Here is a 72089-nt window from a genome sequence, read left to right on the forward strand (position 1 = left end):
TTTTGTGAAAAGCAAACCCAGAGCTGGTGTGTGTTTTTTATAGGGCAGGGCAGCTGTAACCAACACCTCCAATCTCATCTCATTGATTGGACTCCAGTTGGCTGACATCTCACTCCAATTAGCTCTTGGAGATGTCATTAGTCTAGAGGTTCACATACTTTTTCCACCTGCACTGTGAATGTTTACATGGTGTGTTCAATAAAAACATGGCAACATTTCATTCTTTGTGTGTTATTAGTTTAAGCAGACTGTGATTGTCTATTGATGTGACTTAGATGATGATCAGATCACATTTTATGACCAATTTGTGCAGAAATCCATATCATTCCAAAGGGTTCACATACTTTTTCTTCCAACTGTATGTATATATATATATATATATATATATATATATACATACATACATATATATATATACATATATATGTATACAGTTGCAAGAAGTTGCAAGAAAAAGTATGTGAACCCTTTGGAATGATATGGATTTCTGCACAAATTGGATAGTCAGACGAGCCGGAATCAGGAACAAGGAAAACAGCAGAGTCAGGAACAAGCCAGAGATCAGGAACCAGGAAGGACGCCAGGCAGCCAGGTAATACACAGGAACTCTCACAAACAGGTCTGAGACAACGCAAAGCAATATATATTATCATTACAGAAGATTAGTATATTCCAGAGCCTTGCTTCTCTCATTGAATAAGTTTATAATCTTACTGAGAAAGTACAGATACATGTGTATCCTTTATTCTTTATTTACTTAACAGTGCTGTGTTTTATAAATATAATATGTTTCAGACATGCAGATAACATGAAGTATTAAGTATGTAAGATTATTGACTAAGTATAACATTTTATTTCATTTTGAGGCTGCTATTGTAATGATGAATTATTTGTATTATGTATTCCAGTCATATATGTATATTTGTTCTGCACAAGTATCCCAACTGAATCACACAATGAAAATGGACACTATACGGTTAAATTAATGGATGTACCTAGTTTAGTCACAAGACCGGTGCTATCTAATTGAAAGTCAGCAACAGGTATAAATTTTAACTGTTTTAATCTAATTGTATGTCTATGATTAAGGCCTAATGGCCGAAACATGTCAGAAGGATTGTCCTGTCTTGCTGTCTTAAAGGGACAGTCAACACCAGAATTTGTGTTGTTTTAAAAGATAGATAATCCTTAATTAACAATTCCCCAGTGTTGCATAACCAACACAGTTAAAATGATACATGTTTTATCTCTGTAATTACCTTGTAACTAAGCCTCAGCAGACTGCCCCTTAGTTCGTTTGACAGACTTGCATTTTAGCCAATCAGAGCTGTCTCCATGGTATATTCACGTGCATGAGCTCCATGTTATCTATATGAAAACACATAAACTAATGCCCTCTAGTGGTGAAAAACTGTCAAAATGCATTTAGATTAGAGGAGGTCTTCAAGATCTAAGAAATTAGCATATGAACCTCCTAGGTTTAGCTTTCAACTAAGAATACCAAGAGAACAAAGCAAAATTGGTGATAAAAGTAAAACGGAAAGTTGTTTAAAATGACATGCCCTATGTGAATCATGAAAGTTTTTTTGGGACTTTACTGTCCCTTTAAGCTTTTTAAAGTTGTCATGAAATAAAGGAACTTCGTTTTAATAGAAGATTGTGCTGGCTGAAACTTTTTTATATATATATATATATATATATATATATATATATATATATATATATATATATATATATATATATATATATCCCAATATATCAATACATGTATATAAGTTTATCCATGTGTTAATATGTGTAAATATGTGCGCACATATATTCATATATACTCATATAAAAAAATAAAAACACATGTATATGTGTTTTAAGTTTTTCACATAGATTTTTTTTATTTTGTATTTTATAATATATATTTCTTTCTATCTATCTATCTATCTATCTATCTATCTATCTATCTATCTATCTATCTATCTATCTATCAATCATCCATCTATCATCTATTCATATAAATATATATAGGTACAGATATATATATTTTTTTAAATAATCAGATATACAGATATAATAAAATATATTTTAAAATAAAAAAGAACATATTCTATGTGAAAAACATAGGAATGTAAAATATTCATAACTATCCTTGGCTTTTGTGCAGTTGGCCTAACGCGGTGTCAGATTAGCACATTTTAAGGTTTTATGTTTTTTTACAGCATGCTCCATTTAAGTCTATAGGGAGAAGTTAGCATGGTTGCAATATCCAAAGCCCTTAAGTTTGCACACATTGGGTTTCGCTTGCACGCTTTGTTCTTTAAACATGTAATACATGCAGAAACCTGGCCACGTAACAATTTTACTTTGAGATCAGTTAGCACAAGAGTGAAAAAAATTCATATAGTGCTACACTTGTAATAGCCCTAGCAAGTTTATTTTCTGCAGTTTGCTGTAAAATTATTTTGGGCTTTATTACAAGTGGAGTGCTAATTTATGGCACGTCCGCAAACTGACAAATTACAAGTTGCTGGTTATTGCTACAACAAGCTCGCTGTATCTATTAGTGCTTATGAAACTAACTAGAGATCAGATCTCTGGTTGATTTTATAAATACAATAGGTATCATTCTTTCAGAAAAGACAGGGAATTCAGCACTCTTTAGAAAAACGAGACAACCAGCACAAATTCAAAAAAAAATTGGAAAAATCTAAATGAATTACTCATAATAAATAAATAAATTCACAGCTTGAAGCAATACATCCAGAGAATATTGTAGCTGCAGAACAAGCTTACATCATTCACACATACATACGGCACATTAAGAACAATGACCGGTCATGTTAGCCACAGCAGAAAAAATCACATCAATGCATGAAGGATAAGACCAACTATACCCCAACCACACACAGACCCTCCCAGATAAAGCAAGGAGGATAATGTCTGGGCTGAAAAGTACAAGAGGGGATCCAAGTTGTCTGTGATTGTTTATCCAAGCAAGTACTTGCATAAGCTTTATAACATACTGTATATGAGCATTTTGTATAGGGCTGGAGAAATAAATGGTTAAGTAGCTACTCAAAGAAGCAATTGCCAACATAATTTGAAGTAAGGAGAGCCACAGTCCAAATCCTATATAGGGTGAGTCTAGGCTTAAGGTAGCGGTATAAGGCATCGGGCATCTAATTCATATAGATACTCAGTCCCTCTTAGTGAGATCATAACTTCCAGCACCAAACAGGTAATACATATCCTCTTTACAGAGTTAGTCGATAGAGTTAGTTCACAAGCAGGAATTAATTAGGCAACAAGCAAAGAGCTCAGAGTACCCTAAGGAGATCTGTGAGTTTTTTGCACTGTTGCTTTCACACAGCGACATTTGCCATCTGAAGAAATATACACCTTTGCTTGCTGCAATTGTTGCTCTTGCAACCCTTGGTATACCAAATATAAAAAGGTCTATCTAAAAAAAAAGTTTATAAGGTCAATTCTGTATAAATTAAAAATAGACGTGCATTTGGTTTTGTTACAAATGTAAACAGGGATATTCATTTTGTTTTCAAGAAATTAATATCCGAATGAATGCACCACAAAATTTAAATAAAACAAATAAATCTCCTTGGGAGCCGCCATACTAAGCCTCCTATTGGTGAGGCCGGGACTTTGTGAAGTCGATAAGCGAGTAAGGGCAGCTCTCCAGCATGCTAAAGATAAGTATAAGCTACAGGTGATCTTTTTCACCTGTATCTTTGGAACATTCATTTAATGAAAACAAATGTAAATTTTCTACCAATATTCAGTATTTATACTAAATAAATACCGAATAGTGCAGCCATTTTTTTTAATCAAATCTAATTCCCTTGATTATTCATTCAGAAAAATTCAGCCAAAACAAATTTTTCACAGCTGAATATGTCTACTTGTAAAATTCTCCCTGTTTAGACTATATAGGTAAATGAACTTAATTTACCCCATGTATATCATTTTCTTTCTAACCCAAAATGTTTTGTTCTTGACGCATAGATTGCCTAAGGTTTGATAGCTGATTTTGAACAATTAAGATGACATTACAATTCTCTACTAAGCTTGCATTCCCCAAGGCAATATAGCTTTGACATTTTCAGAAGATGGCTATTATTGTGTTCAGGGATATTCCAGCTTACATATAATGTATTTAACAAACAGTAATTTAGTTTTTTCCTGGTCCCAGCAGAAATCACATAAAAGCTTAAAAAATGAGACACGTGAATAACTAGGATGATTTTATTGTCAACAATTCCTATTTCTAGTTTGTTGAAGAAATTAAAGACAACTATGAGTGATGGAATAGTAGCAAATTGCAGTTAAACTATTGCTGAATTTTGGAAAAAAAATATTGCTATTGACATAAAATATTTCTATGGACATTTTGCTTTACATTAAATTTAATTTTCAATCATATATGGGAAATCACATTGTAATTCACACAGTAATTGCTGCAAATTGTAATCTAGCTTTATATATACATACATACATACATACATACACACATATATATGTATGTATGGGGAGGTCAATAATGATGCTTTGCTTACATATCAATACAAATATAAATAACCTGTATTCAGTATCTAAGTACTAATTATTTCTTATTTCTTACAATTCATCAATATTGGACATAAGTAGCTATGTTTTGGATTACACAATGTATAGACATAGTGGAGACCAAAATTATAAGTGTTATTGAGCACTAAGTGCTCTAGTTAAATCAATAGCGTTCCCATTTCTTGTGCTTGTATTACAAGTTATAAGTAAAATGTTAGTGTGCAAGTGAGAGACTCAGACGCGCTAACATCTGGAGGTTGGACAGAGCAGCAACACTAACTCTCTTGACCCCAAATTGTCTAACCATTTTGTACCCCCCATAACTAAGCCCAAATAAAAACACATACACCAAAGTGGGATAAAAAGGCTGCAGATTATTTTATTAATTTTCACAACATAAATAACTTTTTAAAACACAAAAACCAGAAACCAGAGCTTGCCCCACCAAATTCATTTTTTCCTGTGCCTGTACCCATAAGGCCTGCCTCCCCATGAAAGCCACCTCTCCTGTCTATCCCAACAGGAGATACCAGGAGCCCCAACAATGGCGTAAGCCAGCACACCCAGGGCAAGCACCGCGCCACTGCTGCGACAATGAAATATAACATATATATATATATATATATATATATATATATATATATATTATTTTTTCTTTTTAAAAACAGGGGGGGGTGGGCACTTAAGCCATGATGCTCCCGATCAGGTAAGTGGATAAAAGGGCGCAAACCCGCTGAATCACCACTGATTTCAAACCTCTGAAAATCACGCCCCCTTGTCCTTTACCTGACCCTTAATTCCATCCAATAGGGGTCAATTACCCCTACCTCAATAGTTTTGTCTGGGGGTTCTCCTTGACCAACAAATTGTCTAATAATTTTTTACCCCCCATAACTAAGCCCAAACAAAACACATACACCAAAGTGGGATAAAAAGGCCGCAGCTTATTTTATTAATTTTCACAACATAAATAACTTTTTAAAACACAAAAAAAAACAGAAACCAGAGCTTGCCCCACCAAATTCATTTTTTCCTGTGCCTGCACCCATAAGGCACGCCTCCCCATGAAAGCCACCTCTCCTGTCTATCCCAACAGGAGGTACCAGGAATCCCAACAATGGTGTAAGCCAGCACACCCAGGGCAAGCACCCCGCCACAGCTCGACCTACTGGTGAGCACCGCCCAAAACAGCTGCGGCCAACTCAATACCCTCTTTCACAGTGAAGTTAAAAAAATGCAAACCCACCTCATTTAGATGGACACCGTCCCTCAAGAAAAAACATTTTCCAGATTCTCCTTCAAACTCTGAGTGCCTCAAGGCGAGGCCCCCAAATTTCTTAGCATGGCTGCTTACCATTCGATTCACCTTACGCCAAGAGTTTTCTAACCTAACACAATCCTAGGCAGATCGCCAAACCAACCGACATTCTATGTCGGACCAAACAATAACCAGACCAGGGAATAATGAACACAGCTGATCCAAATCCCACTTGATCCTATCAACTAGAGACTTCTCTGCCATGAAACCCAGATCATTATTACTCAGATGTACAACCAAAATATGAGGAGGAGAAAAAAGCCTAGCATAATTCACCACAGTCTCTAACAGCTGGGCCCACCTCATACCCCTGATACCAAACCACCTCAGAATAACCTCTCTACTGAAACCCAGCTGTGCCCCATTTTCTTTTACTGCTGCCACCTTCCTTGCCCAATAAACGTAAAAATGACCGACCAGCCAGCACCTCAAGGGACCTGTGGAAAAAAAAAAAGGATTCAACTTAGCAAAACTACTAAATCACTAACCCTGGCCTCACATACACCCTGAAACAATCAGACCTCCACCTTCCAATCTTTTTAATTGACGAAGGCTCCAAACCCAAACTCTGAGCTTGCGTCACAGCCCCGATAAGGAAAGCATGCAAACCGAATTCGCTAGCTTTTAAGCCCAACAGAACAAGAGACTTCCTGAGAACCGAGACAAACTTGAAAACCGAAAGAACAGAACTGTCCCGATAAATGAAAAAAGCCTCATTCCCACCTGGCCTAACCTTCAAGAAATCCACAACCACCCAACAGGGCAACAATGACCCCTGACAGCACTCAAACTAATCAACCTACCCTTACCCAACTGGTCAGTCTTGGACTTATGCAACCATATCTCCAGCATCCCCTTATTCAAACAAACATCACTACAGCAAAGACCACTGGTACATTTCTTGTTTCTACCCACCATTTTGGCGATCTGAAAGGCTCAGAAAAAAGCCAAAACAAAAGCAGCCCGAAACAATAGAACTTAAAATTCAGAAAAACAAACTTTAGGCAGAATTGCCACCAACTTCTCCAACAAAGAAAAAAACACTGGCCTTCTTCCGTCCCTAACAGACTTTCCTCTGCACAAACCCCGAACAGCCATCCTAAGCACAAAATTCCTAGTAACATCCTTCAAGCCACCCAATTGAAACAAATAGTCAGAGCAGCCATCCTCTTTTGAATCTCAGCCAAAGAGAACTGCTCCATGCCCCATTGTTTTACCCATTCCAACAGGACTTCCAGACAAATATCCCCCGAAGCCATCCAATCCCGGCTTCCCACCACTGAAAGCCACAACTGCCATAACCGGGCATATGCCCTCCAGGTAGACTGAGCAAGAGCCCCTTTTACAAGGTCCAAAACTACTGATAGCCCAGTAGCCACAATTCCCTCTGGCAAGTCACACCTTCTGTTTCTGCCTCCGGAGCCTCCAGCCTGAAACACTCCCACTAAAAATGGGACAAGGCATCAGCAATTGAATTAACTTTGCCCGGTACATGCACAGCTCTAAAAGTCACATTAAGCCTCAAGCACTCCAATACAAACTCTCTCAGCAAGCGAATAACCGGAGGCAAATTGGCAGTCAAGTTATTAATTGAATATACCACCCCATATTGTCGGAAATACACCCGCTTGTCATGAAGCTCAGGGGCCCAAACTTTCAAAGCCACCACCAAAGGAAATAGCTCCAGAAATGTCAATTTTTTTGTCAGACCCATTGCATCCCGATCCTCCTGCCAAGCCTCTGCACACCATCTTCCATTCAGCACCAGCAACCCTAACCAAATTAACTGCCTTATCAAATGATGCATAATTAACCAAAACTTACTCCAGATTAATACCATCATTAACTGATAAGCCCTTTGGGTATGAAAAGTGATGAAACTGACCCTCAACCGTCTTGGGCACCACCCCCAAAGGAGAAATTCTAAAATTGGGAACTGGAGGGGATAAAAACGGCCCCGCCATTCTCCCCAAAGACACTTCCTTCTGCAACTTACCCCAGACCACATCAGGGAATTCCCTAGTGGACTTCAAGTTCCCAGCAAATTCCCCACCCTTAAGTTCATTGAATGGAATCACAAACCCAGAACTAAACCCTGACAATAGCAGTTCTGCATCCTCCCCTTTTCCACGCCTACTGGTGTAAACCTCTAACCACCCCACCATCCTTTCTACCTTCACTGGGGTCTGAGCTCGAAGGAGCAGCCTCCCCCAATTTTCCTCCAAACTTTCCCTTTTTGAAACATCTGGAGAACCAGTGACTACCACCACACCCTGAGCACTCATGTTTAAATTTACAGATCGCTCCGAATCGGCACACCCCATCATTGAATTGGAAACACAACCCTTTTCGCATAGCGACCGCGGACCCTGAACCAGACGCGGGCTGGGAGACCTGACCCCAGACCCACGAAAAGGCTGACCCCATAAAGGTGTCATAATTTAGAGCCAAATGCCCATATCATGATCATCCCAACGCATTTCTGGTCTGACCACCAGCCTCTGACAAAACTTCTCATCATACCTCCACCAAGTCATACCCCCGTATGTCCTATAAGCACTCGCAATCTCACCGAAATAACTAAAAAGGGGGCTGCCTTAATCAGGAGACCTCTCTCCGCTACCACACTAGCGATTATGCAAAATGCCTTGGACCAATTCCCAAGAGTCTTAGGAAGCTTCCTATATCTCTTCTTTCTTTCTTCCTTCTCCTTCTTACCTTTACCTGACTTATCATCCTCTTTAATTTCCAAAACCTGGTACAGTGGTAATAACAAAAAAATCTCCAGAAACTCATGCTTCCAGATCTTCTCTTTTACTTCCAACGCAAGATGAATCCCCATTGGCCCAATAGAGCATAAGCACAGACGCCTCAAAGCCTCTTCCACCACCTTCAGAGAACTACCCGCCCCAAAACACCCAAAACTGATACGATTGAAACTACCCCGGTAACTGGCATTACCTACCCAGTAGATGCCACGCTGGCCCCCGAAACCCACCCTTCACTACCGACTCCCCCCCTCTTGGAGCCAACAACACCAACAATGCCTTCAATCCGTTCAACAGCTTCTCACATTCACCACTCAGTAAGCCAGATCCTTCCACCTCAGCACCCCCAGCCAACTCACCTGAAGACTGGGGGGCCATCCCAGAACCTTCTTGACTAGCTGCTCCAATACTAGGATCAACTTGGGCCTCCATAACATCCTCGCGCCTCCTTTCACCATCACCCGACCTGTGACTCATGCTCAATTTCCTAGAAGGTGACCGTCCTCTCTCCCTTCTTGCACTACCTTTAAATCTCTCTACCCTAGCCCAAGTAGGCAAATGGACTCAACAGCCTTCCTGATAGGAAAACAGGATCTGCACCAGCCGTGACCCGACACTGACCTTCTCCTTTGATGCCTGCTGGGCACCGTAATATCTCCAGCTCCTGGGGACCTCTTCAAAGTCATTGCCATCCTCCAATTCCAGCAGAAGCTCCGTGACCTGGTCCCTTTGAGCTGTAGGGACCTCTTCCCCAACACTAGAAAGTCTGTGAGTCTCCAGGGAAGTTTCTGTTTAAAAGATAAAGACGTTAATCTCTCACACCCACCTAAAAATTAACCTAAACAACCCATTCCCTTAAACCCACCATAACACCCCCCCTCTCCAAATGATGCATAGACAAATAAAATAACACCATAAATTAAAAGCATGCAAACTGGAATATATAACCAAATGGACCAACAACAACTAATAAATGGCAATAAACCAACCTAGGATCAAAACAAAATTTTTTTTTTTTTTAAAGGGACAAACCAGCGATACGCCACTTTATAATAATACGCCCTTACTTACTTACATTAAATATACATATATATATATTTTTTTTAAACAAGCCCAATAAACTAAAAACAGTACACCTAACAATAAAATAAACAAACCCCTTCTTATGCATATATTATTATTTTCAAATTTCTTTATTTTATTTTATTTTTTATTTATTTATTATATATATATTTTTTTAATTTTACGAGCCCCATTCAATGAAATACCCTGCCCATAGCCTTAACGAATTACCATCATACCGCAATAACTACTATACCCGCACTAAATTATTTTCCACCATTTTATTTATTAATTTATTCATTTTTTTTTAAACAAAAGAACTAAAAAAAAAACACCATTTACCCCCACAATAAACCCCTTTACCTTCTGTTTATTTGGCAAAAATAACCCCTTTTTTTATTTATTTTTTTAAATAAGGCCACCATGCCGTGAATGCAAAGATTTCTTTTTTTCTTTTCTTTTTACATTTCCACCGCCACACTCCTACTCATCACTGGCTCCACAAACTTCTCTTCTCTCCCGGTACTTCTGCGCGCAGTGACGTCATCACTGTGCACCATCGCTCCACCGGATCCAGACGCCGCCTCCACTTCGGGCCTCCTGACCCCAGAAGTCCTCTGCTTACCGGGCCTCACCGAAGACCTTCTTCTGGATCTAGACGCCTCAGGACTCAGCCTCGTCAGAGGCACTGCCGACTGAACTGGCCTCCTTCTTCTGGAACCTCCGCTACCGGCATCCCTCGACGAACCTGCATGAGGCTCCTCTGCCATCTTGAGCTGCTCCCATATCCAGTCGATGCCTCTACCTTTGGCCAACGCCGTCAACTAGTCCAGAAGAGCATCCATAGTAACAAAGACACTTAAGTCCTGATGCTCCCGATCAGGTAAGTGGAAAAAAGGGCGCAAACCCACTGAATCACCACTGATTTCAAACCTCTGAAATCCATGCCCCCTTGTCCTTTACCTGACCCTCAATTCCATCCAATAGGGGTCAATTACCCATACCTCGTCCGGGGGTTATCCTTTCCCACGTCTATTGGGGGCACTACAAAAGCCTCTTCTGGTTTTTGCTTGCATGGTAACCCAAATGTGCAAAGGTGTGTTAAAAATACTTTTAATATCTTTGTTCTTCATAACAAGAAAATGTTATTTGTCTATCTATCAATTATCTATCTATCTATCTATCTATCTATCCTGTTTAGATATCTATATGAATATTGATTGATAGATAGATAGATAGATAGATAGATAATAGACAGACAGACAGACATATAGATAGATAGATAGATAGACGTAGGCCGCACCTGTAGGAAAATAATAAAACGATGGGGTGAGCATTCCTACAACATTAAGAAAAATGCAAAATCTCATACGCCTAGATTTAGAGTTTTGTCGGTAACGACCCGCGTAGCTAACGCATGCTTTTTTGTCCCTGAACCTTTTAAATGGACAGTATACACTCATTTTCATATAACTGCATGTAATAGACACTACTATAAAGAATAAGATGCACAGATACTAATATAAAAATTCAGTATAAAACTGTTTAAAAACTTACTTAGAAGCTGTGAGTTTGGCTCTGTTGAAAAGGCAGCTGGAAAGCCCACTGCAAGTGGCAAATAAGACACTCCCCCCTCCCCCTTCTTTTGCATATGAAAAGACCCTTTACACAAACAAAAACAAGCTGGAGAAGGTAGCTGACAGTATTCACATAAAACTTTGGGGCTTGGTTAGGAGTCTGAAAATCAGAGCAATGTTATTTAAAAATAAGCAAAACTATACATTTATTTTTAAAAAAAACTTTATGGGCTATATAAATAGATCATCTACAAAACATTTATGCAAAGAAAAAATGAGTGTATAATGTCCCTTTAAATACCGCTGGTATTTAGAGTTCACAGAAGTCCTGCGTTAGGCTCCAAAAAGGGAGCGTAGAGCATAATTTACCGCCACTGCAACTCTCAATACCAGCGGTACTTACGGACGCGGCCAGCTTCAAAAACGTGCTCGTGCACGATTCCCCCATATGAAACAATGGGGCAGTTTGAGCTAAAAAAAAAACTAACACCTGCAAAAAAGCAGCGTTAAGCTCCTAACGCAGCCCCATTGTTTCCTATGGGGAAACACTTCCTAATTCTGCACCTAACACCCTAACATGTACCCCGAGTCTAAACAACCCTAACCTTACACTTATTAACCCCTAATCTGCCGCCCCCGCTATCGCTGACCCCTGCATATTATTTTTAACCCCTAATCTGCCACTACGTACACTGCCGCAACCTACGTTATCCCTATGTACCCCTAATCTGCTGCCCCTAACACCGCCGACCCCTATATTATATTTATTAACCCCTAATCTGCCGCCCCCAACGTCGCCTCCACCTACCTACAATAATTAACCCCTAATCTGCAGACCGGACCTCACTGCTACTATAATAAATGTATTAACCCCTAATCCGCCTCACTAACTCTATAATAAATAGTATGAACCCCTAATCTGCCCTCCCTAACATCGCTGACACCTAACTTCAAGTATTAACCCCTAATCTGCCGACCGGACCTCACCGCTACTCTATTAAATTTATTAACCCCTAAAGCTAAGTCTAACCCTAACACTAACACCCCCCTAAGTTAAATATAATTTAAATCTAAATAAATTAACTCTTATTAAATAAATTATTCCTATTTAAAGCTAAATACTTACCTGTAAAATAAACCCTAATATAGCTACAATATAAATTATAATTATATTGTAGCTATTTTAGGATTAATATTTATTTTACAGGCAACTTTGTAATTATTTTAACCAGGTACAATAGCTATTAAATAGTTAATAACTATTTAATAGCTACCTAGTTAAAATAATTACAAAATTACCTGTAAAATAAATCCTAACCTAAGTTACAATTAAACCTAACACTACACTATCATTACATTAATTAAATAAAATACCTACAATTACCTACAATTAAACCTAACACTACACTATCAATAAATTAATTAAATACAATACCTACAAATAAATACAATTAAAAAAACTAATTAAAGTACAAAAAATAAAAAAGAACTAAGTTACAAAAAATAAAAAAACATTAGAAAAATATTACAACAATTTTAAACTAATTACACTTACTCTAAGCCCCCTAATAAAATAACAAAGCCCCCCAAAATAAAAAAATGCCCTACCCTATTCTAAAAATAAAACAGGAAAGCTCTTTTACCTTACCACCCCTTAAAAGGGCCCTTTGCGGTGCATGCCCCAAAGAATTCAGCTCTTTTGCCTGTAAAAAAAAACACATACAATACCCCCCCCCAACATTACAACCCACCACCCACATACCCCTAATCTAACCCAAACCCCCCTTAAATAAACCTAACACTAAGCCCCTGAAGATCTCCCTACCTTGTCTTCACCACACCGGGTCCCGATCGGTCCAGAAGAGACTCCGAAGTCTTGATCCAAGCCCAAGCGGGGGCTGAAGAGTGACGTCCATCCTCCGGCTGAAGTCTTGATCCAAGCGGCGGCTGAAGAATTCCATCTTCGGGCAGAAGAGTAGATCCGGACCGGCAAACATCTTCATCCAAGCCGCATCTTCTATGTTCTTCCATCCGATGACGAGCGGCTCCATCTTGAAGACCTCCAGCGCGGATCCATCATCTTCTTCCGACGACAAGATGACGAATGAAGGTTCCTTTAAGGGACGTCATCCAAGATGGCATCCCTCGAATTCCGATTGGCTGATAGGATTCTATCAGCCAATCGGAATTAAGGTAGGAAAATTCTGATTGGCTGATGGAATCAGCCAATCAGATTCAAGTTCAATCCGATTGGCTGATCCAATCAGCCAATCAGATTGAGCTTGCATTCTATTGGCTGTTCGATCAAAGGTAAACGGACTTTAGTTACAGGAAGCAGTCTAAATAGTTGTGAGGGATCCGTTAGTCTCTTTGATGACACATACAGTTGTAACGGCACTTTTGCTCGGAGAGGCTGTATGTAGAGGAGGACGGATCTGATTGTACAGGAAATGCAGGCTGTACAGATGGTTAGAGTGAGCTGAAGATAAACACTTCTGTAAACGATGAAACTGGAACAATGTAACTGCTAAGCAATAAGCAGTTTAATTTGTAATCCAAGGGAGCTTGTATTAAATGTAGTAGCTGGAGACAGCAAGCTGCTAGATACTGCTACCAAGAGAAATAACTAAGCACATGTTTGCAGTCAGGTGATCACTTAAATACAGGTAAGGCAGGCATCATGTGATGAGATGGAAAGGTGGAAAAGGTGGACCGGAATCCTTACACCTGAGTATACAGGCTTGATAGGGAGACAGGGTAGGGAAGGGAATATGCCTATTTGTTAAGCTATGCCGCCATAGGGATAAGGAGCTCTCTCAAAATGTGGCCAGCGTGGCCATGCTCCACCCCCCATCCCACAACTATTTTATCTCACTTCACACACACTCTTACTCTCACATTCCCGCTTTCATTTTAAAAATTAATTAACCCTTTGTTGAAGAGGCTACTGGACTTTTCCAGTTGTTTACTGAGTCTGTTTGTTCTGATGCTGCATTCAGTTATTTGTTTTATTTTTTATAGCTATACTATTGAAAGAAAAAAATGATTTTTGCCGAGAGCAACCATTTCTTTAAATCAAAAGAAAAGAAAAGAAAAAAAAAAAAACACAGAGAAGTAATCTATGTGTTTGTAGTTAGTTAGTAAAGTTGTTGGGGGCCAATGATCTGTAGTACACAACAGTATGCAGTTTGAATACATGTCCCTATAGATATAGATAACTGCTCACGGAACATTTTTATTTCATTACAGAGTTTTAAATCTGCCAAATAGTATTTATTTTCCTCTTGAGTGTCGTGACAGCTAAATACGACTTTGTCTGAAATAAAGAAAAAAACACAACCACAGACCCTTTCATTTCCAAGCAACCACAGAAGCCTCAAGAACATCAGTGACTGGCAGTCTGTTTTGATTGTTTGGGTCACGACCTTCGGCCAGTGTTACACAAACATTATTGGCCAGATTACGAGTGGCGCGCTAACAGTTACGTGCAAGCAAAAAGGGGTTTATTGCAGCTGTTTGTGCGTATATTACAAGTTAAAAAACAAATTGCAATCGCTCGAGCGTAATTAAAGTTAATGCACGTTGGGATAGTGCATCCTCAGAGCTCTGGTTAACTATTTCATGAAACAAAAAATTGTCACAAAACACATAAAAAATACATCACAAAGTACAGTTATACTCATAATAACACTATCTAATAATTATTTATTTTTTTAAATTGCACACAAAAATTATAAGGGTTCAACGATTTTGACGTCTCAGATGCCAGAAAAAAAGGCAGGTGAAGAACTTTAAATACGATAAATACGTATACATGTCTTAAGATACAGTATATATATATACTAGGCAAAAAAGGCAGCACTCACTGGTCATTTGTAAGTAAAATTTAGCTTTTAATAATACAAAAAGTTAAAATCTTGGGAAAAACATGACGTTTCGATGCCTAACTGGCATCTTTTTCAAATGTCCCAAAAGGTAAATCCAAAGTGGTCACACCAGCTATGTGGTGTTCCCCATGAGAGCATAGCTGGTGTGACCACTTTGAATTTACCTTTTGGGACATTTGAAAAAGATGCCAGTTAGGCATCGAAACGTCATGTTTTTCCCAAGATTTTAACTTTTTGTATTATTAAAAGCTAAATTTTACTTACAAACCACCAGTGAGTGCTGCCTTTTTTGCATAGTACATACTGTTATGACATTGCACCCTGGCAGCTGCTACTAAATATATGGTGTGCATTCCTACACAGGACTTTGCTTATATATATATATATATATATATATATATATATATATATATATATATATATATATATATATATATATATATATATATATACATACAGTATATATATGTTTATGTGTGTGTACAGATGTATGTATGTATTTGTATGTGTATATATGTATTTATTGACATATATACCCAGATAAATACATATGTATACATATATAGACACATATAAAAGTGCATTCAAGCTCTTTTCAGTCAAGAAGATAAAAACATGTACAAGTATGTCTATGTAATATTTATAATTAATAAAGGTATTACATATGTATTTACTGTAAATATATCACATCCCAATGTTCTGCACATAGGGGATATGTTCTAAGTATGTACTGTATGAATAGATAGTGCTATATATTATTATTATTATTATTATTATTATTATTATTATTATTATTATCGGTTATTTGTAGAGTGCCAACAGATTCTGCAGCGCTATAAACAAAGGGGGAGTACAACAAAACAGTTATAGGGATCAAATGGGTAGAGGGCCCTGCCAAGAGTTGCACTGTTGTAGTCAGCTCTTAAGAAAGTGATCTACAAACAGCTGGACCCTTAGGCTTACATGCTAAGGGGGTTCGGGGGATAGTAATGGAGGAGAAGAACTGGTATTAGGAAAGGTTAGTGTAGGTTGTATGCATCCCTTGACAGTAGAGTCTTTTGGGAGCACTTGAAGCTTTTAAAACTAGAAGCGAGTCTTGTGGAGCGAGGCAGAGAGTTCCACAAGATGGGAGCCAGTCTGGAGAAGTCCTGTAAACGGGAGTGTGATGAGGTGACAAGAGAGGAGGAGAGTAGAAGGTCATGAGCAGAGCCGAGGGGACGGGAGGGAGAGTATCTGGAGACAAGGTCTGAGATATAGTGCAGTTGAGGGCTTTGTATGTCAGAATGAGAATTTTGTGTTTGATCCTAGAGGCAAGAGGAGGCCAGTGAAGGGAATGGCAGAGAGGTGCAGCAGATGAAGAGCGACGTGTAAGGAAGATGAGTCTGGCAGAGGCATTCATTATGGATTGTAAAGGAGCTAGGCGGCAGGTGGGGAGACCAGAGAGAACAGGGTTGCAGTAATCAAGGTGGTAAAGAATGAGAGAGTGGATTAAAATCTTAGTTGAGTCTTGTGTAAGGAAGTGTCTAATTTTAGAGATTTTTTAAGGTGGAAGCGGCAGGCTTTAGCCAAGGACTGAATGTGAGGAGTGAAAGAAAGATCTGAGTCAAATGTGACCCCGAGACATCGGGAGTGCGGGGTATGGGTAATGATGGAGTTGTCGACATTTATAGAGAGATTGGGGTGGAGAGTTTTGAGGAAGGGGGGAAAATAAGGAGCTCTGTTTTGGAGAGATTTAGCTTGAGGTAGTGAGAGGACATCCAGTTAGAGATGTGAGAAAGACAGTTAGTGACACAGGTTAGCAAGAAAGGAGATAGGTCTGGTGCAGAGAAGTAGATTTGGGTGTCATCGGCATACAAATGATATTGTAAACTGTGGGACTTTATTAGGGAACCTAGTGATGACGTGTAGATTGAGAAGAGAAGGGGACCAAGGACAGAGCCTTGCGGTACTCCAACAAAAAGTGGTGATGGGGCAGAGGAGGCCCCAGAGAAGGCTACACTAAAGGTACGGTTTGACAGGTAGGAAGAGAGCCACCAGAGGGCTGTGTCAAAGATGCCAAAGGATTGGAGGGTTTGGAGCAAAAGAGGGTGGTCAACAGTGTCAAAGGCTGCGGACAGATCAAGGAGGATAAGCAGAGAGAAGTGGCCTTTTGATTTATATATCTGTATATATCATCACACAGTTATAAAGCAGGAAATTTCGGACAGTCCGTAGTTAAAACTTAATATTTATTGAAATTCATTAAAACCTAAGCTGGCTTACGCGTTTCGGCGTTTGCCGTAATCATAGCCATAGATTTAGGGTGGCTCTCTAGTCTTAAGTAGCACATGTTAAAATCTGATTGGTTGTTAGTAAATTAGTGAAAGAAACCATAATACACCTACTCATAAACATGTGACCTGTCTTAATATGCAAGACATACATAAACAAGGTATTTTATACAGAGTTAGAAATATGATCTACTTCGCTAATACAAGAGAAAACATATGTAAGAAAATTGTATGATATATAATATTAACATACAAATTATAATGCAAAATTTTCCTTCCACAAAATGTTGGTATACAACAATAAAATGATAGCCACAGTGCAAGGAGTGCAATGATCTGTATGTATCAGAATATTCACATACAATGCCTGCAATGTAGATAGCCCATGGGAAGTAAAATACCCCCACAAGCCAGTATCCAATACGGTCGTAAAGAGAAAAATACACCTAACTCACTCATATCTAACCAAAGATAAACCTAACCTAAATATCGGTATTATCTAAATATATATAATTACCAAAATGCCGCTAATATTAAAATATATGCTAAGCTAATGGGAATTATTGGAAGTGCACAAAGTACACGGTTTGGTCACGAAGAGAGGTGAGGAATCCATTTCACTTATTTATTGAACTGAGTGTTATACATTTGCACTTACTGGGACTGTGGTCACACACGATACAGAGGTTTGTCTTCCTGTTTTACGCCATATATTGACTTTTGTCATTTTCGAAGATTTACCTACAGTGTTTTGAGATAGGTTTAATATATGCCCCACTCAACTTTCTCTATATATCATCACACACACACACAAACACACACGTGTATATATATATATATATATATATATATATATATATATATATATATATATATATATATATATATATATATATATATACATACAGAGAGTGCAGAATTATTAGGCAAGTTGTATTTTTGAGGATTAATTTTATTATTGAACAACAACCATGTTCTCAATGAACCCAAAAAAAACTCATTAATAACAAAGCTGAATATTTTTGGAAGTAGTTTTTAGTTTGTTTTTAGTTTTAGCTATTTTAGGGGGATATCTGTGTGTGCAGGTGACTATTACTGTGCATAATTATTAGGCAACTTAACAAAAAACAAATATATACCCATTTCAATTATTTATTTTTACCAGTGAAACCAATATAACATCTCAACATTCACAAATATACATTTCTGACATTCAAAAACCAAACAAAAACAAATCAGTGACCAATATAGCCACCTTTCTTTGCAAGGACACTCAAAAGCCTGCCATCCATGGATTCTGTCAATGTTTTGATCTGTTCACCATCAACATTGCGTGCAGCAGCAACCACAGCCTCCCAGACACTGTTCAGAGAGGTGTACTGTTTTCCCTCCTTGTAAATCTCACATTTGATGATGGACCACAGGTTCTCAATGGGGTTCAGATCAGGTGAACAAGGAGGCCATGTCATTAGATTTTCTTCTTTTATACCTTTTCTTGCCAGCCACGCTGTGGAGTACTTGGACGCATGTGATGGAGCATTGTCCTGCATGAAAATCATGTTTTTCTTGAAGGATGCAGACTTCTTCCTGTACCACTGCTTGAAGAAGGTGTCTTCCAGAAACTGGCAGTAGGACTGGGAGTTGAGCTTGACTCCATCCTCAACCTGAAAAGCCCCCACAAGCTCATCTTTGATGATACCAGCCCAAACCAGTACTCCACCTCCACCTTGCTGGCATCTGATTCGGACTGGAGCTCTCTGCCCTTTACCAATCCAGCCACGGGCCCATCCATCTGGCCCATCAAGACTCACTCTCATTTCATCAGTCCATAAAACCTTAGAAAAATCAGTCTTGAGATATTTCTTGGCCCAGTCTTAACGTTTCAGCTTGTGTGTCTTGTTCAGTGGTGGTCGTCTTTCAGCCTTTCTTACCTTGGCCATGTCTCTGAGTATTGCACACCTTGTGCTTTTGGGCACTCCAGTGATGTTGCAGCTCTGAAATATGGCCAAACTGGTGGCAAGTGGCATCTTGGCAGCTGCACACTTGACTTTTCTCAGTTCATGGGCAGTTATTTTGCGCCTTGGTTTTTCCACACGCTTCTTGCTACCCTTTTGACTATTTTGAATAAAACGCTTGATTGTTCAATGATCACGCTTCAGAAGCTTTGCAATTTTAAGAGTGCTGCATCCCTCTGCAAGATATCTCACTATTTTTGACTTTTCTGAGCCTGTCAAGTCCTTCTTTTGACCCATTTTGCCAAAGGAAAGGAAGTTGCCTAATAATTATGCACACCTGATATAGGGTGTTGATGTCATTAGACCACACCCCTTCTCATTACAGAGATGCACATCACCTAATATGCTTAATTGGTAGTAGGCTTTCGAGCCTATACAGCTTGGAGTAAGACAACATGCATAAAGAGGATGATGTGGTCAAAATACTAATTTGCCTAATAATTCTGCACTCCCTGTATATATATATATATATATATATATATATATATATATATATATATATATATATATATATATATTATATATTGTACCAAAATACCATCAGATATATGTAGAAATATGTGTTTATTAATAAATAGAATATATTATTCTATGTGAAGAACATTGGAACATTGGAATGTGGAAAATTAATATTTTCCCTTGAGAATATGCAATCAGGTTTGTGTGCAAGTAGGGTGGTGGGTTTTTCGCCCCCTTTTTGTGCTCCATTGTTTTCTATAGGGGACTATATTAATGAGTACAGGATATTCAAACTTCAGATTTTTATGCTTGCCAGGTTCAGGCTCGGACTGGACATTGGCATACCAAGCAAATGCCCGGTAGGCCATGCAGTAGTTTAGCCCCACCAACCACAACCACATTATTTTATTAAGTATTTTAATTTTACTATGTGACTTTCAAACTTATGCCATATAATATAAGCCGATCATCTGATTCTGAGATGAGAGCAGACTCAGCAGGTGTTGGATCATTGAGGTCAGAGTGACAGAGGACCTTTTTTTAGCAGCAGGCCGGCCCAGTGTTACTCCACCGGAGCCGTATTGGGATGACAAATGCACAGGGGTTTGTGCATTGGTAACAGGGCTGTGTACTTTTTAACAATAGCATATGTTCACATTTTCAAAGTGAACATTTTATAAGTGAGGCATTAATTTTTAAGAATTATACAAGAATTACACTCAATACTCTCCACACTGCTGGTTACTAACTATCAAACTGCCTACTGACATCTGCTAAGGAATGCTGATTTAACCTACTGTCTCTTCTGCTTTCAGGTACGTGAACTCAGGCCCTGCACTGATATCTTGCTATTCCCTGCATTTCTGTCATTTTACAACAAATCCCTCTTTTTGGTACGTGAACTCAGGCCCTGCACTGATATCTTGCTATTCCCTGCATTTCTGTCATTTTACAACAAATCCCTCTTTTTGGTACGTGAACTCAGGCCCTGCACTGATATCTTGCTATTCCCTGCATTTCTGTCATTTTACAACAAATCCCTCTTTTTGGTACGTGAACTCAGGCCCTGCACTGATATCTTGCTATTCCCTGCATTTCTGTCATTTTACAACAAATCCCTCTTTTTGGTACGTGAACTCAGGCCCTGCACTGATATCTTGCTATTCCCTGCATTTCTGTCATTTTACAACAAATCCCTCTTTTTGGTACGTGAACTCAGGCCCTGCACTGATATCTTGCTATTCCCTGCATTTCTGTCATTTTACAACAAATCCCTCTTTTTGGTACGTGAACTCAGGCCCTGCACTGATATCTTGCTATTCCCTGCATTTCTGTCATTTTACAACAAATCCCTCTGTGTTTGAGCAATTGAATTTAGTCTGTTAAAATAAAGCCCTGCATTTTTTTTAAATGATTTTTCCCAATGTCTCAATTCTAATGTCTAGTTAATTGCCATGTGATGCTCACTCCTTATCAATACTTGCTATAACTCTAAAATTTATAGTTTTCTTATGTCACAGTTTTAACCCCCTCCAAATTGTATTGTCTGTTTACCTAACTCATCTCACCCTGACCAGACTCTAACATTCCAATTGGCCTTACCAACTGTCTTTGATTAGCAATTAAGTAAATTTAGTGGACTCAGCTGACTGCCCTACCTGTATATATTTCAGACTAGTTAGGGGATGTGCATTGCACAGGGGTTTGTGCATTGGTAACAGGGCTGTGTACTTTTTAACAATAGCATATGTTCACATTTTCAAAGTGAACATTTTATAAGTGAGGCATTAATTTTTAAGAATTATACAAGAATTACACTCAATACTCTCCACACTGCTGGTTACTAACTATCAAACTGCCTACTGACATCTGCTAAGGAATGCTGATTTAACCTACTGTCTCTTCTGCTTTCAGGTACGTGAACTCAGGCCCTGCACTGATATCTTGCTATTCCCTGCATTTCTGTCATTTTACAACAAATCCCTCTTTTTGGTACGTGAACTCAGGCCCTGCACTGATATCTTGCTATTCCCTGCATTTCTGTCATTTTACAACAAATCCCTCTTTTTGGTACGTGAACTCAGGCCCTGCACTGATATCTTGCTATTCCCTGCATTTCTGTCATTTTACAACAAATCCCTCTTTTTGGTACGTGAACTCAGGCCCTGCACTGATATCTTGCTATTCCCTGCATTTCTGTCATTTTACAACAAATCCCTCTTTTTGGTACGTGAACTCAGGCCCTGCACTGATATCTTGCTATTCCCTGCATTTCTGTCATTTTACAACAAATCCCTCTTTTTGGTACGTGAACTCAGGCCCTGCACTGATATCTTGCTATTCCCTGCATTTCTGTCATTTTACAACAAATCCCTCTGTGTTTGAGCAATTGAATTTAGTCTGTTAAAATAAAGCCCTGCATTTTTTTTAAATGATTTTTCCCAATGTCTCAATTCTAATGTCTAGTTAATTGCCATGTGATGCTCACTCCTTATCAATACTTGCTATAACTCTAAAATTTATAGTTTTCTTATGTCACAGTTTTAACCCCCTCCAAATTTTATTGTCTGTTTACCTAACTCATCTCACCCTGACCAGACTCTAACATTCCAATTGGCCTTACCAACTGTCTTTGATTAGCAATTAAGTAAATTTAGTGGACTCAGCTGACTGCCCTACCTGTATATATTTCAGACTAGTTAGGGGATGTGCATTGCACAGGGGTTTGTGCATTGGTAACAGGGCTGTGTACTTTTTAACAATAGCATATGTTCACATTTTCAAAGTGAACATTTTATAAGTGAGGCATTAATTTTTAAGAATTATACAAGAATTACACTCAATACTCTCCACACTGCTGGTTACTAACTATCAAACTGCCTACTGACATCTGCTAAGGAATGCTGATTTAACCTACTGTCTCTTCTGCTTTCAGGTACGTGAACTCAGGCTCTGCACTGATATCTTGCTATTCCCTGCATTTCTGTCATTTTACAACAAATCCCTCTTTTTGGTACGTGAACTCAGGCCCTGCACTGATATCTTGCTATTCCCTGCATTTCTGTCATTTTACAACAAATCCCTCTTTTTGGTACGTGAACTCAGGCCCTGCACTGATATCTTGCTATTCCCTGCATTTCTGTCATTTTACAACAAATCCCTCTTTTTGGTACGTGAACTCAGGCCCTGCACTGATATCTTGCTATTCCCTGCATTTCTGTCATTTTACAACAAATCCCTCTTTTTGGTACGTGAACTCAGGCCCTGCACTGATATCTTGCTATTCCCTGCATTTCTGTCATTTTACAACAAATCCCTCTTTTTGGTACGTGAACTCAGGCCCTGCACTGATATCTTGCTATTCCCTGCATTTCTGTCATTTTACAACAAATCCCTCTTTTTGGTACGTGAACTCAGGCCCTGCACTGATATCTTGCTATTCCCTGCATTTCTGTCATTTTACAACAAATCCCTCTGTGTTTGAGCAATTGAATTTAGTCTGTTAAAATAAAGCCCTGCATTTTTTTAAAATTATTTTTCCCAATGTCTCAATTCTAATGTCTAGTTAATTGCCATGTGATGCTCACTCCTTATCAATACTTGCTATAACTCTAAAATTTATAGTTTTCTTATGTCACAGTTTTAACCCCCTCCAAATTTTATTGTCTGTTTACCTAACTCATCTCACCCTGACCAGACTCTAACATTCCAATTGGCCTTACCAACTGTCTTTGATTAGCAATTAAGTAAATTTAGTGGACTCAGCTGACTGCCCTACCTGTATATATTTCAGACTAGTTAGGGGATGTGCATTGCACAGGGGTTTGTGCATTGGTAACAGGGCTGTGTACTTTTTAACAATAGCATATGTTCACATTTTCAAAGTGAACATTTTATAAGTGAGGCATTAATTTTTAAGAATTATACAAGAATTACACTCAATACTCTCCACACTGCTGGTTACTAACTATCAAACTGCCTACTGACATCTGCTAAGGAATGCTGATTTAACCTACTGTCTCTTCTGCTTTCAGGTACGTGAACTCAGGCCCTGCACTGATATCTTGCTATTCCCTGCATTTCTGTCATTTTACAACAAATCCCTCTTTTTGGTACGTGAACTCAGGCCCTGCACTGATATCTTGCTATTCCCTGCATTTCTGTCATTTTACAACAAATCCCTCTTTTTGGTACGTGAACTCAGGCCCTGCACTGATATCTTGCTATTCCCTGCATTTCTGTCATTTTACAACAAATCCCTCTTTTTGGTACGTGAACTCAGGCCCTGCACTGATATCTTGCTATTCCCTGCATTTCTGTCATTTTACAACAAATCCCTCTTTTTGGTACGTGAACTCAGGCCCTGCACTGATATCTTGCTATTCCCTGCATTTCTGTCATTTTACAACAAATCCCTCTTTTTGGTACGTGAACTCAGGCCCTGCACTGATATCTTGCTATTCCCTGCATTTCTGTCATTTTACAACAAATCCCTCTTTTTGGTACGTGAACTCAGGCCCTGCACTGATATCTTGCTATTCCCTGCATTTCTGTCATTTTACAACAAATCCCTCTGTGTTTGAGCAATTGAATTTAGTCTGTTAAAATAAAGCCCTGCATTTTTTTTAAATGATTTTTCCCAATGTCTCAATTCTAATGTCTAGTTAATTGCCATGTGATGCTCACTCCTTATCAATACTTGCTATAACTCTAAAATTTATAGTTTTCTTATGTCACAGTTTTAACCCCCTCCAAATTTTATTGTCTGTTTACCTAACTCATCTCACCCTGACCAGACTCTAACATTCCAATTGGCCTTACCAACTGTCTTTGATTAGCAATTAAGTAAATTTAGTGGACTCAGCTGACTGCCCTACCTGTATATATTTCAGACTAGTTAGGGGATGTGCATTGCACAGGGGTTTGTGCATTGGTAACAGGGCTGTGTACTTTTTAACAATAGCATATGTTCACATTTTCAAAGTGAACATTTTATAAGTGAGGCATTAATTTTTAAGAATTATACAAGAATTACACTCAATACTCTCCACACTGCTGGTTACTAACTATCAAACTGCCTACTGACATCTGCTAAGGAATGCTGATTTAACCTACTGTCTCTTCTGCTTTCAGGTACGTGAACTCAGGCCCTGCACTGATATCTTGCTATTCCCTGCATTTCTGTCATTTTACAACAAATCCCTCTTTTTGGTACGTGAACTCAGGCCCTGCACTGATATCTTGCTATTCCCTGCATTTCTGTCATTTTACAACAAATCCCTCTTTTTGGTACGTGAACTCAGGCCCTGCACTGATATCTTGCTATTCCCTGCATTTCTGTCATTTTACAACAAATCCCTCTGTGTTTGAGCAATTGAATTTAGTCTGTTAAAATAAAGCCCTGCATTTTTTTTAAATGATTTTTCCCAATGTCTCAATTCTAATGTCTAGTTAATTGCCATGTGATGCTCACTCCTTATCAATACTTGCTATAACTCTAAAATTTATAGTTTTCTTATGTCACAGTTTTAACCCCCTCCAAATTTTATTGTCTGTTTACCTAACTCATCTCACCCTGACCAGACTCTAACATTCCAATTGGCCTTACCAACTGTCTTTGATTAGCAATTAAGTAAATTTAGTGGACTCAGCTGACTGCCCTACCTGTATATATTTCAGACTAGTTAGGGGATGTGCATTGCACAGGGGTTTGTGCATTGGTAACAGGGCTGTGTACTTTTTAACAATAGCATATGTTCACATTTTCAAAGTGAACATTTTATAAGTGAGGCATTAATTTTTAAGAATTATACAAGAATTACACTCAATACTCTCCACACTGCTGGTTACTAACTATCAAACTGCCTACTGACATCTGCTAAGGAATGCTGATTTAACCTACTGTCTCTTCTGCTTTCAGGTACGTGAACTCAGGCTCTGCACTGATATCTTGCTATTCCCTGCATTTCTGTCATTTTACAACAAATCCCTCTTTTTGGTACGTGAACTCAGGCCCTGCACTGATATCTTGCTATTCCCTGCATTTCTGTCATTTTACAACAAATCCCTCTTTTTGGTACGTGAACTCAGGCCCTGCACTGATATCTTGCTATTCCCTGCATTTCTGTCATTTTACAACAAATCCCTCTGTGTTTGAGCAATTGAATTTAGTCTGTTAAAATAAAGCCCTGCATTTTTTTTAAATGATTTTTCCCAATGTCTCAATTCTAATGTCTAGTTAATTGCCATGTGATGCTCACTCCTTATCAATACTTGCTATAACTCTAAAATTTATAGTTTTCTTATGTCACAGTTTTAACCCCCTCCAAATTTTATTGTCTGTTTACCTAACTCATCTCACCCTGACCAGACTCTAACATTCCAATTGGCCTTACCAACTGTCTTTGATTAGCAATTAAGTAAATTTAGTGGACTCAGCTGACTGCCCTACCTGTATATATTTCAGACTAGTTAGGGGATGTGCATTGCACAGGGGTTTGTGCATTGGTAACAGGGCTGTGTACTTTTTAACAATAGCATATGTTCACATTTTCCAAGTGAACATTTTATAAGTGAGGCATTAATTTTTAAGAATTATACAAGAATTAAACAAGGATTGGGCAAGGGGCAAGACACAAGGCAAGTACTCTTGTATTACTATGTTTTATTTATATCATTGTATCCTCTTGCAAGTGCTGCTGTAACACTGTGTCTTATGTGTTTACTTGGTTCCCACTTTCAGAATAATGCTCAATATCTTCATATTCCTTTTTGCTACCTCTTGTCTCTACAACAAACTACATTACTCAGTTACTCCTTCTCCCTCTCCACCTGCACTGTTCATTAGCCCATCTCTCTTATACTCACCTTACTTTTGTACTCATGAACTCTACTTATTCCTAAATACTCTCTCTCCCCCCTGCACTTCAGTTACACAACAGTCTCATTACTGCAAATCTGCTTCTCATCTCAAGTCACTCTCCCTCTTGCTCATACTAGCTGCTGGCGACATCTCCCCTAATCCTGGTCCCTCACAACCTCCTAACCTTTCACATCCTTGTGTGCCTTTCAATAGACTTCAAAAACTAAACTCTGGTAACCTTAATCGCATTCCTCTTACATCTAAAACCCCCTCCCCCTTCATTTGTGCACTCTGGAACTCTCGCTCTGTTTGCAACAAGCTAACTTCTATCCATGATCTCTTCATCTCCCACTCTCTTAACCTTCTGGCTCTTACAGAAACCTGGCTCTCTGCTTCAGACACAGCATCCACTGCTGCACTGTCACATGGGGGTCTCCATTTCAGCCACACTCCTAGGTCTGGCAATAGACAAGGAGGTGGTGTCGGTATTTTACTTTCCTCTCGTTGCACCTTCCAACAAATACAGCCCTTCTCTTCACTCACATTTTCTTCATTTGAAGCACACATGATTCGGTTATTCTCTCCCCTCTCTATACGTGTTGCAGTCATATACCGCCCCCCTGGCTCCCCAACTCAATTTTTAGATCACTTTGCTGCCTGGCTTCCTTATTTCCTTTCCTCAGACACCCCTGCCCTCATTCTTGGCGACTTCAACATCCCCATTAACAATCCCACTGCCTCATCTGCTAAACAACTTCTGCAACTCACTTCCTCTTTCGGTCTGTCACAATGGACTGATTCTCCCACTCACAAAGACGGTCACTCCCTTGACCTGATGTTTAGCTATCGATGCACTCTCTCAAACTTCTCAAACTCCCCTTTTCCTCTTTCTGACCACCATCTCCTTACCTGCAACATATCATCCCTTCCTACAACTCTCCCACCTTCTACTCCTCACACCAAACTTCACAGAAGCATTAGGTCTTTAGATCAGCAACAACTTGCTAATTCCCTTCAACCGCTCCTCTCAACCTTCTCCTCCTTTTCCTGCCCTGAACAATCTATCTGCCACTATAATTCCACCCTTATATCCGTCCTTGACAATCTCGCCCCTCTTACCACTGCTAGGAAATCACACACTCATCCCAGCCCTGGCATACTCCTCTGACACGGTACCTACGCAGATGTTCCCGTACTGCTGAACGGCATTGGAGAAAATCACGGAGTTCAGCTGATTTTCTTCATTACAAATTCATCTTGAACTCCTACTACTCTGCCCTTAATCTCCACAAGCAACACTACTTCTCTACTCTTATCTCTAATCTTTCTTCAAATCCAAAACGTCTGTTCTCCACTTTCAATAGTCTCCTCCGCCCTCCCCCACTTCCTAATACAACTTCTCTGTCAGCTCAAGACTTTGCCAGTCACTTCATTAACAAAATTGATTCCATCAGACATGAAATCAGCTCTCAACACAATTCCATTCTCTCCCCCCCTCAAATACTCTCACTCAACCACAACCCTCATAACCTGAAACTTAGTTCATTCTCCCCTGTTACTGAGGACGAAGTTTCAGCACTTATACTGCGCTCTCACCTCACTACCTGTCCCCTTGACCCTATCCCCCTCACAACTGCTCCCCTCTCTCTCTGATACCCTTACCCCTATACTAACACACATTTTCAACCTCTCCCTCAGCACTGGTACATTTCCCTCATCATTGAAACATGCACTGGTCACACCTATCCTCAAAAAAACCTTCCCTTGATCCTACCTCCCCATCCAACTACCGCCCAATTTCCCTCCTCCCTCTTGCTTCAAAGCTTCTCGAAAAACTTGTATATGCACGCCTATCCCATTTCCTTACGTTAAACTCCCTTCTTGACCCGCTGCAATCTGGATTTCGTCCCTATCACTCCACAGAGACAGCTATTGTTAAGGTCACCAACGACCTACTTACAGCTAAATCAAAAGGCCACTTCTCTCTGCTTATCCTCCTTGATCTGTCCGCAGCCTTTGACACTGTCGACCACCCTCTTTTGCTCCAAACCCTCCAATCCTTCGGCATCTGTGACACAGCCCTTTCGTGGCTCTCTTCCTACCTGTCAAACCGTACCTTCAGTGTAGCCTTCTCTGGGGCCTCCTCTGCCCCGTCACCCCTTTCTGTCGGAGTACCGCAAGGCTCTGTCCTCGGTCCCCTTCTCTTCTCAATCTATACGTCATCACTAGGTTCCCTTATTAAGTCCCACAGTTTCCAATATCATCTGTATGCCGATGACACCCAAATCTACTTCTCTGCACCAGAACTATCTCCTTCCTTGCTAACCCGTGTCACTAACTGTCTTTCTCACATCTCTTCCTGGATGTCCTCTCACTACCTCAAGCTAAATCTCTCCAAAACTGAGCTCCTCATTTTCCCCCCTTCTTCCAAAATCTCCACCCCCAATATCTCTATAACTGTCGACAACTCCATCATTACCCCTACCCCGCATGCCCGATGTCTCGGGGGCCACATTTGACTCAAATCTTTCCTTCACTCCTCACATTCAGTCCCTTGGCTACAGCCTGCCGCTTCCACCTTAAAAACATCTCTAAAATTAGACACTTCCTTACACAAGACACAACTAAGATTTTAATCCACTCTCTCATTCTTTCCCGCCTTGATTACTGCAACTCTGTCCTCTCTGGTCTCCCCTCCTACCGCCTAGCTTCTTTACAATCCATAATCAATGCCTCTGCCAGACTCATCTTCCTTACACGTCGCTCTTCATCTGCTGCGCCTCTCTGCCAATCCCTTCACTGGCTTCCTCTTGCCTCTAGGATCAAACACAAAACTCTCACTCTTACATACAAAGCCCTCAACTGCACTGCTCCCCGATACATCTCAGACCTTGTCTCCAGATACTCTCCCTCCCGTCCCCTTCGCTCTGCTCATGACCTCCTACTCTCCTCCTCTCTTGTCACCTCATCAAACTCCCGTTTACAGGACTTCTCCAGACTGGCTCCCATCTTATGGAACTCTCTGCCTCGCTCCACAAGACTCTCTTCTAGTTTTAAAAGCTTCAAGTGCTCCCTAAAGACTCTACTGTTCAGGGACGCATACAACCTACGCTAACCTTTCCTAATACCAGTTCCTCTCCTCCACTGCAATCCCCTGAACCCTCTTAGCATGTAAGCCTAAAAGTCCAGCTGTCTGTAGATCACCTTCTTAAGAGCTGACTACAACAGTGCAACTCTTGGCAGGGCCCTCTACCCTATAATTGTTTTGTTGTACTCCCCCTTTGTTTATAGCGCTGCGGAATCTGTTGGCGCTCTACAAATAACCGATAATAATAATAATAACAAATGCCATGTCACGCACAGCCGCTTCACACAATCTCTTTGTGGGGTAGGTGGGAAAACACACTGGATCAGGGTGCAGCAGATAGGGAGACACTCATTCAGTGACAGTGAGTGAGTGAGTGAGTTAAGTCACAAGTGAGTCTACTGTGAATTTGAATTTTGAAAAAATTATGTTTTGATAACTTATAAATTAAGTGACAGTGAAGTCTACAAAGCAGCAGGTGAGGACAGGTGTTGTTTGGTTAAAAAATTATTGCAATGCTGAGTATTGGGTAATCCCTAATCAGATTATTAGAAATACTTATGAAATACTTATGAAATACACATACTGATATATTCTGATTCATAATAATTATTTTTATTTTGGCTGGCTTGGATGACCATCGTTAAACTCTTGAAGGGATTATCCTATAGCTACAACTAATTGTGTGTTATGTCACATATACTGTGTGCCCTATAGCTACAACTAAATGTGTGTTTTGTGACATATACTTTGTGCACTATAGGCTATAGGGCACTAAGTATATGTCACAACATAACACACATTTAGCTGTAGCTATAGGGCACAAAGTATATGTGACATAACACATATTTAGCTGTGCTAAATCAGGGCACAAAGTATATGTCACAATACACACAGCTATAGGGGACAAAGTATATGTCACATAACAAACAGCTATTGGCTAAATGTGTGTTATGTGACATATACTTTGTGCCCTACAGCAACAACTAAATGTGTGTTCTGTGACATATACGTTATGCCCTATAGCTACCGATAAATGTGTGTTTTGTCACATATACTTTGTGTAATTTAGATGATTGCTATGTGACGTATACTTTGTGCCTGCTTAAAAAAGACACATATGAAAAATACATATGTCAGGGTTCTTATACAAAACATTTATTTTAAACATCCCTGACATATGTATTTTTCATATGTGTCCCTTATTAAAGTGGCAAGATGGTCACCCTACATATAGCTGTGTGTTATGTTACATTTACTTTGTGCCCTATATCTACAACTAAATGTGTGTTATGTGACATACTTTGTGCCCTATAGCTGTGTGTATTGTGACATATACTTTGTGCCCTGATATAGCACATAACATACATTTAGCTTTAGCTATAGGGCATAACGTATATGTCACATGACATATTCAGCTGTAGGTTTAAGTCACAAAATATATGTCTCATAACACACATTTAGTTGTAGCTATAGGGCACAAAGTATATGCCACAGAACACATTCAGATGTAGCTATAAGGGCACAAAGTATATCTCACATAACATACATTTAACTGTAGCTATAGGGCACAAAGTATGTGTCACATAATACACATTAAGCGGTAGCTATAAGGCACAGAGTATATGTCACATAATACATATTTAGCTGTAGCTATAGGGCACAAAGTATTTGTCACATGACACATGCAGCTGTAGCTTTAGGGCACAAAGTATATGTCACATAACACACATTAGCTGCAGCTATAGCTGTAGCTATAAGGCACAGAGTATATGTGACATAATACATCTTTAGCTGTAGCTATAGGGCACACAGTATTTGTCACATGACACATTTAGCTGTAGCTTTAGGGCACAAAGTATGTGTCACATAACACACATTTAGCTGTAGCTATAGGGCACAAAGTACTGTACATGTCACATAACACACAGCTATAGGGCACAAAGTATACATAACATCATATACATAAACAAACAGCTACATGACACAAAGTATATGTGACATGCCACACATTTATCTGTAGCTATAGGGCGCAACGTATATGTCAAAGAATACACATTTAGCCTATAGCTGTTTGTTATGTGACATATACTTTGTGCCCTATAGCTACAACTAAATGTGTGTTATGTGACATACACTTTGTGACCTAAAGCTACAGCTGAATATGTCATGTGACATATACTTTATGCATAACTAAAGCTAAATGTGTGCTATGTGACATATACTTTGTGCACTATAGCTACAGCTAAATGTGTTAGGCGACATATACTTTGTGCCCTATATTTTTTATATTTTACATTATTTTTTCATACCAACCACTACAATACAGTGATTATAGGGTGTTGGAAAATGTAAATGTTTTTGTCACTCAAACAAGTATTATACTTGCCATGTTTGGTATTCAGTTAAATAAGAAATGGTGAGCAGAGGTGGTGGGTGGAGCGGGCCTCTTTGCCCTAAAATGCCTGTGCCTCTTTTTAGTCCCAGTCTGGCCCTGGCCGGGTTAGCACACAAACGAAAATGTTAACTTGTAATAGGAGCTCTACACGATGCACACAAAAAGCTTACTTATAGCGGAGTGGAAGTGTTAAATACTGCTCCTATGTTTGACTGACCCACCAACCGAAAATAAAAAACAAAAACATTTTATTTATTTTATCTTTTCTCCTTTTTTTTAGCCTGTTTTAGTTTTCGGTAAAGCAAAGAATATAAGGCAAAAGCCATTTTTGTCTCATTTGATTCTTCCGAAAACTAATGCACATGCAATGTGTGTATGTATATATATATATATATATATATAAATATAAATTATTTTTTTAATAAAAATATATAAAAAATAGTAGATTCATACTATCCATTATTTTATTATATACCATGGGATGTAAGAAACCTGTAACAAAAAGTGTTAACAAATTTTTTATTAAAATTGTATTAAAAAAATATTAAAGGAAAAGTCTGCACCAGAATTGTTATTGTTTTAAAAGATAGATAATCCCTTTATTACCCATTCCCTAGTTTTGCATAACCAGCACAATTATATTAAAAACCTCTGTAATTATCTTGTATCTAAGCCTTTGCAAACTGCCCCCTTATTTCAGTTCTTTTGACAGACTTGCATTTTAGCCAATCAGTGCCAACTCCTAGGTAACTCCAAGTACGTGAAAAACTATTAAAATGCATTCATATAAGAGGCGGCCTCCAAGGTTTAAGAAATTAGCATATGAACCTCCTAGGTTTAATTTTTAACTAAGAATACCAAGAGAACAAAGCAAAATTGGTTATAAAAGTAAAATGGAAAGTTGTTTAAAATTACATGCCTTATCTAATTTAATAAGCAAGGTTATAAACAATATTTTTTGTACGTTCATGCAGTTAAAACTACTACTCAAAAAGGTGGAAAACATTTTTCCGCAGTCAAGAAAGGCTCCAAATTTACAGTATAAAACTATTAAATAGAAAATCAATATATCTCTGTCAGCCAATAAGCTTGTAAGCTTCTTTTTTGTTCTTTTCAATCCAAGCACCATTAAAATAATATTTTTATTGTCTTTTCGTTAAGGGACGTATCCCTTTAAAAGCTTTCTGAGTCTTCTTATCTTATTTCCTTTGACAAATATAAATTAGCTCTTGCACTGATCAAACAATCACTGTGATTCAGATTCAAATACATTTAAAAATACTGCAATATGCACTAGCAATTCCCAAAAGTTTTGCAAGTGCTAATTCTACATGCCACTGGTTCCACTCTGCAAGCACACAGAAGCAAGCCTATTTTTTAGTTTTTTAAATGCTGATGGCACAGCTATTTAAATGCCTAGATCAATATGCTTAATGCAAAACAGCTTTTGTATGTTCAGTTTGATGCAGGAGGTATGGCATCTAAATGACTGTACCATCCACCTTCTAAAAACTTTTAAAAAAATGGTTTGCTAACGGCGGAGAAACTGCCGATACAAGCCAGCAAGTAGCACCTGATGGTGTGTAAAGTTAGCCCTCGCAAAACAATTATGGCTAGATTACAAGTGAAGCACTAATTTTACCTGCGCCCGTAAAGGGGCAAATTTGCCCATTTATGGACGCATGTTAATTAACCAGCCATTACAAGTGACTGCTTAATGCTACCGCAAGCTTGAAGCATTTATAAGGGGTTAAAGTGAGGGGATGTGGGTGTTAGAAACTGAAAAGTGCCTTTACATAACGGTCTATTGGGACTGTGTTTTATACTTTAAATATATACATATATGCTTATATACATATATATTTATGTGTTAATAAGTGTATATACACATGTAAACACATAAATATATACATATATATTGTAAATTTTCTGCCCAACGCTGTGCGACTTACCCCTGCACTGTGCTAGGTTCTTTGCCTTGTCTGATGGCATCAGAATGAAGATCCCATTGGAACCTATGAAAGCGTGCTCAACTTGTAATACCAGCGCACATTTGCGTGCACCGGGAATTACTGAGTGGAGCGCAAATGTCGTGCTCGCCAAAGCGCTCCACTCAGTAATCTAGCCTTTTAGCACTTTTGATATGTTTTGAAGCATTGTAGTTAAAAAAAAATAGGTTTACTTTGCCTTTAATCAAAACCTGAATACAATGGCTTTTCTAGCACTTGCATATTTTGACATTTTGTGGATGTTATTTTGATTTTTTTTTTCTTTTTAATGGGAACTACACTTTTCTAAATAAGTGCACTTCAAGACAATGTTTTAAACCTATTCAACTCCAAATTGATTTCCATGTTCCCTGGTTCAGATATTGTAACTACAACATGCATTTATCCCATTAAGTTAATTATATTAATTATCTCAGAATTTGTCAGTCTAAGGAGAACCAAAACACAAGTACAATACTTATGCTTACTGACCTATTTAAATATGTTTGCTGGTAATCTAAAAGTAGATATTACATATATTAAAACATATTGCAAAATAGGGAGCTCTGGTAAATTAGAGTAGATTAGACCAGCTCTGTGCTGCTGCTGGCCTGTAGAATTAGCTACTATGTATGTGCATTTTTTTTTTCATTTCGTAACAAATGTGGAAGTAAGCTGCAGCAAGCCTCATTCGTCTGTTACTTCTGCATTTGTTACAGAAAAAAAACAAATGCACATACCTATTAGCTACTACTTTTACTTTATTTCAGTTCAAGATGATATCCAGCTGCTTCTCTGTTTCCATAAAAATAATCCCCTTAGGGAATAAGCGGTTATTAAATTTTCTGTACTTTTCCATTACCGGACCGCCAGTGATTTAAAGGGACAGTCTACTCCAGAATTTGTATTGTTTACAAAGATAGATAATCCCTTTATTACTCATTTCCCAGTTTTGCATAACCAACACTGTTATATTAATATACTTTTTACCTCTGTAATTACCTTGTAAGTAATTACACTTGACTAATGGGGGGAGATTTAATAAGCAACTGATGCGGCTATCTCCACCCGTAGTTTCCGGCTCTCTGGAAATATAAGTTAAGAAGCAGCGGTCACAAGATTTCTCGGGACTGCAATCATCCCGATCAGATATGATTCCGCTGAAAATGTGCAGGTGGCATTGCACAAGCATTTAACAAGAAATGTCTGTGCAATGTTAAATTCCAACAGCGTAGGCTGTCAGCGTTTAGCGATGTCGGGTGGACATGACATTTAAAGGGACAGTTCACAACAAAATTTTCTCCCATTTAAATTGTTCCCAATGATCCATTTTTACCTGCTAAAGTTAATTAAATTGTTTACAAGTAGCTCCTTTACTTCTTTTTTGGTCTTTGAAATAGCTGATTTAGCTTGTGGCTTCCTAACCTATACTAAAAGTTTTGATACTGGAGTCTCAGCTATTAAATAACCTAATTAAACACAACCAGCAGAAGAAATTACACTCAGTGGGGTGCAGGATAGTCAAATAGTAAAATTACAATTTCCCATTGTTCTCTCTAAGTTTTGAGCTTTAGTTTTCCAGACAAATATAAGATAAGGGGGTCAATTTATTAATGTGTGAGTGGACATGATACCCTAGCAATCAACCGCCAATCAACCACCTCAGAGCAGACGGACAGGTTATGGAACAGCAGTCTTCAGACCGCTGCTTCATAACTTCTGGGGAAACACTGGGTTTCAAGCTCTGTACGGGGCTTGATAAATTGACCCCAAGGAAGCAAGTGAGATATGATATTACCTGAAGCTCAACCCAATGTAATAGGCTGTGGTTTAAAAGTACAAAACCAGCTACTTCATATACACAAATAAACCTGAAAATGTAATTTCATTGAAAATACAAAAATATAAAAACAATTTTACAGTGTACTGTCCCTTTAATACATTGACCCCATAGTCTGAACTTGCACTTGGGTCTCTGGTGCCATATCACTTTGCTCTGTTATTTTGACACTTCAGAAATAGCTTTGTCTGCTTGTGCTTTAGTGCTACCATGAAAAATCACCTAATTATCTGGAATGTTTCTGACCTGGACCTGATCATGTGCTGTTAGTGAGCTTATAAAAATATACTTCATGATGCTACTCCTTGCCAGATTATTGTGGTTCTTTTTCCCTGTAATCCATGTATTCTCTGACTTAAAGGGATAGGAAACCCCAATATTTTCTTTCACTATTAGGATAGAACATATCATTTTAAACAACTTTCCAATTTACCTCTAATTTCAAATTTGCTTTGTTTTCTTGGAATACTTTGCTGAAGGAACAGCATTGCACGACCTGCAGCAAGCTGAACACATTTAATTAGCCAATCATAAAAGACAAATGTGTGCAGGCACCAATCAGCAGCTAGCTCCCACTAGTGTAGGATATGTGCATATTAATTTTCAACAGGGGATACCAAGAGAACGAAGCACATTTGAAAAAAGAAGTACATTTAAAAGTGTCTTAAAATGACATGTACTATCAGTATCAAGCAAGTTTTGACTGTCCTGTCACTTTAATGACTATTCTGCCTTCTCCTGCCCTTCAACCTCAGCTTGTTGGACTACGTATATTCTTTGTTAGATTCACTACTTAATTATTGTTTGTTGCTTTCTCCTCCCTTTTAAAAGTTGCAAATGTATACCCTTTGTTGAGATCGCTGCTCCAGCCACTGGACTTCATACTGTTTGCAGAAAAGACTGTTAAATAAAGTTTGGATATACAGTTGAAGAGGAACTGAAGCTATCAGCGACCTCAACTAAGAGAAGTGCTAATTTATAGCAGCTGTTTGCTTCTAATTGTTTTAGCTGCAAATGCCTTTTGGCACATACATTTCTATTTTCAAATCCTTCTTTACATTTGTGATATGAAATTTCATTTTATTAATCTTATTTTCAAGTTGTTAACATTGTGATTTGGGCTAACGTGCAAGGTAAGATTTGTATTGTATTCTAAGTAGGCATTGAAATGATGTGTTCTTTTCTATTTATTGCAATTCGCTATGTTATGTTTTAGCCCAAAGTGCCTACTTCTAATAGAAAAAGCTGCCTACCATGTAACAGACATGGGGGCATTTTTATCAAAGTGCAAGCGCACATGATACAATGTAGCGTATCATGTCTGCTGCACATCGATAAATAAATACAGACAATAGCATATGCTGTCGGCATTTATCATTGCACAAGCAGTTCACCAGAACTGCTTGTGCAATACCGCCCCCTGCAGATTCGCGGACAATCGGCCGCTAGCAGGGGATGTCAATCAACCCGATAGGTGGACAAGTTATGGAGCAGCAGTCTTTAGACTGCTGCTTCATAACTTCTGTTTTTGGCGAGCCTAAAGGGGCATAAATCTCCATTCGGATCTTGATAATTCGACCCCATGGTGTCAGATGTTATCTTTACATAAGAAATAGACCCTTTTAACAGAATGTATAAGAACTATTAGGAATTTTTGTTAGCAAGCCCTTAAGAACTAAATACTGCAATGTAGTTCTATAGGAATTAGCTGGTTTTACTTTGTTAGTACTTAAAATGATATACTTTGTAGCTTTGTCTGTGTATAGCTTCAGAGTGGCTGAATTAGCTGGAAGTGTGGAGCTGTTTTGCTGCTGACACTGTGTGAGATGGGCATGTCAAGATTCTGAGCTATTCAGCAGTTGGAATCAGCTTCTCTGCAATGACAGCCTTAGTCCCTGGATGCAATGCACAGGAGAGAAAATCCAGCAGCAGCTAACAGGTAGTTATTTGGAGAAGCAAAAAGGTTTGACTTTTAAACAGCAGGAGGATTGCAGTAGAGGTACCTTTCTGAAGAAAGCTTACACTGGCAAAGCAAGCCAGAGAGGTGTTTTGCTAAATAAATCCAAAGGTGAAGATAGCTCAAAACAGCAAAGAAATCTTTAGTAGAAGTAGTTTCCATGGCAGCTTGAGGATTGCTGCTTACTTGCTTGAAGGTAACAAACAATTTAGATTAAGCACCTGAGTTAGGTGTAGAGGATGTTTTATTGGTTGATGAAAACATCTGATAGGAATAGGAACTGTAAGCAGGTAACTACTCTTAATGGAGAAGTCCCAAAATAGGACACATGGATGGAAGTATGAGATTAAATACAATTTTAAACAACATTGCTATTTACTTCTATTATGTAATTTGCTTCATTCTTTAGATATCTTTTGTTAAATAAATAGCAATACACATGGGTGAGCCAATCACGAGGCATCTATGTGCAGCCACCAATCAGAAGCTACGGAGCCTATCTAGATATGCTTTTCAGGAAAGAATATCAAGAGAATGAAGCAAATTAGATAATAGAAGTACATTAGAAAGTTGTTTAAAATGGTATTCTCCATCTGAATCATGAAAGAAAAAATTTGGGTTTAATGTCCCTTTAAAGTGTGTTAGTTAACATTTTGGATGTTTTAACAAGCTGAAATAACACATTTATTGAGATCCATGCAATAGGCTCCACATATCATACTGCGGGTGTACAAGGTTCAAAAGGTCCAGCATTGCAGTGAGCAAATACTTGTGAAGCCACTCCCCCTGCTCTCTTCTAACTAATTGTATGAGCCAGGGCTTATCAATCATCTAGTCAGATCTGACCATTATTATTTAACTTCACTACACTTGAGATGGCAGAGAGGTGAAGTAGAAGCATTCTTAAAGTTACTGCTTCTTAAGTAGTGTTTTAGCTTGTCCGTTTGAGCCTCCACTCTTTGGTTTCCAAAGCAACTTCAACACCTTGATAAATGGAGCCATTATGATTTTTTTTCAGTTTATAAAAATGTTTAAGCTGAAACTCATACTAAGATATTGCTTTAAGACGTTGGGCTTGAAAACAAGCATCTACCTTATCAGATTGATATGAAGGTGATGACTTTCCAGTTTCTGATGCTAGTAATTAAATGTCTATGAACAAATTTTCAAAAACATAAAAACAGTTATTTATTCCTAAAAAATATTGAAATCCTTCTAATTATCTGAATTACTTTAAGTACATCATTGGAACGTAAATGGAGAAAAATATTTTTTGTCACAAAAGCTACTGAAAACTGATTATTCTCTGTAAAAAAGACATGTTTCTAATATACCAGATGAATGTGTTTTGAATGCTCAAAACATAGGAACTTCACAACTGGTACCTTAAAGCTGCAACATTTGGGCAGATCCCAGTTCTAACCATATGATACAAAGATACAGCGTTCACTTGCAATGGTCAAATCCTGTCTTTGTCATTTATATCAAGATAAACAATGAAATATTAAAATAAACAGGTGAATACAAAACAGGAACATGAATAAAAAATAAAAATTTCCCTTTCTATATCAAAATCTGTCGCCAATGCGACGGAAAGCAATCCAGGTGCAGCATTTAAAGGAAGAGAGGGGAGGCACGGAAAGGATCTAAGATTTGCATTTGAGTCTCGATAGGGAGTGACAGTATAACTTTCTCCCATTTTGATAAAAAAGCTTTTAATTTATTATCTGAGTATATCAATGGGCCTTGTTGTTCAACTGCCAGTTAGAATAACATGTCTTTAATAAAAGCAGAAATAGTTGGATCCTTTTTGTCCTTCCAGGTTTTTAAGATCATTTGTCTTGTAACTAGAATAGCAAGATATTCTGATGCTAGTTTTCCTTTTGCCCCATAAAAACCGAGAACAGTGAGAATTGAAGTTTTTAATATCTTGAATGTACAAAAAGACTGTAATATTTTGAATTGTGAATAATAATTTAGGGAATATAATCATTTTAATAAGAGCTATATTAGCAGATAGAGATAAATGCAATCTAGACCAATTATGAAGAAGAAGTAAGCATTTTTGCCATAATGGAGAAAAATGAAGATCATACCAATCAGTCAGATTATTTGATAGGAATATACGTAAATATTTGATTTTTCTGTCAGCTTGCATAAAAGGATTTAACAGTAAACTGTCTTTCTTTTACACTATCCACTATCCACAGTAATTCATATTTTTAAAAATTGATTTTATAAACTTACTAAATTCCGCAATTATATCTAATATTAGGGGTATATTTATTTTAGTATTCCCCATATAGAAGAGGATGTCGTCTGCATATAAAGATAGAATGAATCTTTTTTCTGATTAATATACCCTCTAAGGTTTTCCTGCATAATACAGCTAGGGGTTCTATGGCAATATTAAAAAGGAGCGGAGAGAGAGGGCAGCCCTGTCTGGTTCCTTTATATAAAGTTATACTTGGTGAGAGATTTCCATTAATGCTTAGTTGTGAGATCGGATTTTGATATATAAGTTTTATAAAACTAGCAAAGCAACCTGTGAAACCAAATTTCTCTAGTGATGTGAATAAATGATCCCAGGATATGGAATTGAATGCTTTTTCAGCGTCAATGGTGAGTAATGCAAAATCATGCTGAATGTTAGTCTTACTTTTAAGTTGGGATGTAAAATGTTCATTTAGCAGCATAGCTAGTCTAATATTCTTCTGTGAAGTTCTACCTGACATAGGGCTCCATGTACTAAGCCGTCAATTCATCCGTCATTTTAGACGCGGCTAAACTCGCCGTTACTCGCCGCGGGCGAAATGGTGTCCGCTGTAGCTATGTACTAATAATCCCACAATAAATAGACACCTCTAGCCCGCCGCGAGCAGTGGCGGAATATTGATAAATTTGACGCCTCGCTCGCCGCGAATAAGCTGATGTATTTAACTTTCAGTTCAATTGTCTGGCCAATTGTTAACACGTGACATGTAAGGTGTCATGAACGTCATAGTAGACGCGGGAATAGAATTTTGCTCCTATAAATGGACAACTTTTCTAAACAACTGTATTATTGTTCCAAAATTTTTGGAGAGTAATTACAGAGCGCTCGTTGTTGTGATCTTTATTTACAATTTCGATATGGCTTCATCTGGATCTGAAACCGCTTCAAAATCCAAGAATCCTCACTTTTCTCATCAGCAAAACGTCGTTTTGATTGACATGATTATTGACTCTTATGATTATTTGTTTGGATGTCGTGTCAAACAGACAATTTTTCTAGAAGGAAGCAGATCTGGCAAAGGATCAGCGACGCTGTTAGTGCCCAGGGTCCAGGAAAAAAGGATGTCGATCAGCTGAAGAAGCGTTACAACGACATTAAACGCTTCGCCAAAGCTAAATTGGCCAGAGAAAAAAATTCGGCACGTGCTACCGGAGGTGGACCAGCATATGTGGCCGACCTCAATGACTATGAACAGAAGCTTGTTCAGCGTCTGGGACCAGAGATCATCACTGGCATAACGGATGATTGTGACAGTGATTTAAGAGGTAAATGTACAACATAGTTGACGTAAATGTTTTTTTTAAAGTTATGATAGGTCATTGTCTCCATATATATTTCTTTAAAATAACATTATCTGACTTCTTACGCTTTAGTATCCTATATGCCATCTAGGCCCCAAATACTGTAATCATTTATGTCGCATATGTATAAGGGATTGTACAAGCCATTTAGGCCCCAAATACTGTAATCATTTATGTCGCATATATGTATAAGGGATTGTTGCGTTATTTGACTATAGAATATTATTGTTAACATCTTTCCAAATTGTTCTCCGCTTTATAAACATACTTTTTTCAGATATAGCTATGCACATAGTTGACGCAGTCACATGAACCATCTATGTGCATCAAACAATGATCATTTACTGTGCCTGTATAGATTTGCTTTTCCTCAAAGTATAAAAATCCAATGAATGCAAAAACATAATACATTTAAATATTTTGAAAAAGCATTTTCTTATGCAATTTGTAAAGGTAATTATATTTGTTCATGTCCCTTTAAAGGGCCACTAAACCCAAAATCTTTTATTAATGATTCGGATAGAGAATTGAAATTTAAACAACATATTACTTCCATTATTTCTTTGGCTTCATTTTCTAGATATTCTTAGTTGAAGAAAAATAAATACACATGTTGAGCCAATCACACGAGGCTTCTTTGTGCATCAATCAAATGCTTTTCAACAAAGAATATCAAGAGAATAAAACAAATTAGATAATATAATTAAATTAGAAAGATGTTTATAAATGCATTCTCTGCTGTAATTATTATTATTAACACTTTTAGCTTTCAGTTTCAACTAGAAATAAAAATAAACCTAATTTTTTTTATTTATTTTTTTAAAGCGATGCCAACATCACAAGCAGAGCCTGTGAGGAGTAACGAAGTGCCCACTTGTTCTACTTCTACTTCATCTTCTGCGGTTTCAAGACCACCCAGTGCTGCTGTTTTCAGACCTTCGGCCAGTTTTACACATGGACAATTAATACGCTCATCATCTAATGTTACACACACAACTTCCTCGGCGGACACACTACCTGATCTAAGGACCAGCACTCCACAAACTGGTGTTGGTAGAGCAACTGGTAAGTACTTTACAAATGAATAATTTCAATGTTGTGTGTTTTATCTCTTTTATCATTTAAATGTCAAATGTCATTATTGACATATTCTATTTCGAGATCTTTTACAGATGGAATGTAATTTGAAGTTCAAATAGCAATGATCATAGATTTTCATGAAAGGGACACTGTACCAATTTTTTTAAATGAGGATTCGTGTAGAGCATGCATGCTATTTTAATCAACTTTCTAATGGTTTTAAAATGTATCATTTTCTTTTTGAGAATTGATCATAGTATTACATAAGAAAGCTGATAAAAATTCCATGCAATATATCTTATTCTCAAAAAGATTATTTTTGCTTCAGTGTCCAGTTAATTGCAAAATACATTTCCATTAATAATTTTGAATATATCGTTACATTGACAAAAAAAACATTTTATTTATTTATTTTTATGTTATTTATTTTTCTATAGGTGATTTGGGACGTCTTTTCCAGCGATTGACTGGACATTCATCTCCATTATTTGATGGTATGTATCACATATGTATAAATATATATTGGTGTATGACGGTTGTATCAGCTCTCTCCTTCTATTCTATTTCTGCAAGTGTTTTTATAACAATTTATTTTTATTTACTAACAATTTGTTATGTCTTGATCTAGAAGAAGAAAACTCATCAAGGGAGATCACTATCAATCTCATGCCGATAGTGGAAAATCCCATTCAAGATGAACCACCAGGAGGGAATGATGGAAGTGAGACTCCAGATATTCTTGAAGATTTGGGAGATGCGCAACCGGATGAAATTCACACACCAGAAAACATTGAGGAACCTGTTGAAACACAGGCACCACCAATTGCACTGCAAACAGGTGGTGTAAATATTGACAATACACCGGCAGAAGGACTATTGGGCGATGTTGCATTGAGGGAAATGTTGACACTGGCAAGGCAATACAGAGAGGACCACAGAGAAATGCAACATATTATTAACACAAATATTGACCGCTGGGCTGCTCTGTCAGAAAAAAATATGGAAATAGAAATGCAAAGGAATGAGATAGAGATGCAGAAATTACAGCTGCAAAGAGAGATGTTCCAGTGGCAGAGGCAGATGGATGAAGAGAAAAACCATCAAATTAACAGAGCTTTAACCATCAGCGAAAGGACATTACAATCTCTGTTGGCTATTGTCAGTGAAAGGGAGGCTACAATAGACCCAAAGAGGCCACGTCTGGAGTGAACATTTTGTATTATTTAGTCACTGTTCATTTTTTTAATCTGTATATTGTTTACTAAGTTATTTTTTGTGTATTTTAAAGGGACACTGTACTCAAATTTTAAAATGTTAGTCACTGTTCATTTTTTTAATCTGTATATTGTTTACTAAGTTATTTTTGGTGTATTTTAAAGGGACACTGTACTCAAATTTTAAAATGTTAGTCACTGTTCATTTTTTTAATCTGTATATTGTTTACTAAGTTATTTTTGGTGTATTTTAAAGGGACACTGTACTCTAATTTTTTCTTTTGTGATTCAGATAGAGCATGCAATTTTAAGCAACTTTCTAATTTACTTCTATTACCAATTTTTCGTCGTTCTCTTGATATCTTTATTTTAAAAAGAAGGCATCTAAGCTGAGGAGCCAGCAAATGTGTGGTTCAGAACCATGGACAGCAATTGTTTATTGGTGCTGCCCAATCAGCAAGGACAACCCAGGTTGTTCAACAAAAATGGGCCGGCATCTAATCTTAAATTCTTGCTTTTCAAATAAACATACCAAGAGAATGAAGAAAATTTGATAATAGGAGTACATTTGAAAGTTGATTAAAATTGCATGCTCTATCTGAATCACAGAAGATAAAATTTGGATACAGTGTCCCTTTAAGTTTAAAATGTTATTATTTAATAAAGACAAATTTTTTTATGGCCAAAAATAACGTTTATTTACATAAATTCAAACTCACTTTTGATTCTTCAACACAAAAGTTTTTCTCAGTTATTAATCATGACAAAACAAAAATGAAATCAAATTACATATTTACGGTATAAAAAATCTACTTGCTCCATTAACATTCCCAAGTTGCCCTAATTTTAGAATTTTTTTGTTAACATGATCTTCTAGACAACTCTGAGTACTTTTGTCTGCAGTTTCAATAGTTGATGTTGAAGATAAATCTGTAGAAAAATAAATGCAAAGCAAATTTTAATTCAATTTTCATATACATATTTCAATGTATGATAGGGTTTTTCATCACAAATATTACCTCCTGATGTGCTGTTATCTACGTTATCTACTATATTAGCTTCTACACTTATGTCCACTCCTTTAAAGCTTTTCATCTGAGCCAACTCCTATTTGAAATATACAATATGTATTAGTTAAAACTTGGATTTTCTTAGATTTAAGATTACTGAGTATGAAACATACCTTTATCTAACATCATTGTTGGGTAAAACTTCTATCCTTGGTTGAGTATCATCTGAAGTCAATGCTTCAAATATTGTCACACTATCAGGTTTTTGAAATTCTTCATTTCCATACTAGTTTCCATGTCCTTCCATGGTAATATCTATGAACGAAATTACAAAGATAAAGATAGAAAACTATTAATCAAAAACCTTGTATATATTATTTAAAACAATAATAATAATAATCATTAAAAGGGACACAGAACCCAATTTCTAAGTTTCATGATTCAGATAGTGCATGCAATTTAAATAAACTTTCAATTTTACTTCATTCTTTTGTATCTTTATTTGAAAAGCAAGAATCTAAGTTTAGATGCCAGCCCATTTTTGGTGAACCAACTGTGTTGTACTTGCTAATTGGACAGAAACCAATCAAAGAGTGCTGTCCATGGTGCTCAACCAAAAATTGGCTGGCTCCTTAGCTTAGATGCCTTCTTTTTCAAATAAAGATAGAAAGTTAATGAGGAAAAAAATGATAATAGAAGTAAATTAGCAACTTGATTAATATTGCATGCTAAAACTTTTTAAGCCAAAACCTAAAATATATGATTTAAAATTTAAATAAGTCATTACCGGTCTGTGTGTTTTTATGACAAATTTCATATGGATTTGGAGATAATTCAATATCCAATAGTGATATTGGCAAAGGTGGAGAAAGAGCTTCACTTCTGGGTGTTTGCACCAACATTGACCTTAAGTAGCGTGGTGGGTGTGCACACTTCATTCTCCTACTTCTCATATCTATAAACATATATATAATAAAATTTGTAATAAAATTTTTTAATTAATTATTCCAAGTAATTTTTTGTTTTCAAAACATTCAGTTCTGCATGCTTACTTTTCTAACATGTTTCAATGTTATATAGTAATATATTTATATTTTATTCTACTAACTCAGTTCTGCATGTTTCAATGGTATATACTAATATAGTTATATTTTACTCTACTAACTCATTTTTGTATGCTAAGTTTTCTAACCTTTTAAGTGTATATAGTAATATAGTTAAATTTTAATCTACTAACTCAGTTCTGCATGCTTACTTTTGTAACTTTTTGCAATTGTATATACTAATATAGTCAAAGTAACACTCAGAAAATATTATTTTCCTGGATTCGTCAATGATGACGCAGTTCAAAAATAAACCCTTTTTATTTTTAATTAAAAATTATTTCATATATAATTTGGAAACTTACATGTCCTTATCAATCTTCGAATCGATTTATAGTACTTCGGTTCTCTTCTCTTCAAATCACTATATTTTCTAAGACACTGTCGTCTAGTTCTTTTAATTTTTGAAATACGATGCATTCTTCTCAGCATCTCGTATATAATTTTGTCTCTGCATTCCTGTCTCACTCCCCTCACACCACCAATCCGTTTAGGGAAATATTTATCCATGGCATAAACTAATATCACCAATTCTCCAGCACCAAAAGGTTCAGGACGCGACATGTTAGACGATGACGTGATTAATCGTTATGTCAATCATTAGCGCATTGATATAGATATGTATCCCCGAAAAATAGAGAAAAATATAATGTATATGTAGATTAATGTATTTTATGAAGGTTTGTAAATATCGATGTTTATAGTTATTACAAATGATATTTGTTTTCTATACATTTTCTTTGTTTCAGATGTGTTGATATGTATTAACATTTATACTTTGGTTTACAATAGTTACTTTTGTTTCTAAAATTTTATTTGTTTCAGATGTGTTTTTATGTATTAAATTTATTTTGGTTACAATTTTTATTTTGTTTCTAAACATTTAATTTTTTTAAGATGTGTTTATATGTATTAAAAATGTTGTTTGGTTTACAATTGTTATTTTGTTTCTAAACATTTTCTTTGTTTCATATGTGTTTATATGTATTAGAATTTATTTTGGTTTACAATTGTTATTTGGTTTCTAAACATTTCCTTTTTTTTCAGATGTGTTTATATGTATTAAAAGTTACTTTGGTTTACAATTGTTAATATATAATGTTTAAAGATTATAATTTTGTAATAAAATAATTTATTTTGCCATTATTTTCTATATGCCACTATTCTTTTAACAAATCTTGAATGCAAAAATATATTATAAAGGTTAAGAAAATAAGTGCTAAGAGTAAGCCCTTAAGGTATTTATTTGAATATGGGAAAACCTAGTAGCTGTTAAAAATAGAGGTTAGAATAAAATAAATAAAATTAGCAAGTCTTTTTTAACTCAAAAATCCAATCTGATTACATAAAGCACTGTTGAATATACTGTCGCTTGTTACAGCTACAATTCAATGACACAATACAATGAATTAGCATCAGCTATGGAGGGATTACATTACAATAATCACATATGTAAAAGAGTGAGAGCAGCTGTAGACACTAGTGTGATGTCACAAAGACAATGTATTACCTATAATATTGTCTGTAATAACTTTGATCACAAACTTTATTTATTTGAAACCTTTGATAATTGAAGAGCAACAACTGTTATGTATTTAACTGTTTATCATGAGTGATTTTTAATAACCTTAATTTTTTAAAAAAAATGGAGACAAGTTAATAAAGAAAGTTTTTTATTGATCAACTGAAACTTTAATCCTCAAACACAAAATATTGTTCTGAAACCATGTCCCTTGTTGCATTTCCACGCCTATTAGCTTGTTCTACACATATTTCTTCTGGTAAATCATCAGCATCTATTGGATCTTCATCTTCTAATGGACAGCCTCTTTTAATTGCAATATTGTGCAGTATGCAGCAAACCAATATAATTTTTGCAACTTTCTCTGGTGCATACTGCATAGCACCACCAGAAAGATCAAGACATCGAAACCGCATTTTCAAAAGACCGAAAGTCCTCTCAATAATCCCCCTGGTAGATCGGTGAGCTTCATTGAAACGTACTTGACTTCTGGACTGTGGGTTGTTATAGGGAGTCAACAGCCATTCTGTACATGAGTACCCTCCATCTCCTAATAGAAGATATAATAAATATTAATATTAATATAAGAATAATTATAAAGATTCAGAACTATACAATACAATTAAACTATACAGATTACAGTCGACAAATTGGGCGCAATTTTGGTACATTGAAATGAGAGACATATTAGACGCCAGTTATGCTTACCTAGAAGCCATCCGTCAGGCATATTTCCCTCCTCGAACTTCCGGTATAACCCAGTCTGCCTTAAAATGTAAGAATCATGACAGGAGCCAGGAAAGTTAGAACGGACACTGATAATCCTCATGTTGGGGTCACAGACCATCTGGACATTCAAGGAATGGAAATGCTTTCTATTCCTATAGATCTCCTCACGAGCTTGAAGTGGTCTTACAGCAACATGGGTACAGTCTATGGCACCTAGGACATTGGGCATCCCAGCCATCCTATAGAAATTTGACTTGATAGATTGCCATTCTTCAGGGGTAGATGGCAAACAAACATATTGATGAAAAATAACCATCATAGCCCCTATTACTTTGGATAAGTGGCGTGAAAAAGCAGATTGACTCATTCCAATAATGATGCTAGAAACTGCCTGAAAGGAGCCTGTTGCAAAAAAATGCAATGCCGCTAATAGTTTCAGAAGTCCCGGAATAGCTTGTGAACGAGCAGTCATCGGCTCCAAATGATCTTCAATCTCTCGATACAGGTGTAATATCGATTCACGATCAAGCCGGAATCTTTGTATGATCTCTCGGTCAGAAAGGCCGTGCAAACCAACCCGTGGAAGGAATACACAGGGGACTCGAACTCTCCTTCTTCTAACGATACGATTAGCTACATTTCCAGTATTCTGTCTTCTAGCCCGGATTTGCATCAAACGGAGAATAAACAAAAACAGAATTCTCTCCATAGCTGCTGAAATGAACAATGTAAGTACAATGCTGATATTACTGCCTTTTATATATGTATAGACTGGCGTCTAGTGGCTTTCCTATTGTTTTGTACCTTGCCCGCCACCTAAAAGGTGGCGAGGCAAAAATAACGAGGTGGGGGCGGAGATTGACGCGAGCGGACAAATAGATTTTTTAGTACATTCGTTTTTGGCGAGTTGGTGGTCAAATGTGTCTAATTACAGTAAAAAATGGAGAGGTAGCGAGGTATGGCGGATAAGTACGCTCGCAATTTTAAAGATGCAAGTTTTTACATAATTGACGGCTTTGTACATATCAGTTTGCGAGTTTGGACGCGAGATTTGTTGCGGGTAGCTCGCTGACTGCTTAGTACATGGAGCCCATAAAGCCTGTTTGATCTGAGCATATTATATCTCCTATGATTAATTTTAATATATTGGATAAAATGCTAGCTAACATCTTATAATCGGTGTTAAGGAGGGATATTGGTTGGTAGGAGTCCATAGAATCAGGAACTTTGTCTTTTTTGAGAATGAGTACTACATTAGATGCAGTAAAATATCTAGATGGATTGATTCCTTGGATAAAATAATTATTATAGAGGCTGACAAGGAGAGGAGAGATTTGCTCCTCTAATACTTTTTAGAATTTGGATGGTATTTGATGGTATTTGATCAGGGCCTGGAGCCTTACCATTGGCTGATTTATGAATTGCCTGTGTAACTTCTTCCAATGTAATATCATTATTTAATATTGATACTTGCTCTTGCGATAGTGTAGGTAACTTAATTTTTACACAGAAAATTTCTTTCGTTTCAATATTGATAGTATCAGATGCATATAAGTTCTGGAAAAAACCTATGAAATTGGGTAAGGATATCTTTAGGCAGGTTGTAACTTGACCCATTAAGTGTGATTGCTCAAATATAATTATTGGTTTCCTGCTCTTAACTAGGTTAGCCAGAAATTTCACAGATTTTGACGTATACCTATTAAATGTTGCACTGTTTTTAATATCGTTTTATAATGATTGTTGGTTAAAGAAGGTCTCCCTCTCCTTTTGATAGGCCAGCCAATGAGTTCTAGTGGGGTTTTCTCTATAATTAACATATTTGTTTTTCAGTTGGTTAGCTAATTGAATATTTCTTTTACCAATAATCTTTTTCCTTTTGGACATATACGCAATTATTTCACCTCTAAGAAAGGCTTTCACACACTCCCAAAAAATGTCTGTTTTCGGAAGATAATTAATATTCAACCTTTTAAATTCTCTCCATTTATTGGAGAGACAATTTCTAAAATTTATGTTTGAAGATAGAAATGAAGGGAAGAAAAACATCCCACATTGTTTTTTTCCCAATTAGGAGCTGCTTGAATTGTAAGGGATATAATTGCGTGACCTAAAACAAGTATATCCAATATTTTAGTAGAGATTTCAGTACTCAGAAGAGATTCATGAATCAAAAACATATAAAAATAATCAAAAACATATAAAAATTTTAAATGAAAGTCCCTCTCTATTTTTAAATTTGTGTTGGGCTTATATTGAATATAAGGATTGGTTGTAATATTCTTGAATAAAGGGTTACATTTTAAACTTACTATTTTTGAGATTATTAGTGTACAATTCTTCACTGGGATAAAAGCCCAAAATTTCTTTAGATACCCTAATGTAATTTGGTATTTATCAGTGATTCAATTCACATTAGAATTTGGGTATATTCAGGTACCTATTGAATAAGTGGCAATGGCTGACTAATTATCTACAACAATTGATTTTGATCAATGGAAGATAGAAGCGGAAAGAATGTTTACATTAAATGTGGGCAATGTATGCCCTTCTGCTACTAATTTTGAAGAGGCCTTTAGAAATATAGCTAAAAATATGAAAAAGCAGATTAAGTCCTTTTGGGAGATTTTTAGCCTTGAAAATTATGTGAAAAACAAATTGATACCGAGAGGTTTAAGGATACAACTGGCCCCTTCTTTCCACATTAATGATGAAACATTTATTTCAAGATAGCAAGAAATACTAACTCAGTGTTCATTAGATTTGATGAAATTAACACTTGAGTATGAGAGAAAACAATATGGCCATCTAAATAAACGTATTGAGGATGCAAAAGTACAGACAAATAAATATACAAGTCATAAAGATTTTGATGCTCTAGATCAGAAACTCAAGTTTCATATTGACAAATTAAAAGAAGAACTTAGTGAAAAAAAAAATAGAAAATTACAAAGAGACTGGTCTGATCACCAAAAAGGTAATATTTACAAATCTAATTTTAAAAGAAGAACACCTAGACATCTCCAAAGCAAGGATAGACAAGATAGATCAGATAAATCCTCTACTGAATCATATAACTCAGAGGAAGAGACCATGACAGTAGCTACAAATAGCAATACTATACCAACAAATGAACCAACTATCACTAGGATTTTTTTAGAGAAGGACCTATTTCCACCACAACGGTCAATAAGAACGAGACAACAACACAAGAACTCACATTACAACAAACAGAAGGGGAAGGGGATGTCCAAATAATAAATGTATCTAAATGTATCCTTAAAAAAGAACACTATACACTACTGATGAAAGGTTTATCATTTATACCCACACCACGTTTTGATCAATTTAATTGGATTAAGGACACTCATTTGTTTGCAAGAAAACTAGCTTAACATGAATATCACAAACTCTTGGAAAGAAATGAAATAAGTGCTTCTGGTATTGCTGAACAAGATTATGCCATGGTGCAACTTTTGACTGATATGATGGATGAAAGTGATGAAAATCCTACACAGAGACACACTAGTGTAGTAAAAGAAAAAAGTACCTTTATGCCAACAATTTCTCAATATCCAACTGTTGATAAATGTGTGTCCCTTGTAACAACTGAGATTGATATGATAAACCCTACTTCCAATGATAATCCCGGAAAGAATTTTGAGCTACAGAGAGCATATGGCTGTCAAAGAATTTCAGGATAATTCTGATCTCACTATTAAAAATGCTGATAAGGGTGGAAATATTGTCCTTATGAATAATTAAAAATATGTTAATATGTGTCAAAACATACTTGACAATAAGGACAATTACCAAACCCTAACTTTTGACCCAACTTTGAAATTTACAAAAGATTTGAGATCATTGCTGGATGATGGTTTCGGCCAAGGGGTTATTACAAAAGATGAATTTAAATTCCTGTGCAATATGACTCCATGGGTAGCGACTTTCTATAGTCTACCTAAGGTTCATAAAAACCTTTCAGATCCCCGGGCCGATAGTGTCGGGTAATGGCTGTCTCACTTAAAAAATAAGTATCTTTTTAGATAAAAAAAACTCAGACATTTTGTCCACACATTAACCTCCTTTGTTCAAGATACAAAGGATTCTTTAAATATTTTACAAGATGTGAATGTTGAACCGTATACTTTTTTGGCAAGCATAGACGAGGAGAGTCTATACTCCAACACTGATCATCAGCTGGGCATTACATCAGTGAAATTATTTTTGAGAACCATAAGTACCCTAGGAAGTCCACATGACGAATATATTGTTGACCTTCTTCACTTCATTTTAAAACATAATTATTTTCTGTTTAACAATAAAATATATTTGCAAAACAGGGGTACTGCAATGGGCACATGCTGTGCACCCACATATGCTAACCTCTTCCTGGGTTGGATTGAACAGATCAGCACTTTGAATGAGGATATGAATCCTTATATGTTATCAATTGCATTATTTCTAAGATACATTGATTATGTCTTTATACTTTGGACTGGAACCAAAAATGATTTCATGAAATTCATGGGAATGGATGAATAATAATGATTTTAGCATGAAGTATACTTACACTATACATGAAAAGTCTGTTGCCTTTTTGGATTTGTTGATATCTAAAGAAATAGATGGTACACTGATGACCACACTGTATAGAAAACTGACAGCAACAAATAGTCTGTTAAGATGGGAAAGTCATCACCCTAAAAGCCAGAAATGGGATATCCCCACTGGCCAATACCTTAGGATCAGACAAAATTGTAGCTCTGATGAGGACTTTGAGAAAGAGGCAGGTGAACTAAGAAAGAGATTTAAGGATAGAGTCTATCCCAAAGCCTGTTTGAAAAAAGCATATCAAAGAGCAAAAGCTATTAACAGAAGGACACTATTGAATAATTGTTAAAAATAGACTAAAGATACTAACCCTGTTAGGATTATTGGCACGTTTGATGACCAACATAATAGATGAGAGGATTTTTTGATAAATATTGGCACATCCTTTCAAAAGATGATGATCTTAAAGAGATTCTACCATCCAAACCCATGATAACTAACAGACGTTCAAGAAATCTAAAGGATATCTTAATGCATAGTCACTTTCAAAAGATGCAATCTGAAACTTCGTTGAATAGGACCAAAGGCTTCTTTAAATGCAGCCACTGCAAGGCCTGTGATAACATGAAACCCACTAAATGTTTTGAACATCCAATAACTGGTAAAAAATATAACATAACAACTGTAGATGTAAGATGGTTATTTATGTCGCTATGTGCAGCTGCCCATAGATCTATGTTGGACTACGCACTAGAGTACTAGAACACTTAGGTGATATTAAGTGGAACAGACCGGTACCAGTTGTGCAACATATGAATGCAATTCACAGTGACCGTAAATATGATATACATTTTTTTGCAATTGAACTGGCAGAAAAGGGAATGTAACCAAAATGCTTCTTCAGAAAGAATGTAGGTGGATACATGAGTTACAATCCATGTCATCTATGGGCCTCAATGAGGCTTTGTCTTTCAAATGCTTCCTATGAGAATATATGATACTATATACCATCTAAATAACCAGTAACACAAATGCCATATAAACATAAACACTCACATAAAAACCTAAAGAGAGTTTTTTGCTATGTTATCAATACTATAATCGTGTCTTGCTTGTTATTGTAAATTTCAAGTTGAGAGCTATGCAAATATTCTTTGATATACTCATAAGGATTCTTTATATTTCCAAATAACGCATTTTTTTTTTTTTTAAATAAAAAATGTTTTATTAAAGTGATTTGCAAATTTTACAATGAAACAGAGGAATATAGACAATGGACGGTTTACATCGAGATGACATGTGAGACAAATGCTACAACCTAGCGTATTACATTTTACAATCATGGATGTCACACTCTACATAACTTATCATAGCTGGTACATCTATTGTCTTAAAGCTCGGGCACTTGCCCTAGTTGTGTGAGTAAATCAAGAATATAAGTCATTATTATACAGTACTAATTGAGATTAAGTGTATTGCCACTCGACTCGTGGCATCTACCTGGACTACTCATTGGATATGCTGCTTTCTGTCTTAGAGGTGAAACAGGAAGTTGAGTGATACGGAGAGAAGGAATGAACAATTGATAGAGGGGGGGGGGGGGGAGGGGCATCTGTCCTCAAGTGTGAGCTGGCCGAACAGGGCGCTATCTACCTGTCAAGTTTCTGCCTCCACATATGGAGCATTGTTTCATGGACCTCCACCGACCCGGACCTGATATAATAATAACGTTCCAGCTGCAAGAAGGTATCCCCCTGGTTTTTCCATTCCTCATAGGAGGGGCATTGAGTAGATTTCCAATGCCTGGGTATTAGTATTTTAGCGCCGCTGATCAGAGTCAGCATCAGCTTGTGTTTCGCCCTGTCGTGCAGTCGAGGCAGATCCGAAAATTGGAGTATTTTAGAATCCATTGGGATCTCCACCTCCAGTGTCTTATTGATATGTTTTATGACGTCTTCCCAATAAAGTTGGAGTCTGGAACAGTCCCACCATATGTGTAGAACCGTGCCTTCCTCCTGGCAGCCTCTCCAACACCTACCCGAAGAGGATGGGTAGATGGTTTTCAGTCTGCTTGGGGTGAGATACCACCTGGTCAAGAATTTAAAATTACTTTCCTGCACCTGAGCCGAAATCGATGCTGTTTTGTTATTAACAAAGATATTTCTCCAGTTTTCCACCGTTAGTTCTTGGCCTAAGTCTCTGCCCCATATCCCAGTATAAGTCGGTAAGTGTTCTGCGTCAGGTGTGAGGAGTATTCTATATAATTTGGATATCAGTCGGCAATGTGCTTGTTTAGCTGTACATAATTTCTCAAAATCTGTCAACTGTCTCAAAAGGGAGGTCTTGTCTTTGTGGGTAGAAACATAATGAGAAATCTGAGCATGTCCAAATAAGGCATTTTAACCCCTTAATGACCACAATGTACCCTGTATGTCACTGGTCGTTAAGGGGTTTTTCAGGACATAATAGCACAAGTCTAGCAAGAAGACGCTATTAATGCACTCCCTCCAGCAGGCTTTGTGGGATAGAGCAGTCTCAATGCTGGTGGGAAGACCGTGCTATAAAACAATCAAGTCCCAAAAAAAGGCCAGCGACATACAGGGTACGTCGCTGGTCCTTAAGGGGTTAAATAAGCTTCGGTAAATTTCCTCAATCTATATGATAGAGACTTGTAAACAATAAGATAAGAACATTAATGGACTTGTTAAATAATATTCTGAATAAGCATCCTTCATATACCCCAAGAAACTGTTGATTACAAAAACATTGTATCTAAAATAAAATAAAGTTTTCTTAACATACTACAAGTATTGGTGATTGTTATTATATCACGTTTTCTTGTAATCTATGTATCTGTACTTGAGTATCACAACATCCACTAAATACTTCTAGGCATACATGGATTGTCAAAGCCAAATTTGCGGGTAACACTTCCGCAAACTAACAATGATAACCATAACAACCCATCTGCATATAAGCTGTGTCTTACGGCTTGGCCCGCCTTAGTACCCTGACAAAGTCATGTTTGCTAGTGATGAAACGCGTCGGTGGGCGGGGCCATTGGGATAATGTGTGCTTCAATTGTTAGGCGCTGAACACACAGTGCAATATACTTTGATACATTGTTAAATATAGATTATAGACATAGTTGCTTTACTTTAATACAGATATTTGAATTGAAGCGAATGATTAACACTAAGAAATTGGAAGTTGGTGTTGAAATATACACAGCTTTGTTAGCGTTATTTTACGATTAAGTTTAACAAGTTCTGCAACTAATCCTTTAATAATAATAAGGTGTTCTATTACCATAATGTATACCTCAATTCACAATAATGAGTGTTTTGGTGTGTGTGTTGATAAATATTTAGGGTATTTAGCCAGAAATCGGCTGACTGGGTAACCCCCATGAAGTTTGCAGGTAGACGGACACCTTTGAACGCATAGGAATGCTTGCTTTAAATGCTTTAAACAATGTTGTTAACACATCTTTATAATGTTGAGAATTGAAACAGAGATTAAATCAACTGCCTAGCTCTTAAAGAGATAGTCTAATTTGTTGGCTGAAACTCATACAGAACTGTGAATACAGTATATATAAGAGAATATTGAATACAATTAGCTCTTCTTTTGTTTAGACTATATAGCGACTTAGACAAATTTATTGTCAACAATATAATTGCAGCCAATCCGTTCAGCATTATATTATATAATCATTACCAATATTGTGAACCAACACTGTGTGTATACATAAGATAGATTGCTGAGATCCTTATACGGTGTGGTTATATAGTAGGTGGTTTGATAATTTCCACTTTTCTTGAGCATAGTATAATGCGAATGATTAATGCTTGTTAAGTAATAACCAACCCTAATTTGGAGTTATCCTACGACTAACACACTTCCCTTTGGCCTCATGGCCCTCTCTGTTTTTAAATTTGTGTTGGGCTCATATTAAATATAAGGATTGGTTGTAATATTCCCTTTCTGGACACCCAACAATAGATTTTTGTTGTTATTGTCTTTCTTCAATAAAGTGTTAAATTTTAAACTTACTATTTTTGAGATTATTAGTGTATAATTCTATACTGGGCTAAAGGCCCAAAATTCCTTTAGATACCCTAACGTAATTTGAAAGTTTTAAATGACTTAGATTCACACGAAAAGGATCTCTCATCTGGGTGCTGAAGCCTCCATATGTCTTTAAGTTTTAACGGCTAGATTACGAGTTTTGTGTTATGAGCGTTTCGGTGCTAACTTGCAAGTTATTTCCACCGCTCACCTCCCTATAGCGCTGCTATTACAGGTTAAACCCGGCGTTAGCAGCCAATATTGCATCGTTGAGCAAAATTGAGCTCCATACCGCACTCCAATACCAGTGCTGCTTTGAGCTGGTTTTACGTGCTCATGCACGATATCCCCATAGACATCAATGGGGAGAGCCGGCTAAAAAAAAGCCTAACACCTGCAATAAAGGAGCGTAAAGCTCTGTAACGCAGCCCCATTGATTCCTATGGGGAAAGAAAAGTTATGTTTACACCTAACACCCTAACATGAACCTGAGTCTAAACACCCCTAATCTGCCGCCCCCGACATCGCTGACACCTATATTATACTTATTAACCCCTAATCTGCCGCCTCCAATGTCGCCGCCACCTACATTACAGTTATTAACCCTTAATCTGCCGCCCCTAACATCGCCGCCACCTACCTACACTTAATAACCCCTAATCTTCCGCCCCCAACATCGCCACCACTATACTAAAGTTATTAACCCCTAAACCTAACACAAAGTCTAACTCTAACCCTAACGTAACCCTAACCCTAACACCACTAACTTGAATATAATTAAAATAAATTTAAAAAAAAAATTCTATCATTAACTAAATTATTCCTATTTAAAACTAAATACTTACCTATAAAATAAACCCTAAGCTAGCTACAATATAACTAATAGTTACATTGTAGCTATCTTAGGTTTTATTTTTATTTCAAAGGTAAGTTTTTTATATTAACTAGGTAGACTAGTTACTAAATAGCTATTAACTATTTACTAACTACCTAGTTAAAATAAATGCAAATTTACCTGTAAAATAAAACCTAACCTTAGTTACACTAACACCTAACCTTACACTACAATTAAATAAATTACATTAATTAAATACAATTAACTAAATTACAAAAAAAACCACTAAATTACACAAAATAAAAAAGAAATTATCATATATTTAAACTAATTACACCTAATCTAATAGCCCTATCAAAATAAAAAAGCCCCCCCAAAAATAAAAAACCCTAGCCTAAACTAAACTGCCAATAGCCCTTAAAAGGGTCTTTTGTGGGGCAGTGCCCCAAAGAAATTAGCTTTTTTACCTGTGAAAAAAAATACAAACAACCCTCCAGCAGTAAAACCTACCACCCACACAACCAAACCCCCCAAATAAAAACCTATCTAAAAAAACTAAGCTCCCTATTGCCCTGAAAAGGGCATTTGGATGGGCATTGTGGTGCAGGAGGGCCTTGGTTTAGGGGTTAATAGGTAGTTTAGTTATGTTACAGATTTGTAGCACAAAACTCCTAACTATTGACTTTCAGTTTACAGTACGGATCTTGACGGTATGGGCTGTACCGCTCACTGTTTTGCCGGAAAGGCAAACTCGTAATACCGGTGCTATGGAAGTTATGTTGCGTTACGGCCAAAAAAGTGTGCGGTACAGATATACCTGCAAGACTCGGAATAGCAGTGGTAGTGAAAAAGAGCCATAACGCTGCTTTTTCACCCATAACGCAAAACTCGTAATCTAGCCGTAAGCTTTTTTGCAAAGTTTGACACTAGTTTTGCTTCCTTTTGATATCTCTTTGCATTCAAAGTATAGTATTAAGAAGATCCAAATAAGGATTAAACACAAAATTAAAATCCCCTCCCTCAATTAATTGTGTATCAACAAAATGTATTAATCTAGCAAATATTTTTTTCCCAAAAGACCGGTTGGTACTCATTAGGAGCATATAGATTACACAGAGTAAAGGTAGAACCTTGAGTTTCAATTTTTAAAATAAGAAATCTACCCTCATTATCTTGGGTTTGAGAGATCACTTTAAAGTTTTTATTAGACACACATGCCACCCTCTCTTCCTCCCCACCGCTGGAGCCGAAATCACCTTTCCAATCCACCTAATACTCAATTTGTCTGCCTCCAGACAGTTCTAATGAGTTTCCTGAAGAAAAATTATATCTGAAAAGAATTTTTTAAGATATTGAACTATTCTTTTTCTCTTAATCGGGGAATTAAGTCCCCCCACGTTCCATGAGAGAAGATTAATTGAGTTCTTCATATCTGTTTAAAACAGAACAGAGCAAACTGGGGAAAAACATACTAAGCAATCCAACATAGAATTTCCCAGTGCAAAAGTTCTTTGACGCATTATACTTTAACATTATCTATAAATTTCTTAACTTCCTCTGCTATTATAACAACTTTAGAATTGTGAAAGATTTTCAATTTGGCTGGATATATCATAGTAGCCTTAAATCCTAGGTCAATTAGCTGTGTACAGAGGGGGGCAAATAAGTGTCTTTTATTTAAAATTTCGGTGGAGTAATCTTGGAAGATCAGGACATGATTTTTGTTAAAATTTAAAGGCAATTGTTGGCGATATGCTGCCAAGATTTTTAGCTTGTCCTGAAATTTCAAGAACCTCACCATTATTGGTCTTTTTGGTGTTTGTGAATTGTCTTTTGTGATAAGGGATCCTAGTCTATGAACCCTCTCAATAGTGAGTGGAGTTGCATCTTCTGCTATTTCTAGTGCTTGGGGTAGTAATACTGAAACAAAATGCATAAGGTCAGAAAACTGGTATCCCCACTATTTTTAGATTATTTCTTTGTGTTCTGTCTTCTAGTTCATCTAAGCGAGATTGAAGAGTTTGATGATCTATGAAACCTTGTTGGGAGTGTTGAAAATCGTCTATATCCAAAAAAAAAATTCTATGTCTGATTGCCTATTGGAGAATTGTTTCATATTAGTAGTAAGAGATGTAAGGTCTTTTTTTAAACCTGCAAACTGTGGTGTGAAAATGTCAGAGATTTAGTTAACAAGAGAGTCAGTCTCAATAGTGGAGTTATTGCTAAAAGACTTATCTTCAGTGCCTAAATCTGAGCTACCAAAACTATTTCGGGTTTTCTTGTCCCTTGACTTTGGAGGCATATTGGAAGGGGTAGCCTTACTGGACAATAAAAACTTATCCATAAACTAGAAACATAGAGAGCCCAGAGAAACTTGAAAGAAACTTAATTATAGTGAATAATAGGTGCTTAATGTTAGTGTGCTAAAAATAAGAGTCCTATGATAGGATAATAAAAAGTTTAAGTGATGTAGGGGGACAATGCTGGGGAAAATACAGCATGTGAAGAAATTGTGTAAGTGGGCGTGTATTTAGGGTCTTCCAATAGACCAAGTATACTAGATACAAAAAATATAGCAAAGAAAGCAACAAATGTGAACTAAGTGTAATTGGGCTTATAATATCGGTTTATAGTAAAAAAAAAGTGAATATATTCAAGGTGAATGATTTTGCATTCAATCCCTCTTCTGGACCTTTAGCAATGGTATAGTATTAGTTGTCTTGAGATATCCTATATAGTTTGTCTTAGTGGATAGAGAATAACATCAGCACCTTACAAGGTGCTTCTTCTGCTGATTGGTATATTCTTAGTCATTGGGTTTGGATGCCTATTATTAAATGTGGGATTTTAGGCTTACTATTATTGTCCTCCAATACTCTGATACTATAGTTTCTGCACTGAATAAGAATAGAGAGAACAACATTAATTGCAATACTTCCTCGTTGGTCAAGGAGGCCTTTGTATCCATGTCACATGGTGGGTGTTGCTAGAGGTAGATGGAGGGAGAAGTGATCAGTCCTGCAGTCAGTGTGGCCTTCCTGGGTCCTGAAAGGAACCAGCTTCTAGCAGGGAGACTCCAGCAGTCTCTTAGAACACTCCAGTGGAAAGAGTATGTTGCTCTGAACTCTGGATCACAGCATGCTCAGTGTGCTTAAGTGATAATAGCCCATCCATCCCCAGTGGCACAGTCAATACTTGTTTTCTGGGAGGTCTGCTTTATTAAGGGAAGCAATAAAAACCTCCCCTTTCTTAGACACTGAACAATAGCAGCCAGAATCTAGGCACTGTGAACTATTAGCAGCCTTGTGGTAAGGCAGCCAATAGCAAAAAATCCACTATTCTTACTTGACTAAAACAGAACCAATCAAAGGAATGTGTTGTAGCCAATAAGAGGAGTGCTTACTTCCTATGGAGTTTTATATTGAGTTTGTCTGGATGCAGATTGTTGGAATCCCCACCCTCAAACAATTAAAAAAACAGCCAGGGGAGGTAGGGAGCTTGCTGGACTTATTGATTTATAAATGTTGCAGCTCCAATCTTCCCTAGTAACATTATACAACACACATTTAAAAATGAACTTCCCATTATAATAAAAAAAACTAATATTACAATTTTATGTCCCTTATTAAAAGTTCAGGGATGGGGCATTCATGACAAACCAATACTAATGCAGCTATCCAGGGGCACATATATCCTTCAAAGATATCAGTCATGCCACTTTAAAATGTATCTCTAGTACAAGGAAACACTGGTTATGCCTTTACACATGCTTTCATCATGGTCCTTGAAAATTAAAATCATATATCTTGTAGCTATTATTTCTTCAAGGAGAATTTTAAAACTTCATAGACTTTCAGTGGAGGAATCATATTAACTTTTTCATGAAGATGAAGCTGTGTTATACACAGTTCCAGAATATTTCCATGTAGGCTGAATGAAAGATTTTAGGAAAATTAAAAGAAAATGTCTACAGTGTGAAAGATCCAGTGGAGAGGATTCACTAAATGAAAAAACTTGTTTAGAACGTTGAGGGATTCTGGATTGTCAAATGCATATACTGTCATTGTTGCAGTTTTTTTAAGGAATATCATCAATAAAATGTTATTTACATATATATTTTATTTATTTAAATACATAAATACATAGATTTCTATATATTATATCATATATGTGATAATATGTGCGAGAATCCCGCCTCCTTGCCTTCTAGCCTGTGATTAATTTTCACTAAGAATGGAGTCATTAGGGATGGTCATTATTAAGGTGGTAAAATGGGAGGAGTAAAGTTCTGTCCAATCCCCTCAAGTTTTTCACCTGATAAGTCATAATGAGGAAATAAAAAAATGATCGCAAAGACATAAGATATTGAACACTTGAGATCAATATCTACATTTGCTCAAATAGTCGTAATATATATGAGGTATATTAAGTTAGTATTCTTACTCCTGTTTATTTGGCAGTTACTCCTATATAAAAGGTTAATGATGGTTTAGGGGGTCTCATGTGCTTACAGTTTAATTGATAGTTTTGTTCTATTCTATTTTATTTTATTATTATTATTATTTTATTTTTATTTATCGTTATGCTTCATAACAATGCTTCTTCCCTAACGCCGTTATTACAAGTCTTGTCGGTATAGGTGTACCGCACACCTTTTTGGCCGTCATGCAACGTCAGCACCGCACTTTTAAAAAAGTCCTTTTTCAATGGGACTCCCATAGTGCCGGTATTATGAGTTTTGCTGTGAGGCCAAAAAGTGAGCGGTACAGCCTAAAATGACAAGATCCGTATTGCCATCTAAAGTCAGTAGTTATGAGTTTTATGCTACAAAGCTGTAACATAAAACTCATAACTAAACTGTCACAATGTACACTAACACCCATAAACTACCTATTAACCCCTAAACCAAGGCCCTCCCACATCGCAAATACTAAAATAAAATTATTATTCCCTAATCTGCCGCTCTGGACATCGCCGCCACTTATAAAATGTATTAACTCCTATCTATTCCGCCACTCCCCGACATCTTTGCCAATATAATAAACCTATTAACCCCTAAAGCACCGCCCTCCCACATCTCAAACACTATTTAAAGATTATTAACCCCTAATCTGCCGTCCGCCCATACCGCCGCAATAATAAACCTATTAACCACTAAACCGCAAGCCCCCCACAACAAAATATACTAAAATAAACTATTAACCCCTAAACCTCTGGCCTCCCACATCACTACATAAATATTTTAACTTCTAAACCTAACCCAAACCCTAACGTAACCTTAAGCCTAAGTCTAACCCTAACACCCCCTAACTTAAATATAATTAAAATAAATCTAAATTAAACTTACAATTATTACCTAAATAATTCCTATTTAAAACTAAATACATACCTATAAAATTAACCCTAAGCTAGCTACAAAATAAATAATAGTTACATTGTAGCTATCTTAGGTTTTATTTTTATTTTACAGGTAAGTTTGTATTTATTTTAACTAGGTAAACTAGTTAGTAAAAAATAGTTATTATCTATTTACTAACTACCTAGTTAAAATAAATACAAATTTACCTGTAAAATAAAACCTAACCTGCCTTACAATAAAACCTAACATTACAATAAAATAAAATAAATTAAATTAATAAAATACAATTATCTACATTACAAAAAAATAAACACTAAATTACTCAAAATAAAAAATGAAATTATCAAAAATAAAAACGAATTACTCCTAATCTAATAGCCCTATTAAAATAAAAAAGCCCCCCCCAAAAAAAAACAAAAAAACCCTAGCCTACACTAAACTACCAATGGCCCATAAAAGGGCCTTTTGCGGAGCATTGCCCCAAAGAAATCAGCTCTTTTACCTCTAAAAAAAAAAACAACCCCCCAACAGTAAAACCCACCACCCACACACTAAACCCCCCAAATAAAAATCTAAATAAACCTAAGCTAACATTGACCTGAAAAGGGAATTTGGATGGGCATTGCCCTTAAAAGGGCATTTGGCTCTTTTACATTGCCCAAACCCTAATCTAAAAATAAAACCCACCCAATAAACCCTTAAAAAAACCTAACACTAACCATAGACAATCCACTTGCAGTTTTCGAAGACCTGAAATCCATCCTCATCCAGGTGGCAGAAGTCTTCATCCAAGCGGACAGAAGTCCTCATCCAAGCAGGCAGAAGTCTTCATCCAGATGACATCTTCTATCTTCATCTATCCGGCACGGAGCGGGTCCATCTTCAAGACCCACTAACCCCCGACGATCCACTTCAAGGTCCACTAACCCCCGACGATTCACTTACAGTTTTCAAAGACCGGACATCCATCCTCATCCAGGCAGCATAAGTCTTCATCCAAGCCGGCAGAAGACCTCATTGAAGTGGGCAGAAGTCTTCATCCAAGCAGGTAGAAGTCTTCATTCAAGCTGGCAGAAGTCTTCATCCAGGCGGCATCTTCTATCTTCATCTATGCGACACGAAGTGGGTCCATCTTCAAGACATCTGGTGCGGAGCATTCTCTTCTTCCGATGGTCACTGAAGAATGAAGTTTCCCTTTAAGTGACGTCATCCAAGATGGCGTCCCTTACATTTTGATTGGCTGATAGAATTCTATTCTAATAGGAATTAAAGGTGAAACAATCCTATTGGCTGTTGCAATCAGCCAATAGGATTGAGCTTGCATTCTATTGGTTGATTGGAATAGCCAATAGAATGCAAGCTCAAGCCTATTGGCTGATTGGATCAGCCAATAGTATTTTTTCACCATTAATTCCTATTGGCTGATAGAATTCTCAGAATTTAAGGGACACCATCTTGGAAGACATCACTTAAAGGGAAACTTCATTCTTCAGCGACCATCAGAAGAAGAGGATGCTCCGCGCTGGATGTCTTGAAGATGGACGCGCTCCACGCCGCATGGATGAAGATAGAAGATGCCGTCTGGATGAAGACTTCTGCCGCTTGGATGAAGACTTCTACCGGCTTGGATGAGGACTTCTGCCCACTTGGATGAAGACTTTTGCAGCCTGGATGAGGATGTATGTCCGGTCTTCAAAAACTGTAAGTGGATCGTCGGGGGTTAGTGTTAGGGTATTTTTAAGGGTTTATTGGGTGGGTTTTATTTTTAGCTTTGGGTTTGTGCAATGTAAAAGAGCTAAATGCCCTTTTAAGGGCAATGCCCATCCAAATACCCTTTTCAGGGCAATGGTTAGCTTAGGTTTATTTGGATAGAATTTTATTTGAGGGTTTGGTTGTGGGGGTGGTGGGTTTTACTGTTGAGGGGATGTTTGTCATTTATTTTTTTTACAGGTAAAAGAGCTGATTTCTTTGGGGCAATGCCCCGCAAAAGGTCCTTTTAAGGGCCATTGGTAGTTTAGTGTAGGCTAGGGTTTTTTTATTTTGGGGGGGGCTTTTTTATTTTGATAGGGCTATTAGATTAGGAGTAATTCATTTTTATTTTTGATAATTTTGTTTTTTATTTTGTGTAATTTAGTGTTTATTTTTTTGTAATGTAGATAATTGTATTTTATTAATTTAATTTATTTTATTGTAATGTTAAGTTTTAGTGTAAGGCAGGTTATGTTTTATTTTACAGGTAACTTTCTATTTATTTTAACTAGGTAGTAAGTAAATAGTTAATAACTATTTACTAACTAGTCTACCTAGTTAAACTAAATACAAACTTAAATGCAAGAAGTTTTCTCCTTTCCATGTGTGAACGGATCAACAAGCTCCTCTCAGACACACCACCTTAACAGACTTTAAACGAATGAAGTAGAATTCGTATGTCAAAGCATACGTTGTAACTCACATATTTTGTCCCAAGAGTCCATGGCACTTGGTCCTGGGGGAGCGCAAACATTTCGCTATCTGCGGCGTTCCCGGCTGTGCCGTCCGCTCCCCTCCTCAAGCTGCCTGCTGATCCCGGGTTCTGTGAGATTGATAAAATAATTTTATTGGTATCCAAACGATAAAAGCAGGTACATACACTGCAACAATCCACTGTATACAGCATACTGTGGAACAGCAAGGGATGGTTATCACTAATTCAGACGCGTTTCGGCTTCCCACGCCGTGCTATGACTACGACGTGGGAAGCCGAAACGTGTCAGCATTAGTGACCACCACTAGATTAGGGGTTAATAACATTATGTAGGTTGTGGCGATGTTAGGGGCAGCAGATTAGGGGTGGTTAGACATGGTGTTTATGTTAGGGTGTTAGGTTTAAACATAACTTTTTCTTTCCCCATAGACATCAATGGGGCTGCATTACGGAGCTTTTTTTACGCGATCGCAGGTGTTAGGCTTTTTTTTTTGCCGGCTCGCCCCATTGATGTCTATTGGGAAATCGTGCACGAGCACATCAAAACACTGCTTGTATTTGGGTGAGGTATGGAGCTCAACGCAACCATATCGCCCGCGGAAGCTGGGTTTTTAAAAACTTGTAATAGCATCGCTATAGGGAGGTGAATTAACAACGCTTTTGTGGCACTCGTTATTTCCCTATAGCGCTGAAAACCCGTAATCTAGCTCACTGTATGTAAGATTAAAAATGTCAAGTCCAACTTTTGTATTTCATAATAATAGGAGTTGCATCTCCATGATTATTTTATGTTTAAAGCAATTATATTTCAATAAAGTTGGATCATGACAAAAAATAAAAAGACAGAAGATATAGAAATTTCTATTTTGGATATATACATACATACACACAAAAGAAAATCCATTCATTTAAAGTTTTTATTTTAAAATCAAACTCTACATATTAAAGTTTGTAGAACAAGCAGCTTAAAGCTGATATGTCTTCTAAGAAACTTTGACATGCACATAAAAGTAAATATAAAATCTATTGAGAAAAAAAGTTCTATGAAACATTTAAAAGTTAAACATCATACAAAGAGAAAATTTAATGAAGAACTGATGCAACTGTTTCAATTTTAACATGAAAGTCAGTATATTTTTTGTGCTTTAAAGGACATTGGTTTGGTGAAGAGAAGACCTAGATGAATTGTGATGGATAATATGGATAATATCCTTTTGTATTTTAGCAGTTTTAACTCAGAGTCATCTACTTGTACATGTAGTCTTGTGAATAAAAATGCAAACCTTCACAGAACAGTTAAAACTACTGTCTACTGGAAACTGTAGAGAGAATCACAAATATGGTAATTTAATGCTATATATACAGATGTGTTAGCTATGTATTCAAATCTTTACCATTTGAAAATTTGATCCCAGGAGAGAACATTTCAGCATGCATAATGGAGTTATAGTATAAACATATTACATTTTCCATTCATTTTCAAGAGTAATGACTAATCTACTTAATTACTCCAGCTGGGAATACAATCAATGCACTCAATATTAAAGGGATATCAAAGTCATTCATAAAATTAATATGTATTAGTATGTAATTTTAGAATACAGAAATATTTGTTTCTCTATATTTGTTTTTAAAACCTGCATTCATTTCAAGGTATATTGAAATAAACTGCAGTATAAATAACCTCCTTTCCTCAACACTCTATTCTTTCCTTTAGCCCAACCATCAAAAGGAAAAAAATATGAATGTAAGGTTTGTAGAACAGTTTTACAAATATGTACATAAAACATAAAATATTTCATAATGGGAAACAATCTCTACATTAATCTTACTAGAATGAGGGGGCTGCTTTCCACAATGTAAGATAACTGCTTCTTGCCCTTTTGGCCATCTCTGATTGGCAGAGATAAATCGCACTGAACACATAAGTTCAGGGTGATTGACAGGCCCTTCTTGTGCACAATCAGTCACATGCAAGCAGGGGTTGATGCTGCACAAGTTCTTGGGCAACAGTATATGCAGGTAACAGAAGTACAGTGTTTGCCGGTCATTTACCACAAAGCCGGGTGGACAGGATCCAAAGTCGGGAACTTTATCTATCCACAGCTTTGTATATGCATTAAATATAATTGATATATGCATATGTGATTTTGTGATTACATCATCTAGTGCTGATTTCTTTTTTTAAATGCCAGTCTACAAGACCAAAAAAACCCAATAAATAAAGTAAATTGCATAATCAACAAGTACAAAATAAAAAGACAATGCAATAGCAGCCTGAATTTTAAATCAGCAGTAGTTTTTTTTTCTGATAAATTGTAAAATGTATTATAACTTGCTAGCACCATGTATCATGTGACAGTCATCGGCCAGTCACAGACTCCTATAGAAATACTCTTGCACATACTCAGTAGAAGCTGACGCCTTAGAAAATGTGCATATAAAAAGACTGTGCACCATTTAGTAATGGAGGTAAATGCATGCTCTTTCTGAATAATACAAGTTTTGACTTTAGAGTCACCTTAACTCCTGTATAGCCAAAAGCATGCATATAGAAGGAATTTAATTCCCATATTGGCAGTAATAAAAACAGAGCTTAAATTTAAACCTCATATTGTCAGTAGGGTATCCTCATATTACCAGTTGCTCAGTGCATTGAGAAACACTTTAAATGCTAGTTCCCTACACAGTGGAATTATTTAACTCTGCATAACCAGAGATTTAACCTGGCACTAGTATAATCCTTTTTGAGCTCTTTGATCTAGGCACAGATAACATTGTGTCCAATATAAACCATAATGCTGTTGTGTATCACAATGAACATCCATTTGCAGGGCAGAGAGAAGTAGTGAAATGGTTTATTAGAACATAAATTATCTGCTCCCCATACAACAGGAATCCTATTTATGCCTAGGGGCATTCGTTCTGTTGAATGGAGGAACACCAATTGTCCCCCATTTAAATCTGTCATTCTAGGTATGAGCCTTGGCTGCCTAGGTAATAATAAGCCCATGAGAAAAGGTCTGTAGAGAAATATCTCTCATTTGTAGGCACATTTATTTTATAATAAATACAACATAATGTTATAAATAAAAGGACAGTATTTATAAATGGTAATATAAAGGTGTTTCTAATGTCACTGCTGGTAGCTAAATTGTTCTTCTATAGCCATTTAAACAAATGAAGCAACATTTCTCTTGAATTCAACAGATACATGTAATTTCCAATTCAAACAAACTAGAGCCATCTCTAGATATAAATCTATTTTCTGGGAGCTAAACTACACACATATTTGTGCTAATAAAAAGTAATGTGCGGATTATCAGTCTTTGCAAACTATAGTCAAATGGCCTGCAAAATGCAAAGATAAAATCCTTTAAATGTTCATGTGTAAAATTCTCTTGAAGCTAAAGATTAGTGAAAATTCTGTAGAGTGTGGGGTAGGAAGAAAAAAAAAAAATATCTGAGGAAGACAGTGTGAAGAGATAATGAGAAAGCTGGAATGCAAAAGCATAAGGCTAATTTGGAGCAATATTTGCAGAAAAATTGTCATAATGCTATGTTCCACATCTCTCTTTTTTCTTCTTTTTTTTTTTTTTGCTTAGATTTTCATACCAACTGAAGCAGTTGAAACATTAAAAGGGCATGCAAAAAATTTTACTTTTATAATGCACTGTACTTGATTCTTTTGGCTCATGAGAAGCAATACACTAATAAGAGCTAGATGGTTGTTGGTCGCTACATAGATTTGACTTTTGTCATTGACTCATCATCTAGTCTAAGTAGTGCATTGCTGCTGTAAAGCTGATGTTAACTATGTGTTTATCCCCATTGCAGTGATTACACACAATCTATAGTTTGACAATTATTGGCATGTTGACATTTTTGAGGCCATTTTCACTTATCATTTTCGAAAGCTAAAAGGACTTGTTAAACCTAGGGAAACACTTTTTTGAATTATTGAGTACCCCAAAAAGTTTGAGAATAGAACATTGCTTTTGCACATGGCAAAACAAACTAAGATTAACCCTGCAATGTTGAATAATATTAGGAAGCAATATCAACAAAAGCTTCCAGCTCAATAAATTGTATTTGAAAAATAATAATAACCACTTTTACACCAATAAAAATGAGCAAAAAGCAATATCCCATCAAAGAAACATGCACAGTAATTCTGATAACTTCCCTGTTGAAATCCCATACACACATATCTCTATAGTTTTAGAGCATAACAGGCTAATCGAACACATGGGCCTATATTTATCAAAGTCTGGCGGACCTGATCCGCAGTGCGGATCAGGTCCACCAGACCTCGCTGAATACGGAGAGCAATACGCTCTCCATATTCAGCATTTCACCAGCAGCTCACAAGAGCTGCTGGTGCAACTCCACCCCCTGCAGACTCGCAGCCAATCGGCCGCCAGCAGGGGGGTGTCAATCAACCCGATCGTTGATTTCCGGCGATGTCTGTCCGCCTGCTCAGAGCAGGCGGACAGGTTATGGAGCAGCGGTCTTTGTGACCGCTGCTTCATAACTGCTGTCTCTGGCAAGCCTGCCGGCTCGCCAGAAACACGGGGCATCAAACTCCATTCGGAGCTTGATAGATAGGCCCCATTACATCTGATAGCATCACTACATACAATTTAAGGATCAGTCAAGATACAGGCCCTTCAAATTGTGATGTAAAATCAGTAAAACCACAAAACTGCCATTTGTTTTTTTCATTTTGGATTATAAAATCAGAAGATGCAGATAATGATCTCAACTGTTGATAACAAAAAGCAATGCTACAACTCTAGAGGGCGCTATCTACTAATCACCTGGTTTCATTATGATACTCAATTGTCTCCTGCACAAAGTGAAGTGATAAAGATAATATAGTAAAAATCAACAATCTATAAAAAAAAATAATAAACAAAAATACTATTAATAATTAAACTGAAAAAAATCATTAAAAAACACCTGTGTGCATAAAATAAAAACAGAATAAGATAATCACTTGAAAATAAAAAAGGTGCAAAAATTAACACCTATGAACATAAACCCAAATAGGTTTAAGTAATGTTTTGTCTGATAAAAAAAGCCAAATGGTATTCTGTGTCTTTCCAAGGACTCCATATGGATCCTTTCCCTGGATCAGGAAATGATAATTGATGGCTGCTCCTTGTGTAAAAACACCACTCGCTCCAATAGACTTCTGTGAAAAGGAATCACAAACAAGGTCGCCTCCTAGTGTAACACTGATGATATGTGAGATTGGTATAATTGATAAGTATATACCAATCTCACATATCATCAGTGTTACACTAGGAGGTGCCCTTGTTTGTGATTCCTTTTCACAGAAGTCTATTAGAGCGATGTAGATAATGATTTTGTGTTGTTTTTGAGAGTAAACAATTCTGAGCTTCAGGAGTATTCACAGCAGGAGCATTTTAGGATTATGATTACTGAAAAAGCACACTGATAATACCAATTTACATTCAGAAATTGTTATTTACCAAAAACAAGAAAAGCATTGTGATTTACGCCATAGATATATGAAGCAATAGTTTAAAAATAAATGGCTAGATTACGAGTTTTGCGGTAAGAGGGGTGCGGTGCTAACTTGCACGTTATTGTCACCGCTCACTTACCTACAGCGCTGGTATTACAGGTTTTTATAAACCCGGCATTAAAAGACAAGAAGTGAGTGTAGAGCAAAATTGAGCTCCATACCGCACTCCAATACCAGCGCTGCTTAAATCAGCGGTGGGCTGGTTGTATGTGCTCGTGCACGATTTCCTTATAGACATCAATGGGGAGAGCCGGCTGAAAAACACCTGCAAAAAATGAGCGTAAAGCTCCGTAACGCAGCTCCATTGATTCCTATGGGGAAACACATTTTATGTTTACACCTAACACCCTAACATGAACCCCGAGTCTAAACACCCCTAATCTTAAACTTATTAACCCTAATCTGCCACCCCCGACATCAACAACACCTACATTATACATATTAACTCCTAGTCTGCCGCTCCGGACATCGCCGCCACTATAATAAACATATTAACCCCTAAACTGCCGCACTCCCGCATCACAAACATTAGTTAAATATTATTAACCCCTAATCTGCCGCCCCTAACATCGCCGCAACCTATCTACATTTATTAACTCTTAATCTGCCACCCCCAATATCGCCGCCACTATACCAAATTTATTTAACCCCTAAACCTAAGTCTAACCCTAACACCCACTAACTTAAATATAATTAAAATAAATCTAAATAAAAATTACTATTAATAACTAAATAATTCCTATTTAAAACTAAATACTTACCTGTAAAATAAAACCTAAGATAGCTACAATATAACTAATAGTTACATTGTATCTAGCTTATGGTTTATTTTTATTTTACAGGCAAGTTTGTATTTATTTTAACTAAGTAGAGTATTTACTAAATAGTTATTAACTATTTAATAACTACCTAGCTAAAATAAATACAAATTTAACTGTAAAATAAAACATAACCTGTCTT

The sequence above is a fragment of the Bombina bombina genome, chromosome 1, assembly GCF_027579735.1.
Source record: "Bombina bombina isolate aBomBom1 chromosome 1, aBomBom1.pri, whole genome shotgun sequence".
NCBI classification, from domain to species: Eukaryota; Metazoa; Chordata; class Amphibia; order Anura; family Bombinatoridae; genus Bombina; species Bombina bombina.